The sequence below is a fragment of the Thermobia domestica genome, chromosome 12 (assembly GCF_964235325.1).
Source record: "Thermobia domestica chromosome 12, izTheDome1.hap1.1, whole genome shotgun sequence".
Lineage (NCBI taxonomy): Eukaryota > Metazoa > Arthropoda > Insecta > Zygentoma > Lepismatidae > Thermobia > Thermobia domestica.
In genome coordinates, this window is record NC_137465.1 from 105,298,678 (window position 1) to 105,361,904 (window position 63,227).

General features: G+C 35.0%; 1 protein-coding gene across 4 annotated transcripts; it reads left to right on the plus strand.

Annotated features, from left to right (window-relative positions):
• The first annotated feature begins 7,716 nt into the window (after positions 1–7,716).
• LOC145666572 (THUMP domain-containing protein 1 homolog) lies at positions 7,717–44,989 on the plus strand. Of its 4 annotated transcripts, none has more exons than XM_081733924.1 (6): positions 7,717–7,850; positions 17,691–17,903; positions 25,118–25,303; positions 37,188–37,298; positions 39,900–39,988; positions 43,501–44,989. In XM_081733924.1, the coding sequence occupies exons 2-6, from the start codon at positions 17,703–17,705 to the stop codon at positions 44,348–44,350; spliced, it is 1,437 nt and encodes a 478-aa protein (XP_081590050.1). In that variant the 5' UTR covers positions 7,717–7,850; positions 17,691–17,702; the 3' UTR covers positions 44,351–44,989. The 4 variants fall into 4 exon arrangements, with proteins under 4 accessions (XP_081590050.1, XP_081590052.1, XP_081590051.1 ...); XM_081733926.1 differs by having other exon boundaries at positions 7,765–7,785; XM_081733925.1 differs by lacking the exon at positions 7,717–7,850 and adding an exon at positions 7,857–8,134.
• The last annotated feature ends 18,238 nt before the right edge of the window (positions 44,990–63,227 follow it).

The following is a 63,227-nucleotide window of genomic DNA, read 5'->3' on the forward strand; positions in this document are numbered from 1 at the left end:
CATACTTTTCTCATCCTGAAAACTAGTCTGGTACATTGGATTATTCGGATTGAAAACGCAATAACACAAACAACCATGAAATAGAAGCGTATGTACGGTGTACATTGAAACTGATATTGATATTATAGCACAATGACTTATTCAAATTGAAAACAAGAAAAGCTAAGTTATAAATTGAGAAATTCATATGCAATTTATATGACTTCTTTTCAGTTGTTACTGAATGGTGGTTCATTCTAGACATATTTATTTTATTCTTTTTGGCAGATATGCACATTCTAATATTGTAGTTAACTACCTCTTGTTAATGAGCAAGAAGTGTTTCCCTCGGAGCAAACGTTGTTTTGAGAAAATCTTGAGGGAATTCATCCCTCAAAAACTCCACTATCTTTTGACAAGCCGTCAGGTGCCAATAGTTGACAATTGAGATGGTTAGCTTTAACCTTGAGAATTTTCCGGAAATACTAAAGCTCCCCACTGATGAGAGGAGCTGATATAGCTAATGGTTTTACCAAAACAGACAGGGTAAACAAATACGTACAACCATTTCCTGAATTCCTGTACGTGCTTTTTCTTATTCACATCTTCCTTCATCATCCTTTTATCAGGGTAGTCTTCTGGCCATGGACCTACAAGAGCAAATCGCGGGAACCTTTGCTTCTTTTCTCCAGTCACAAATACAGAACATATGGGAATTCGAAAGAATTAAGAAAACTCAGAAAACTGCATTTTGCGTGGCCAAGATACGCAGGTAAATTTATCATTATCATCATAGGATAAACATTGCTTCAGTGTGGCCAACTTCCAAGATAGACAGGTGGCAACTTATAGAGTAGTAAGTAACGAATGTCTCGTGAGGAAATGCAGGTTCAAAACGACCTAGACCAAGATAAGCAGGTGGTCAACTTACAGAGGTGGCCAAGTTGACAGGTCTCACTGTATTGGTTTGTTAGGACAATAAAATGAGGATATGTTGGTAAGTATTTTAATAGCAAACTATGAAGAAATCTCGAGTAATAAAAAAATAAGAAAAAAAAAGTATTGAAAAAGATTTTACAATATTTACGTTCCTTTCTTTGTTCATTCAAATATAACAATTTTCCTTTCATTAGGCCTATGATCTCAACTATTATGAAAAGTACATATTCACTATTATAAAACTTAATAATGCCTTGTAAAATATTTACAATATCTGCGTTCCTTTTCCTGTTGAATCAAATGCTAATATAACTCCTCTTCCATATAAATTTTTGTTTTTATTATTTCGTCAACTACTGTCGGTTCCAAATGACAGGTTAAAGGAGCAGTAGAAAATTGTTTTTGAAATAACATGTTTGATTCTGCAAGGATACGATGACGAAAAATTATGATAAAAAAATGTCCACGCTGTTACTCAACGGCACTATGCTTTCGGAAGCTTGAAATCTCCCTGACTAGTTGCAGAAATTTTAAGAATTCTGTAACTTTTATAGAAATTTCAAATTCCCTTACTCTTCCAGGATATCTCGCTCATGTCGCCACCATGTATTGCAAGTAATACAAATCTCCTCATAAGAAAGAGTAACCAAAAGCTTACTGTAATTCTTCTTTTTTTAATTTTTAACGCTGATCCTTCTTTTTATCATTTCATTTTGTTTCATCCTTCCTTAATTTTTTTCATTTCTGGTCTCGAAGGGAGGCGTCCGGACCCTCCGAACCCCCCTCCCTTGGCTATGTGCCTGATTCACTGTAATTTACTTAAATTATAGGGACACATGTTACAAATCTACCTTTGCGCACGGATCGTCAAGGGGAAGTTTTCTTTCCACACTCCTAGTTTGGTGAAAAAATAAGAAGCAATAGAAATTACCTCCATTATTGCCATCTGCGAAAACGAAGTTCTGCTAATCATAAATAAACAACTAAAAATGATATCAAGACACAGTATCGCAGAGGTGTCTTGATATCATTTTTACCATATCGAATATTACCATATTTCTCAGGACCTGTATAGCACCTAAGGCTGCTGATACATTAAAGACAAAAGCTGTTAACAAAGTTGATCAGTTACTAACTGGTAATGAAAAGAGACGGGAATATAAACGTAAAGCTTCTGCTCTTGTAAATTGCAGACCACGAACGAAACGTAAGCGTTTACAAAGCATAAAGACGTATTAAAACAAAAACAAAATGCAGCTCCTAATAACTCTACTTAATCCAAATAGTCAGGAATGTTGTATCAATGAATTTCATGTATTTTCGGTTCAAATAACACAAACTGCTATTAAAGGAACTGCATGTGCTCAATATTGTCCAATTGAAGACTTTGGGGCAAAAACCCGGTAAATCCAAAAAGTGGAAGTGTAAAGGAGATAGCTTCACAAGGGTTTCTCGCAGTCCGATTTTCTTCAAACTTGGCACATATATACTAGACCGAAAATAAATCAACACGTATTTTTTTCTTCCTTTCGGAAAATAGGTTAAAGGGGGTAAAGGGCCCCTTTTCAGAAAAGGGTTTCCTTGACTAAAAGGGCCACATTAAAGAAACGAAACTCTGCCAATGCAAAGATGACTTCAAAGTAGGAAATACGGGTTTTGTCGTTTTTGCAAGATAAGAGTTTCAGGGGCAATGGCTCCCTTCGAAATGACAAAGGATCCCGCATAATCCTTATTGAAACTAGATTTCGATGGAATTGCTTGAGATCGTGATATGTTGCAGATATTGTGTACATGAGAAATAGTTTCAATGGGCACAACCGAAAATCACTGCCCGTTTGGCCACTACAGGGCCACTTTTTGGAAAACAGCCGAAGATAACGATATTCTGGATTTCAGTAAAAATAACTTAAACCGTGATATGTTGTAGATATTTTGACCCTGAGAAAAAGTCTTAACGGACATAACAACCAATCATTTACCGTTTGGCCACTTCAGAGCCACTTTTCTGAAAGCAGCCTAAGATAGTGATATGCTAGATTTCGATGAAAATGACTGAAAGTATAATATGTTGTAGATATTGTGATCCTGAGAAAAAGTTTCAATAGGCACAGCCACCAATCACTGACTGTTTGGGAGCTACAGGGCCACATTTTTGAAAACAGCAGAAGGTAACGGTATTCTGAATTTTGGTCAAAATGAATGAAATGGTGATATGTTGCAGATATTGTAATCCTGAGAAAAAGTCTCAATTTGTACAACCATCCATCACTAACCGTTTGGCCATTCCAGTGTCACTTTTTAAAAAATAGCAGATGATAACGGTATTCTGAATTGCTTAAAACCGTGATATGTTGTAGATATTGTGATCCTGATTTAAAAAATCTCAATGGGCACAACGCACAACTACCAATCACTAACAATTTGGCCACTGCAGAGCCACTTTTTTAAATAGAGCAAAAGGTAACGATATATTAGATTTCGTTGGAATTGCTTGAAACCGTGATATGTTGTAGATATTTTCATCCTGAGAAAAAGTCTCAATTGTCACAACCACAAGTTACTAATCCTTTGGTCACCACAGGGTTACTTTCTTGAAAACTGCCTAGTATAACGATGTTCTGGACTTCTGTAAAAATGAGTAAATTTGTGACATGTTGTAGATCTTCACATCGTGAGAGAAAGTCTTAATAGACACAACCATCAATTGTTGACCGTATGGCCACTACAGGTCCATATTTTTGAAAACAGACGGGTATAACGATATTTTTGATTACGGTGTAGATGAATGGAACTGTGATACGTTGTAGATGTCATGATCCTGAGACAAATTGTCTAGGGCTTTCCAGGATTTTCCTTTGTCCCTCAAGATGAACATCGGAATGTTGTCTATGCTTAAATGATGTTAGCCGCTACTCTCCCCATCCCTTTCCCGGGTTGTGGGATGGGCCTTTTCAGGGTTTCATACAATTCCAGCAAAATTCCAGAATATTCTTACCTTCTGCTGTTTTAAGAAATGTGGTTTCGTAGTTGCCAAATGGTCAAGGATTTGTAGTTGTGTCCATTGAGACTTTTTCTCAGGATCACAATATCTACATAACAGTTTAAGTCATTTTCATCGAAATCCAGAATATCACTATCTTCAGCTGCTTTCAAAAAAGTGGCCCTGTAGTGGCCAAATGGTCAGTGATTGGTGGTTGAGTCCTTTAAGACTTTTTCTCAGGATCAAAATATCTACAAAATATCACGGTTTCAGCCATTTTTACTGAAATCCAGAATATCGTTATCTTCGGCTGTTTTCCAAAAAGTGGCCCTGTAGTGGCCGGGCAGTGATTTTTGGTTGTGCCCATTGACACTTTTTCTCATGTACACAATATCTATAAATATCACGATTTCAAGCAATTCCACCGAAATCTAATTTCAGTAAGGATTGTGCGGGATCCTTTGTCATTTCGAAGGGAGCCATTGCCCCCTGAATCTCTTTTCTCGCAAAAACGACAAAACCGGTATTTCCTACTTTGAAGTCATCTTTGCATTGGCAGAGTTTCGTTTCTTTAATGTGGTCCTTTTAGTCAAGGAGACTTTTTTTTTTTTTTGAAAAAAAGCCCTTTATCCCCTTTAACCTAGTGATGGGTAAATTCCCGGGAAGATATTTTTCGGGAATATTCGCTAGGAAGATTCCCAAAATGGGAATTTTCCGGGAATTTATGTACTTACAATCACAAAGAAAATTGCATTCTATTACTATATTATGATTTCGAAGTTAAATTCGTTTTTTTATCACAGTATATTATTACAATTGTCTCCAGAGGATTCTTTAAAATGTATATTCTGAACGATACTATGTTACTTTATTAATATTTTATTATATTTAGAAATGAAAATGAAATCTTTGAGTTTAACGTCCCACGGTTATGCTAAAGGAGACGGTGATGATGAGTAATGAATGAAATGGTGGAATGAATAAAGTGGGAGGAAACGGGAGAACCCCGAGGAAACCCGCGCAAACGGTGTTTTTCCACCACAAAGTTCACTTGGCGGGGGCTGGGATAGAACCCGAACCCCAAGCACCAGAGGTGAACACTCTACCACTGATTATTATATTTAGAAAGTACGCATAAATAGTGATGAGCAGTGGGAATATTCCCGGTTTTTTCCCTGGCATATAAATTCCCGGGAAGGTAGAGGAGGCTAAAGGAGACGGTGATGATGAGTAATGAATGAAATGGTGGAATGAAGAAAGTGGGAGGAAACGGGAGAACCCCGAGGAAACCCGCGCAAACGGTGTTTTTCCACCACAAAGTTCACTTGGCGGGGGCTGGGATAGAACCCGAACCCCAAGCACCAGAGGTGAACACTCTACCACTGATTATTATATTTAGAAAGTACGCATAAATAGTGATGAGCAGTGGGAATATTCCCGGTTTTTTCCCTGGCATATAAATTCCCGGGAAGGTATTTATTTCCATTTCTTTATTCTATCTTTCAAATTATAAGAACCGTGTGACCAATTACTTTATTTTTATTTATTATGATATACTTCTAGAGGTTTTAAATAATTTGGATGTTAAAAAATTAAAATTCGTTGACGGTACTTTATATAACTAATAATATAATATGATTTATTAGTTCCATTTCCATTTGCACTAAAAGGTAGGAAAGTACTAATTTACAAATGATGAAAAGGAACCAGTTTGTAATGTAGAAATTATGTAGAAATGGAGATGAAGTACAACTAATACACCCCGAACCATCGTCAACAACAAACGTCGGTCTGTCTCCTATCTCTGACTGGAATTTCTGAAGAGGCACTCGGGCTTTCCTTACATGTGAATTAACGCATGAAATTTCGGTAAATAAGTAGGAAGACAGGTCGTGTGTGGCAATGTTACGTGCTAAATTATAAAGATAAGTAAGTATCTTGCAAATTTTGTGAACATAAATATGTATGCGCAAATATTGATAAATCGGTGAGACATGTAGGCCTATCTTCTGGCAGTTACCCAATCTAATTTGTTTATAACATTTAAAAGTTTAATAGGTTTATAATAACAGTAGTAGAGTGAAATTTAGAAAATCCACGTATACTACTACTACTACTTATAAATTTCAATTGTTTAGGTGTGTAAAAATATGTGAACTTACTATACCATTTTTTCTACATATTTACTTTCATAGAACATATTGTAAGTAAATATACATTTATGCGTACTCTCTAAATATAATAATCAGTGGTAGAGTGTTCACCTCTGGTACTTGGGGTCCCGGGTTCGATCCCAGCCCCCGCCAAGTGAACTTTGTGATGGAAAAACACCCTTTGCGCGGGTTTCCTCGGGATTCTCCCGTTTCCTCCCACTTTCTTCATTCCACCATTTCATTCATTACTCATCATCACCGTCTCCTTTAGCATAACCGTGGGACGTTAAACTCAAAGATTTCATTTTCATTTCTAAATATAATAAAATATTAATAAAGTAACATAGTATCGTTCAGAATATACATTTTAAAGAATCCTCTGGAGACAATTGTAATAACATATTGTGATAAAAAAAAAAAAACGAATTTAACTTCGGAATCATAATATGGTAATAGAATGCAATTTTCTTTGTGATTGTACATAAATTCCAGGAAAAATTTCCATTTTGGGAATCTTTCCAGGGAATATTCACGAAAAATATCTTCCCGGAAATTTATCCATCACTACGCATAAATGTATATTTACTTACAATATGTTCTATGAAAGTAAATATGTAGAAAAAATGGTATAGTAAGTTCACATATTTTTACACAGCTAAACAATTGAAATTTATAAGTAGGTTCGTGGATTTTCTAAATTTTACTCTGCTACTGTTATTATAAACCTATTAAACTTTTAAATGTTATAAACAAATTAGATTGGGTAACTGCCAGAAGATAGGCCTACATGTCTCACCAATTTATCAATATTTGCGCATACATATTTATGTTCACAAAATTTGCAAGATACTTACTTATCTTTATAATTTAGCATGTAACATTGCCAAACACGACCTGTCTTCCTACCTATTTCTCGAAATTTCATGCGTTAATTCACATGTAAGGGAAGTCCGAGTACCTCTTCAAAAATTCGAGTCAGAGATAGGAGACAGACCGACGTCTGTTACTAACGATGGTTCGGGGTGTATTAATTGTACTTCATTTCTATATAATTTCTAACTGGTTCCTTTTCATCATTTGTAAATTAGTACTTTCCTACTTTTTAGTGCAAATAGAAATGGAACTAATAAATCATATTATATTATTAGTTATATAAAGTACCGTCAACGAATTTTAATTTTTTAACATCCAAATTATTTAAAACCTAGAAATATATCATAATAAATAAAAATAAAGTAATTGGTCACACGGTTCTTATAATTTGAAAGATAAAATAAAGAAATGGAAATAAATTCCTTCCCGGGAATTTATATGCCAGGGAAAAAACCCGGGAATATTCCCAATTTTTATTTTCCTTACCACCGGGAAAATTCCCACTGGCCATCACTAATGCCATACTGAAAAGTTCGACTACGATATGTTTCCTGCAGTAGTCAGGCTTTTAGTATGACGCTAAACATATGTCAAAACAACTCTGCATAAAGCGGTTGATTCTTATCTAAGGTCCGTTTTCTCCAAGGATGTTATAAATAGAGGATCTGCTCATATGTATCTTCATCCTATTAAATCGATGAAGCCAAAAAACAACTGATTGGCTACTCTCGTTTCTGCCATTGTCTGATTATATACCTTCGTTTCCGCCATGATTGTTGGCTCAAAACATTGCGTTCCCATTGGGCGAAGCGGGCAGAGTAGGGGTGGCAAAACTTTGACGTATGGCTTCAAGACTTCGTTGTAAGGGCAAATCCTCTATTTTATAAGATCCTTGGTTTTCTCGTTTAGTGAATTTGGCAACGGCGGTACGCATACAGTGCATCATTTGTTTGTTATTTCTTCCACACTGCATGTTGTTACGATTTGACATCTATTTTAAAATTAAATTGGAGGCTGATGGTTAATCTACTGTCTGAATATTAGTTTCTCGTGTTATGGTAGTGGGTTAATGGACAAGAGTGAAGCTTAAGTAAGATACTATAGTGTAGTAACTAATATCTTGAATTGTGATTTTCCATACAAATCGTGAAAGTTCCACATGCTTGAACTGTATTTGATTTGTTTTCTTCAAACTCAGGATTTTTTAATTGTAATATTTCTTTTACATATTAATTTAACATTTAAAGTCGATGTATAAAGTTATTCTCATATATCTTTGAATGGAATGTGCAAATCATGCTCGGAAACGTTCTAATAAATACACTGATATAAGTGTAATTTGCTATAGTTGCTTTGAAAATATACTTGTCATGTTCACACATACAGCTTCAAAAAGTATGAAGTAGCGGAAGGTTTTGAGTAAATCGGATGCTGTTTTACTATACGGATACATAGATTGTAAAATGTACAGGAAAATTTGTGCAAGTTTAATTTGTCCGTTTCATGTCGAGAACAAAACCCAACCAACCCCTGCGGGGCTTCTAACCCGTTCCTACTACTACTACTACGTATACTATGGAACCGTATAGTAAAACTGTACGATAAATCGGATGGTTGCATGTAAATAATCTGGGAGTAAGCAGAAAATAAGTACGGTACAAGTTTGTTTCTTTGCATAAATGATTTTGTACTGCTTAAAGATGTTTACTTCTAGTAGATTTCCCACACTTCCATTTTTACTTGTAAGAATGCATGGTCCATGTTCCGTTAAGGGGTCCAAAACTAATCTAACCAAGTATAATGTTATATTATGTAATCAAACTAAAATCAATGGAAAGAAGTGGAGAAATTGCAATTTTCGTGTGGAAGAAATTACTGGACCCCCTCAACGGAACATTGACTTTTATTTTGCTTTTTGAGGATGACTTTTATTTTGCTTTTCGAGGAAGAGTAAGTGAAAGGTGAGGGGGAATAGTTGAAGTTAAAAGAAAAATGGTTGTTTTTGATTATGTAAGCGATACTCAGTATGTGGAGGCGGAAGGGACTATCTGGCGGAGAGGTACACTTGTGGTTTATTCGTGGCAAGGGCAGTGTGGATATTGTGCTAAAATTACAAGATTGTGACATCATGTTTGAGATTTATTCAGTTATAAAAAAATAACTAGCGTCAGTTACTGAAATTGTGTGAAAGACGTAGTAGCCGAACAGTTTATCGTAAGTGTGGAAACTAAACTACAAAAAAGATTAGGAGCATCTAATCTAGGCAAATTTTTCTTTTAGGCAGTTCATTCATTTTCGATTGGTTCAATGATTCCGATTCCAAAAGAACAGATTACTCGGAACAATTCTTTTAATGTTCCGAAGATGGTTAGGGAAAATCCCGTTTTGAACAAGTAACGGAGCAATCCTACTTTCTTCTTTTCGTAACATTGGATTTAGGTTTTAAAATCGTTAACTATTCCAACGGGGAAATCACCATCTACATTTAAGACGAAAATTATTTTTTGTGCGTGTACGAAAATTCTTGTTTGTTTGCTCCCAGATAATAGGGTGTATTTAGAGCGGTCCTATTTTCTCTCCATTTTTTTTTTTTTTTATTATTATTTTTTGTTAATTTTATAACTTTAGGCGAAATTTATGTATTTCATACCGCAAGCTAGTTCTATGTTTTTAAAAATAAGCCCCTGCTAAATATCAGTAACTTTTGTGATAAAAAGTGTCATTTTGATAAACGTTGCTGTACTTTTTCTTTAATGCTCAACCTTTTAAATTATATCACCTATTTTTAGGCGGTAGGGTAGAATCTTCATTATTCGAATAAAAAAGTACCAATAAGGCTTTTTTACTTCGTTTTCTTCAAGACTGGAGGCATTTTAGAACACGTTACATACAGGTATGCTATCACGCCTTTCTGCGTTGAGCCATAGTGTGTGATGACGTCATAAATTTAAAGATATTTTTTGCTATGCATATTATTATTTTTTGGTGGGTTACATTTTGCATTCAGAAGACTGAAATTTTGCACACTAGTTCAGTGTAGCCCTTAATAATTTTCAGGTGTTTTCAGATCTCTGCGTGGAAACAGCGGGGTCCAGAGGGGCAAAAATGTTTTTAAAAAGGGATATTTTTAACAAAAAAAAAAAAAGCTTTTTTCGTGATTTTCCCGTCTCAGATGGAGGCATATGAGTGATACTGTTTGAACACTGTTCTATTCTGAAAAAAATGACGTACGTACTATGCTCCTAGGATAAGTAGGGATGTCTCAGGAAACTGTTACCTGAGATCCTGTTTTATTCGGGAATCTGGGGTATTTGGGGAATATTATTTTTACTTTTGTAACAAAAGTTCCTTTTTGCAGATTTCTTAAATCTACACTTTGAATTGCAGAAGTTCGATTTTGGGAGAAGCATGAAGTTAGTTCATGGTGACCCGTTACTGCCATAAAAACTTCGCCATTTTCCGAAAGCCAAAGATGACTTCGTTGAATACCAGTTACCTGCATACTTTCGTTTTTTTTTTTTTTTTTTCTTTCTTTCTTCCGGAAGTCGTCGAATTCAGTTCCAGGCAACAAAACGAGAGTAATACCCGGAATTTGTACTTGCACTATACTTACGATTTCTTCTGCGGTTTTAGAGTAAGGCCGCGCTAAGAATAGCTCTGACAACTATCACGTGCGATCAAGCGCGGTTGCCACCTTTATCTTCCGTAACAATGCAATATAACAAGGAGCACATTTGTGGGAAAAGAATCACCTATGTATTACAACAAAAATATTATTTAACATTATGCCTGGCGAAAGTATTAGTCAAAAGAAACAAACAAATTAGTTTGCGTTAAGACAGCCGTTACTTCTAAACACATAGGGCCTTATGCAGAATCGTTTTGACGTATGATTGGCGTCACACTAAATGCCTGACTACTGCATGGAAACATATGTTAGTCGAACTCTTTAGTATGGCAGCGAGCTTCTTCGTGGCTAAGCGGTTAGCGTACGCCTTTGACATGGGATACCCTGGTTCGATTCCCGACGGGAGTTTAAGTGATTCCACGTTAATCAGCAGATCCACGTCTCATACAGCCTCGGTGTTGTAAGAGACGTTAAATTCAAAATCAACTAAACTCTTTAGTATGACACTAAACACGCGTCAGAACGACTCTGCGTAAGACCCATTTATATATATATATTTTTTTTAATGAAAACTACTTACGTTAGAGAATGGCTTTCAATTGTAGACAATTTAATTTCGTTTACTGTAGAAATCCTACGCTTTTTTCCTAGGGTGGATAAAGTTTCCGTCGGTTCAGCGAGGTCTTTCGGGCACTTCTCTTTTGTGATTCTTTTCACAGTTGTAGTGCTAATGTATAAAGCTGGATCTACTCTTTCAATCACTTTATTCAATGGCAATAAAGGACTGTCGTTACGTACTTTTTGCAAATATTCCCTAAGATTAAACACAAATTCCCGTACCTGACTTGTCAAGGTAACCCCCTTTCCGCATTTCAGGCACTGTGTTCATAAACACAAACACACACACACATACACATACTAAATTTATATTTTAGTTCTATGTGAATGTTCCACTGATAAATGAAAATAACAACGATTACACCACAATATTCACACCAATGCACTGAGATGATAGCACAAAAAATCAAAACAACCTGACAACACAAAAACTTTCACAGTAATGAGTAGGTATAAATGCGACAACACTGTTTTGTTACCATGGAAACAACCTAGTGTTTCCAAATGTATTTCTGTGGGTCTAAACCTATCCTCCCCTTCACATATTGATGAAAAAAATGTCTTCTACGAAAAGACAAACATAGCTGGATCATGTTCGTTACTTTCCAACTACTCAGTTTCTAAATCAGTCCTTATGAAAAACTCATTATAACGGTCTCTGTAATATATAGACTGTGTACATTTTTTTCGATGTCAACAAATTTCCTACAAATTCCATTAGCAATTCTACTAATTTCAGCCTGACATTCCAAATCACGGTTCATTGCCCTTGAACTTTAGAAGAGCCGTACAGACTCGCTACCCTCTTCGCTTTCAATTCCACGAAAACCTACCCCCTTCGGCGACAGGGAGGTGAACCAGTTGTTGTTCCATGTAACCCCACTTCTATTTACCTTGCGAACTTGTCAAAAGGACAGAGTTATATCAATAAGTGGAAAAAGAAAAAAAAAATCATTATTGTGGCAATAACGTTAGGTCTAGTGGAACTAGGTTGTGCTGGAATGTTGAGGAGTAAAGTGAAGTACGATTATTTTTTAAATATCTAGTTTGTAAATATTTCAACTTATTATCTGATTCAATCAGCAATAAAGAAATTCGATTCCTTCATTGTTCTGTCAAGTGGTCGTTTTGATTCTTCTTGCTATGACAGTTCGCAACACTATCGTCAACATACACGATGTTAGATCTATTAGAGCTCAAGTTACGATGGCCTTAGAATAGTGGGGGCACGGTGGATCAGTGGTAGAGCGTTCACTTCCGGTGCTTAGGGTCCCTGGTTGGATTCCAGCTCGCGGCGTGTGGGCTTTGTGGTGGACAAACACCGTGATCGTGGGTTTTCTCGGGGTTATCCCTTTTCGTCCCACTTTCTGCATTCCACCACTTCATTCATTTCTCATAATCACCGTCTCCTTTAGCTTACCCGGCATAAGCGTGGGACGTAAAATTTAAAGATCTCATTTCATTTTTTTCTTCTGCGGTCTATGTATCTGTTTTTGCCTAATGTTATGCCACGTTGCCATATTCTGTACCCCCCCCCCCCCCCAATACCGTCGCAGAGACTCTTGCATGGCCAGTTTCACTGCAAACCAACTGCTTTATCGGACCTGTCTGCATCTCGAACATCTGAAAGCGATTTTTAAAGTGGGATGCAGCACCATCAGAAATCACTGACACGGTTTGGGAAATTGTAGACACTTATTTTCACGTATTCAAACCTTTTTCTATAAAATATATTTTCGCATTTCTTCGAGTATTTTTAGAATCTTGTCTATGGCTATGAGTACATGAGCCGAATCGTGTGTTTTATCGTCGTTTATTACAACAAAACTGTCAGTTGTTTCATATTCCGGTGATAACTCTGAATTTCACTTTGCAGAATAACAGTCCAGTTTTCAACGAAGTCCACATGAACTAAAATAGAAGTTGTATCTTGAAATTTTATACGATGCTTTTCGGTAGCAATTAATTCTCTTTGGATTTTCTTAATATAGTCATGAATTACAATTCTTACAGTTAAACCAGCAATGTATGATACGAAAACAGAAAGTGGCACAGTTTATTTTAACGAGACCATTGTTTTCCTATATGGCGTACGTAACACTTTCATTTTCAACAGGATCAATAATTAGACTCCACACTTATTCCTTCCACTCCAGGGCATTCAGCATATACTTGAAGAAGATACCTGTCATTTTCTACGGATCATACTACTAAAGGAAATAGGTCATTCATGACAGCTTCAATACAGGTTGCACCTTTGATTTGTTGCAACGCAGTAGCATCTAACTTAAAATTTGCACAATACACACTTCCTTCGCAGGTTGCGGACTGACCTACTTTAGTCGAATACTATAAAATTCCGAGTGACCCATTCTTATGCTGGAATTGTTCTGTTTAAAAAGTCCGTAAATTTCTTTGATGGAAAGCGTAAGAATTTTTTTTTTTTTTTTTTTTTTTTTTTTACTTTTTGTGGCCATTTTAAGTAAACTTGAAATTTGTGTGTTTCGTAATAGTAATTTCCACCTCAGATTACTTCGGTTTAAGTAAACGAAGGAGTAGGGAGTGGCTCATTTTACTATTTCAGAGAACCTTTTTGATCAAAATAATAAAAAACCAGTCAAGGAAATCTTTTATTCTTCATTTAATGAATGTGAACCACAAACATCATCAAATCATTGCACTTTCATTGTTCCCAGTGTTGCTAACTGTGACATCAAAGTTAACGAAACTTCGCTAACTTCAAAAAGCTGCAGTTAATTCATGAAGCATTGGTCGAGAATGGTATTTGGTGTATTTATTATTCATGTAAAGTTGAACCATCTGACAAAATTTCAGAATTTTAAAAGATGGTGTTTTCGAGAAAATGGCGATTTTTGAAAATTTTACAATTTCTCGATTTTTTTTTTTTTTTTTTTGACAAAACGGTTGCACACAGAAGTAATACAATTTTTTTTTTTCGGAAAGCGGGTAACTATGTCTTACCAACCGTGGAAACAGAATTTTAAAATTCGAACCCGAAGTGCTCGAAAAATATTCGCTAACTTCGACTTTTCAGATAAACTGACGTTCATTTGTTAATGTATGTACAAAAAGATACGCATACGCAAACCAAACTATAATAAAATATAGTTTATTTGTATCCCTATGTACATACCACAACAAGAATTATAACTCTACCTGTCTCCATACCCGAATGGTGAGGCTGCGAAGTTGACCATTTTCGATGTCTTCTACAATTCATATTGTACTCCTCGTCTTTGATGGCCCATTACTTGGCGGGAAATTTTTTTTCGACTCTTAAATCACGTCTAGTTGCTATAAAAAAAAAGTTTCAACAATATCTGAGATGGTGATGGTACAATTGTATATATATATATATATATATATTTGCCTGAGTTGAAATGGAAGGCACCTATATTACATCTGGGGCATTGTGGGGATGTTCTTAGCTCATTGTTAAATAGTTTCCTCACCCTTACTACTCAAGATAGAAGCTTGAAATTTAGTACACCCCTACTTGATTTTGAGATTTATGCTTTAACACAGGGGAATCAATTTTTTTTAATCCGATTACTCTTTAAAAAAATTATAATTTAAAAAAATCCGAATACTCTCAAAATTTTCCGCTTCAGGGACATGATAGGGAAATTGAATGTTACCGTTTCAAAAGCTGTTCTATTCTAAAGAGAGTGATGTATGTACCATGATCCTAGGATAAATAGGGATGATGCTGTAGCTGCTTGACTGAAAGTCTATAATTTACCTTTAAAAAGAGCCGTAATTTGAAAGGGTTAAGAAATATTGTTTGGGATTGATATAGGTTAAAGATTGGGGATAATTCAAAATTCAACCCCAATACTTTCACTTAAATGGCATAATTAGCATTTAATACTAATTCGTAATGCTTTTTCTTCTTTTCGCGACTTGTATTATACGAGGAGAAAGATTTGATTTAACTAAAAAAAATCGATTTAGATAAAAAAAAAATCAACACGGATGATTTTTTCCATTCTGATTATAACAAATATATAATACTTTCAGTTTTTCACCACGGTAAGTGGAAAATAACTTATACTCTTTCTCACAGGAAATACAAATCTTTCTTAATTTCGTTATTCTAACACCAAATCAAACTTTGAAAAATTTTCCTTTTTGTGTTGCAAATTTCACTTGACAATTTAAATAAATCTAATTAACAGAAATTCCTCAAAAATAAATCATCAAATAATGCCATTAAATATATTCATATCTGAGACACAGCATTCGACCGCGCCACATTTCACACACCGCCCGAGCAACGATTACCCCAAAGTACAAGCTGGAACTGATTCGTACAAAAAACCGGAAGAAATTCAATCAAATCACTGAACCGAGAGAATCAAAACAACCGAAATAATGAATGAATTGCCTAAAGGAAAAATTTGCCCTAATCTAACCTAATTTAGTACATATTCGTACTTTTTTGCATGGTATTTAGTATCTCCCCCAAAGCTGTGCAACACATAAGTCATGTATTTTATGTCATATAAAGTGTTGATCCATTCGTCGTTTATGCGTATACTCACCGCTCACCTCTTCGGCTCGGGCCACCTAGTACAAGTTGGTTCGTGTTTCATGTAGGCTTAACTTTACAATGCCCGCTCCAGTTGGTGTGCTAGAAATTACACTCTATTAGGCATTACTGCTGTATCGCCGAACCAGACGGAAATCGAAAAATAATATATTATTTAGTTTCTCACCCAAAATATTAGGTTGTGACCCTGGTACATTTAGTAGTGATTATTGTTCGAACTACAGTGTGGACGTATTGCATAAAAACTAGTGCATAGAACACGAACCAACTTGTGTTAGGTGGCCACTAAAAAGCATGAATGGTACCTAACCGAGTCAGGAAAGGAGTGTCAGCGACGGTGGATATACGCATAAACGAGAATACTGGTAAAACAAGTGCGTGGCTTATGTATTGCACAATTTTGGAATAGATACTAAATGCCATCCAAAAAAGTTCCAAAATATATTAGATTAGGTTTGGTTAGATATTCTTTTCTGTGGTTTCAATTCGTTTCTACACTACTACAAACTGTTCACCTGTTTAGTAGACTATGCTTTTCACACAATTTCAACATCTTCTACTCCTTATTTTTGTATAACTGATAAAACTCAAACACGATATGTAACAATTTTGTTATTTACGTACCATTTTCACACTGCCTTTCCGATTAATCATAACAAGTGTATATTTCCGCCCTTCCGCTTCTATATATAATGCCGCTTACAACGTCAAAAACAACTAACAACAAGAAGTATTTTTTTTTAACTTCAACTATTGCCCTCACCTGACTTTCACTCATTCTACCTCACAAACTAAAATAAATTCTCTAATTCATCTGGTAAATTCCGTAATAGACTCAAAAAAAAGTAGTGACAGAAAATACCTTAAAAGACAAATTCTGACCAAAGCATGTATTAACCAATAAATAATAGTGTTACAGTTTCGGCAAATTAACTTTGCCTTCATCAGACACATTATGAAATACAATTTCTAAGATTACAGCTTATATACTTCTTAAAATGAGAGGAGGTCATTCCATGAACCAATCATATTCGTCCTTCCCTTTAACAATTTTTAATTAATACATATGCAACTTTTAATGATCAACTTTAACTTAAGAGCTAAACTTTTAATTGGCACACCTGTGTTTTAATAACTTTCACTTTTGAAAAACATAAACTTTTAATTGTCTATCCGCTGTTCAGTACACCTGTTTTTACCTTTTCTTTCTTCTCTGTTTTATCCAATATCTTTCTCCATACATGACCTCTCATTTTAAGAGATATATAAGCTGTAATCTTAGAAATTGTATTTCATAATGTGTCTGATGAAGGCAAAGTTAATTTGCCGAAACTGTAACACTGTTATTTATTAGTTAATATATGCTTTGGTCAGAATTTGTCTTATAATTTATACAAGAAGTTCCAAAGCTAGAATGAGTGGTATTCAGATGAAAATACTTTAAACAGTTAAAGACGCATGGATATATTTTGTGGACACAAACAGAGCAGACATTGATATTCATGATAAGCATTAGACTGTGGGCATTGCAAAATGCAACGACACATTTCTTTTGGATTTTGAATTTCAAGATTCTAACAGCTGGATTTTAAACTTAAATGCGAAATCAGCATTATCAATTGCAAGATAACCGCATACATGACACAGTATAATTAGTTAATCATAAAGCAGTGTTTAAAACTGGCCTACATGACTGTATTCACAAAATATTATATCAGACTTTCAAATAGATTGTCTCGTTAACCTATAGGAAATAAGTTTACTGTTAGTTAGAGCATAAAGGGCTGTTTGGGAAACTTAGTGGCTTGGCCGTACCTTCTTTGAAACTTGTGAAGTAAGAACAGTATACTAAATTATTGCTTCTTATATTGCAATATTTCTGGAAATGTCCCAATACAAGTACCAATTTTATTTTCTTACGCATTTATTTGTCTTTTATTATTGTAGGAGTGATTCAATATGGATAAAAAGTGGAAGGATTCCAGGAAGAAATACAAAGGACAATATAAGCATGATACGAGAAAGAAACGTGAATTTGTTTTAGAAGCAGGACTAAGAGGTTTCATTTGCACATGCAATAACTTCAGAGAGAAGGAGTGTGTGCGTGAAGCGTATAATATTTTGAATGAGTATGCCGATGAGATGTTCGGGAAGGAGGGTGTAAGTATATAAATAATTGTCAGTTAAAATATTGAATAATATAAACTTATTCCTGACAGGACACTGTTACACATTTAAGTGACATTGTCATATAAAACTGATTTCTGTTTTATACCAACTTTCATTTGTTTTTCTTTCGTCGTAGGAGATACGAATAACATATCTGTACTGTTATATATACTAATATCAAAGTAACATTGTCTTATAATCATCAATACTCCTTGAATTAATTTTGTAACGACACTGTAACATTAAATATTGGAATGAAATAAGAGAGATGTAATTGGAAGTAAAAAAGATAAAAAAATAAAATAGCGAGAGAAGCACAGTGTATCTGCTTATCTGGAAAACTTAGACAAGTCAGAAAATTTTCCATACAAGATTACGTTGTAAAATGTTTAGAAGTGTTTTGTTCTTAACATATATAGTACGTTAAAAGAAGTACGGGACGTTTCACTAAATTTTCTTGCTCTTCCTTATTAGATTGAATCATATAATGCTTTAGTTACTACGGAACCATTTATTTACAAAATATGAACAAAATTGTAATAGATGTTTTCGGAATTTATCGAAGAAAACACATCAAAGAGTAAACTACCCTATGCGGGTTTTTTCATGAGAAATCATTCATCCCGTATTGTAGGGTTGTTACAGATATGTTTCTTCAAGACATATGAGCGGAATTGTCTACATGTAAATAGTTCGTGAGAAAATCGTCCGTAAAAAACGCTTCCAAGAGTAAACTAGGACTTGCGTACTTTTTAAATTGAGTATTCTTAGTGAAATATGAAACAAGATCAGATCAACTGAACAGTTTTTCAGCAAATTGTCCAAAATGGACACCCCACGAGTAAACTAACAGTTATGAATTTTTTAACGAAAAATTATTTATATTATAATGTAGGTGTATTAAAGAACATCTATTTAAGAAATATAAACAAAATGGCTTCAATCTGTTTGGAGAAACTCGTCCGCAAAAGACTCACTTCCCAGGGTATTTTCTTTGGATTTTCCCACAGAAAATATCGTGATATAGGTTGTTAGCGAAATATTGATTTATGTTAAATGAACAACATCGTTAGAACCGGTTTTAAAAGAGTTTTTTTCGCCCCTCAGTAAACTAAACTCTTATTTTTTGGGGTAGAAAAAAAAATAGAAAAACAAACCTGACCGTGAATCGTATAAAACCTTAAGCTCAAAATTTGGTCTTAATACATTGAATTTTGTGGCCTCTAGACAAGTGCATATCAGGAATAACGGATGGACAGATAGACAGCCAACGAAAGTTTTATATATATATATATATATATATATATATATATATATATATATATATATATATATATTGATGAGGAGTTAGGTTAAAATAAAATTATAATTCTAAAATTTATTAAAATCGATTAAAATAAAGACAAAAAGATATTACAGAATTAGACAAGAAATTACAAAATTAAAATTAGGTAAAAAAAAAAAGATATTAACAATTTATTTCAAGATTGTAATGAAATCGTAATGTTGTCCAAGTCATTGTTTTTGTTTTATGTAAGTTAGTAAACACAGACATGTGGATTTGTAATGTGATAACGAAGAACAACAAACAATCAAATTGCAGTGTAAGAGTTATTGTAAAATTTGTTTTAAAATTTGTTTGTTAACATCAACACAATTTTTGGAATATGACAAAACTGTCAAATTACGGAGATAAACGTCTGGAAATTTTGTCTATTTGATGATCATTGCAGAAATGTGAATTTCGGCAATAAAATAAGCAAACGCGTAGTGACGTGAATCAAGGTAGCAGTTTAAAAATCAACATTGTCCAAATAAATACTCTACCAAGGATGGAACTGGGATCAGTCAGAGAGGAGATCAGAGCAGCCAGAAAAGAAGCTAGACAGCAAGTAATTTACGAGTCATGTTAGACTATTATCAGTTATCAAGTTTTACAATTGTTTTAAAGTTCTAACTCCAAGTAGTTCCATCGATACAAGTCTTCGAAGTTTTACTAAGCTGCACCTTGTTTCAAGAAGACAACCAACGTCTGCAATTTACGAGGTATGTGTTTGCTGTCTGATCATCGTTATCAAATAGAGGAAATAATCAGGCGTTGTGAGTTGTGATCTGGTAATGTTTTGCCTATCCCGTACACATACAATTACACATCAATGACAATTACTTTAATAAAAATACAAATTTTAATAATGAAATTTGGCATTGCATTTGTTTTCCTTGAGACAAGTTTACTAAATATTTCCTGGACATTTTAAAGAATGTTCAGAGGACAATCTCCCTAATTTCAGAGCTACGCTATTGCTTTAAAGGCACAATAGGGGGGTTAACAATATATATAAATAGGGACTATGAAACATGTAAATCCGTTGAAATCTCGAATTCAATTGCTTTCAGGATTATACTTTCTTCTCTCTTTTCATTGCTCGAAAGGGAAAAAAGATGGATAGTTTTCCAAATTTGATATACATTTTGAACTGACCAAGCATTGACTCAACATTACAATCAACCATTTTTCTTTCTATAAAAGGCTTATTGTTCCCAAAAATGTAAAGGAGTTAAGTAGAGTATTGGCTGGAATGGATAAATCGTCTCACTTCATCACGCAGTGGGCATTCTCTTTGCACTTGTTAGTGTCGTCAGCTAGGCTAGAGATGTGTTGATTGTTCATAGTGAGTGACTCATAGCCATCTACAGACTATTGCTCATCCTGCACGCGTGTTAAGTTACTTTTTTATTTTCGTGAAAGTCTGATAATAGGTGACTATGCCTGTGAGAAAAGAATTTCACTGAAGATGCACGTAGTGAAGAAAGCTACAGCATTCACCAAATTGCGATTGACACCAAAAATAATTGCCAGATCAATAAACACCAGAAATTATGGATATAGTAACCTGAAAGGACGTTAAAAGTGCACAACCTAGTGTATGCATGACGCATAATTTTGGCAGCAAAGAAGCCACTTGAAAAACAGCCGAAGTAATACAACTGGTTCATTAAACGATGAAAACCTCCCTAGCCAAAGGATAATCTGCAGGAGGCTATTCTGTGCTAATTTAAAGCCCAAGAAGCCGAAATTGTCGATCAAGAACATTACTAACCGATTGGCATTCTGTAAAAATATCACGGATGGACTGCTAAAAAGTGTAAAAATGTTCTGTTTTCTGACGAGACCTAAGTATCGCAGTGTCATGCCTTTTGTAAACACACCTAAGCACCTTCCAGTACAAGGGACTCTCAGGTAGAGATGAAAAAAAAGAAGAAAAAAAAAGCAGGCTTTTTTGAAAATGAAAAACGTAATTTTAGCTTTTTTGACTTATGATTTTCGTAAATTCAAGTACCATCTTTGCTTTCTTGTAGTGTATTCTATAATTATAAAAGTGCCTTTTTTTACAATGAGTTCTATGCTAAGTCGGGGCTGGCTGTCTTTATTGGTTTTCGAACTGGCATTGCATTTGTATTCAGCAAGTTAAATTATGTAATTCAACATACTATAACGGTCATATTGGTTACCTAGCCACCTTACAAAGTGCCTGAAAGTTACACATTCTCATATGCGTTTTGCTTGTTGCCTAAACTTGTGGACAAAAAAATTATCATAAACCAAGAAACAGATCCAAGTCCATTTTTGTTTTGGTATTATAGAATTTGGCTTACGTCTCATTCTCCGTTCGGGAAACATTTTGTGAGGTTCAATATTATGTTAAAATCTAATGTAAGTTCAATTTAAAATATAAACTCATAACCGGCCACATAAGATATGTCAGTTTAACAGTAGTGAAATAGTGAAAGTACTATGTTCACGGAGTGTATTTTCTTTTTAGTATTATATCGTGTCAATACCTAGATAATATTTGAAATGGGAAACTGTTATAAACCGAAGTTTAAGCACAAATACCAAATTTATGCATAAATACTAAATGACAATTTTGTTCCACTAAGTCTAACTACTACATTGTCAGAATAGTTTTTGCTGACATTATTAAATTTTCAGTAAAATATTTTTTGTCGAAGAACATTACTCTGATAGCTCTACATACAATTTGTACGAACTAAAAACTCCATTTTCTTTCCCATCAAATGACTAACTATCAATGATTTTGTTTGTTTGTTTGTTCAGAATGCAATTTCAAGATATCCCAAATTTCCCAGACAAAATAGGATATGAAAAAAGAAAAACATTTATTTTTCTTTCTTCAAAAAAGTAGTTTTTTTCCCGAACTTTTAAATGTCTTCTCCCAATGCTCCATTATTCTCACCATGAAGAATGCTGTAAAAATCATGATCTGGGGAACCATTTCTTTTAAAGGTAGATATAGATTGTGGTTCATATATGAAAGGACATTAATTAATGGAAGTATCTATCTCGATGTACATAAAAGGAATTTACCAGTGCTAGTGGGGACCAACAAGTGCACCCACTTTCAACATGATGGAGTTCCTTGCTACCAGACAAAAGCTGTTAAGAAATGACTTGAAAACAATGGGTTTCAAGTTCTTGGACCTTGGCCCGGAAATTCGCCGGACCTTAATCCAATTGAGAACTATTGGGCCAAGCGGAAAGTGGCTGAGCGCAACTGCAGTTCACTTTCTCAATTAGGAGAAACTATGAAATGCGTTTGGATTACAGAAAAGACACCAAAACACTGCGAAAATTTTTCTCCATGGCTTCTCGTAGCCAAGGTACATTAGAAACCTAAGGTTTCGACATCAAATATGGGGTGGCATGGCAAAAGTTTTTAGTTCTGCCAACAAAATTTATCCATGCAAAATCAGACATTTATACTTTTTCAAAGGACTTTCTACAAACACGAATACACTTTTTTGTCGTTTGAAACCACTTAGAAAATTGTTCATTTCACTTATTTTTTCCCCAAGTTGTTCACGGACCCCAAAGAAGCAGCAATGGCATCATCACTAGATGAAAAGCGAAGTCCATGCGACTATTTTTTCACTTTGGGAAATATAAGGAAATTGCACAAGAGCAAGTGGGGCTAATACAGTAGATGCGGCAACATTCTCACTCCTTCGCGCCTCAAAGGTCTACAGTTCTAGTAGCAATGTAAGCACTCCAATTGTTATGATTCAACAGTAGATAACGAAGTTTTGATCTTCGGTGTTGGCCTTCCACTTTTGGAACACATCAAGGAGGCAAACTGTTGAGTACGATTCAGCATTCATGTACACCGATTGTCAAATGCAACTGATCCATTTATTAAAAATTTCTAATGAATATATACTCGCCTCGCCATTCAATGCAAATTCTTTGCACTTTACAAAATAGTAGCATAGTCTCCATGTGGATATTTTACTTAGGTTCTTTACTGATGCTTAATAAGAAATACGTAGTAAAATGTTTAACTCTGGAGAAGTCGCGCTGCCGAAGTAACGCGAGTAGTCGCACGTGGTCAAAAGGACCGCATGAACATAATGTGTTGCAAATATCGTTTTAAACTTCTTTTTTTTTTTTTTTTTTTTTTTTTCATTAGAAAGTTAATTTTGTATGTTTTTGGTTAGGAGGGAATAAAATATGTATTATTATAAAAAAAAACACGGTAATAACTATTAGAGAAACCTGCAATTAGACTCTACTGTTTTTATTCTTATTTGGAGAAAAAATGTGTTTTTCTTTGTTATATCTCTCTTTAGATAGATAACTACGCACTGGTTTTATTGAAACTTCGAATTCTGATTATGTTCTTTTGTTTTTGTAAGGAAATACAATATTTCTTTCTTTATAATAATACATTTCAAAGTCAACTCTTTGGTTAATCTAAAATTAGAAATACAATAGTAAATTAGTAAAGTAAATACTATATAAACAGAACAATAAAACAAATCTCCACAGCGTATTTTACATTCAATTAGAGTTCACTTATAGCTAAGAGGTTAGCATACGCGCCTTTGGCGTGGGACTTCCGGGTTCGATTCTCGGTGAGAGCTCATGTTGCTCGGATCCCACGTTAAGCAGTAGGTCTACGTCTCATTTAGCATCGATGCTGAAAGAGACGCTAAATTGAAATCAAATCAATTAAAATTTACATTAGATTATTTTACGGTCCTAATATGTTGAAACTTCACCTCCTGTACAGCACTACATTGATTTCTTTAGGTTATCTTCAATTCTACACTATTTTATACACTTCGTCATCGCTTATTTCGGCCTCTGCTGCTCTGACTTTCGGAGAATCGTTGGTCATTTCTGAGTTGAAGGTCTTCAAACTCATTTCCACTTTCGTGTTCACTCACTTCTACATTATCTTTTTTGCTATGATTTTCCCCAGACAGAGCTTCGACGAGATCATCTTGGCTGATTTATCTGAATAGTCCTTTCCTAACATTTCCCTTCGTTCTTTTAGGTTGTTCATTCTTAGTTTCTTATTTTTTCACACTTTGTATCAGTTTGTTAACTCTGTCTATTAAAAAATATTTGTTTATAAAGCTTAAAATATCTCCAAAGCAAAAGTTGTGTGTGAAGCGAAGCACAGGGAAAACAATACACGTTTAGTCGCGCGCGGTGGAAGGCATCGCAGAGTCACTAAACAATCAGTAGTAGTTAAATTAAACAACGGATAACGGAGTGATTGAGCAGGAATGTTCGGGAAAGTGTGGGGGATGATTAGCTGGACGGTGGAGTCGGTCTGACAAACAAGGTAGACACACGATAAAAAATAATTGCCCTGCGGTGCTTTTGACCGCGGCGCAACTACTCGAAGGTTAAAATTTCTGTTTTCTCTTTAACTGTGAAGATCATTGTAACCGCCCATTCTTATATGTTGGAGAATAATACTGTACACTACTGGGTGTCACGTATGAGAAACACAAAAAAAAAAAAAAAAAAAAAAAAAACCTAACATAAATAACAGGAAACACTTGATTTCGTTTTATTCATACATAACATAATAAATAAAATCTGAAAACCCGTAGTTCACCAGTTAAAAACAGGAATATCATATAAATTCGTCATAAAAATGGGTTTTAAAAAAATCAAGTACAAGTGACAAATAAAAAATATCAACAATTTTTTTTTCCTGGACACAAGATTGTTTTCAGGCATGGAGTCAACTTGAATTATTATTTTGGAACAAAATACGCTACTACTAACAATTTTCAGTAATTTATAGAAGTACAGTATAGAATTAGTGTTAGGAATAACCTATTCCATTAGAATTATTTTCTTGTTGTTTTAATGCTTTTTTTTGCAGGTCCCTATGAAGGAAGATGAGAAGAAACAGAGTACTAGTGACAGAGAGGATTCTGAAGAGGAAATAGAGACAAGTCTAGAGAAGGAAATTAGTGCCCTTCAAGCAGAAGGAAAAAAGAAACCACATTTGAGGCGATTTCAAGTCGTCGAATCTGGAGTTAATAATTGCTTATTTATACGAACGACGGTATGTTAAAGCTAAATGTTGAAAAGTATTAAGTTCATCCCTAAAGATCAATTGAATAGTTTATATTAAATAAGAGAGGTAATCGATTCAGCAAAACCGGGTTTGGTAGTTTTATTTGATTTTTTTTTTTTTTCCTTCTCTGTTCAAACTAAGTGAATTAATAGTTAGTGAAGCTTGTGAAGAATATTACAGAAGGTGACATGATAAAACTATATCATGATGTCTCTTACAATTCGCACCCCTAGGATAAGACTGTCGTGACTCGAAAATATCAAATTTAAAGGAAGCCAAAGAATCTTTACATTCTTTGGAAATTGTAACGTTATTATTTTGATTGTATTTTCTATTTTTGGGAATTGTAACGTTATTTTAATATGTATAGTATTAATTAGTACGGAAACAACCTTATAAGTACATACAAATTACAGTTATTACACATTAAAAACTGGTAGCGATTTAAAATCTATTTTGAGGTATACTCATTACATATTGCACGTATGCGTACTTGACGATTTTTCATATTTATTAGATTTTTCCTTCCGTCTTTGTTTAAATTGAGTGATTAGTAAGTGGAGATGATAGAAAACATCCCTTGTACGAAAACATTTCCAAAAAAAAAAATAAATAAATAAATAAATAAAATAATAATAATAATAATAATAATAATAAAATTCAAGCAAAACACAAAATTAAGCTCGATTAAGTCAATCGTGACAACCATTCTTTCGAGGAATTTTTGTAGTATTAAAGGGAAATTCAGAATTTCCATAAAATGAGTTGGATAAGGGTAGAAAGGGAGTGAAATGTTGAATCTATTTGTTTAAATTTAGATAGTCTGCTAAATATGCATTAAGCTTACGTAATCAAAATTTCGTGCACAAACATAGAAACTATTTTCTTGAGAATCGAAGCAATGCGCTACGGCTAGAAAAGCTCAGTGTATGGTATAAAGTAGAAAATTCTTTCGAAGTGAGTCCCGTGCATGAGTGAATAGAATAAACGGCTATAAACTAGCAAAGCATTTTGACACCAGATCAAATCCCATTCCTTTTTATTTATTTATTTATTTATTTATTTCAGAATAGTAGGATACTTGTAAGATTTTCATATTCATATTCAGAAGAATTGAAACAGCATAATAAGTAATTTGTTAAATTTTTCCTTTAATCTATGTATCTAATAAGAAGCATATAACCTATCGGTATAACTCTTGTATACGTGCTCCTTCTACTGTTTCCCCTTCGTTATACAGCAGACAGATCCACTTCAAGCTCAGGTAAACAGAGAAAGAGAGAAAGTTGGGCACGGACTTGTTTCAGTCTTACTACCATGAATGAAATAGAAAAGGTTGTCTCTTATCAAAACAACCAATGCCAAATTATAGTAGCTGAGCTTGTGAATTTTTCAGTATGTTGAAAAAGATATTCTTTGTGAACGCGTTCTAAGCAAGGAGCGCGATCGTATCCACGTGATGAAAGATAATTTTTTTTTAAATAAATAAATAAATTCTGCATGTTTAGGTACATGAAATACAAGTACTTCGAAAGATAAGTATACGTATGAACCAAAACCGTATCTTCTAAAACAGACAGGAGATTGAATGCTGATATTAAAAATAAAAAAATAAATAAATTAAAAAACTACGAGAAGACGTAAGGAAATCTTTCTTTTCGTGCGTGAGAACACGTTAACATCATTTCAATAATTTTTGGGGGGGTTACAGATTATCAACTTATGTGTCAGTGCGAATTCTTTCTTTAAACATGTTTTTTAAAGTTAACGCTTACTCACAATATTCCTAATCAAATCGAAACGAAATTTCATGTGGCCATTGGCCTCGGATTCGATTCGCGGTGGGAGCTAATGTAGTTTGATTCAGCGTTAAGGTTCAGATATCACCTCAACGCGAAAAAAAAAAAAAAAAGTGTTAAAGAAAGGAACCAAATCAAAGTAGTGAAATATAGAAAGCAGTGTTACGAAGATTTGGAGCAATCGAAAAGTTCCCGGGATTTTGCTATAGGTCTTTACTATAAGTACACATTTACTTAATCGCCTTCAAAGTAAGCACCTTTGGAACACACGTTTACTCGCTCCGCTGCTCCTACCATTGCTGGAAACACAAACGAAAATTGTCTTTTAGTATCTTCCGAAGTTCAGCCGTATCTTCCGAAGTTGGTTTTGATCTCATCTACGGTGGGCAAACGGGTACCGGGGCTTTCTCTTAAAGTAGTGTTACAGTAGATTATTTTCAAGGCTATCAAAATAGGTCTTTGAAGCAGATTTCCCCAGTTTGCACATAAACTTGATATTTGCGCATTACTCGAATTTGCTACATTGCTCCAATTGATCACATACCCCTCTGTTCAGTTATACTACTTGGACACTGCTTGTTATTACTTGTTCACGCATGTCAAATTCACAATTAGGCAACCTAAGAACTATAGTGTGCAAAATTTATTGTAATTGTATCACAAGTGCCAAAACTACAACAACATTTGGGGAGCTTTTTGGCTGCCCGTCGTTCATTGTGAAAATAGTGTTGGTGCTACTAAAATGTCCTCAGACATGTCACTTTCAGAAGTGAAAAAACTGAGAACTACAATACCATGTTAATCGATAGTCTCCAGCTAAAATTACACATTTTGGTGATGAATCAACCAACGATTAGATTCAATGACGAAAGAAGTCTGAAGCCTGCGATTCAAAGAAGTAGTGAATCGCACGTTGTTCGTCCAGTCATCGGGAAAGTTCTTCCCTAATCGGTGAAAGAGGTATCAGGAGAATACGGTGGGTGAAGAAGGTCTTATATTGAAGATCATGGACAATCTGTCCTGTCCTTTGATCGCGTGGATTGAAGTGCACAATGCAAGTATGCATTGAAATGAAACTTCGAACAGTATGTTTGTCGATCATCGTTGCTGGTTGCTTGCGGACAGGTGTTACAGTGCGTTTCACGGAATTCAACATTGTAACGATCTTCAGTGATCGTTTCACTTCGAATGAGAAAGACATAATGCTACTATAGATAACGATAGCAGCAGTAAAACCTTCTACTGATAAGGGGATGGTTGTGAAATGTATCACGACGTTGATCACGATCCAACAACTGTCTTAATTCTATTACGATTGTTGTAGCAGATCCATTTTCGTCAAAAGTGACAATGCAAATAGGAAACCTTTTACGTTATTCTATACACTTAGAGAATTTCACATCTTCAGACGGTGGCCCTTGTTAACTCATGCGACAACCCTATTTTTTCATCTTAACTGTTGCACAGATTCGTCAAACGACTATCATGGTGTACACTTATTTCGTTTTAAATAGCACGACATTTTTCGAAGGCCCATTTCCATTGTTCCTTAGGATCTCAGAAAGGAAGCAGGAGAGTATGCGAAGAGAGAAAGGCACGGATGCTTTGATTGTATCTCAGTCAGCGTTGGCAAGCCTTTGTGATTTGATTTGATTTTGAGTTTAGCCTCCCTTTCAGCAGCGAGACTATGTGAAACGTGGGGCTACAGCTTAACGTGGGATCGAGCTTCGGCGAGAATCGAACCTGGGTCTGGCACGCCAAAATCATGTACGCTAAGATGGAGGCCTTTGTCTAGCACGTGCTCAACAGACAGACTATCATGCAATTGGCCAGTGGCCGTGGATCTCAGTTTTGAATGTGTTGTCACCATCACGAAAGTTTACACATCAATGGTGTATGGTGCACCAAATCCACTCTCGAGATTTCTCGTGGCTAAATGAGCAGAATACCCCGTTTGAACTTATAAAGAAAAAATCACTCGCAATTGTGCGGTCTCCATTGTGTACTAATCCAGTTACCCGCAATCAGTGTGCCCCATCGAAGTGAAAGGTGTGACACGAACTTTTCTCTATTGTAAGAAATTAATTGTCGTGTTCTCATCGTAGTCAGCCTCGATCTGACTTTGACCTACCAGCAGACCTTACCTACACTCAGGGTTGGCAAAAACCATGGTTTTTATTAAAAAAACCAAATAAACCGGTTTTTTTGGTTTAAACCAGGTTTTTTTGGTTTAAACCAGGTTTTTATGGTTTAAATAATTTGCTCCATATATTCATATCATATATGGACAGAAATAAGTTTGTTTCGCCTTGATGTTATTATGCGACAATCGAGTTATGCTGGAAGTGGTCACATAAGCTTAAAGCGGAATAAAAACCGCTTCTCGAGTTACATCCGAGAGAAATTGTCCTCCATTTGAACTCGGAACCAGGACTAATTGGCCACAAATGCGATACGTCTGCCGACTCACTCACGAAGGAATCCTGATAAAAATCGTTGTACTGATCTTTACATGCTTCTTAATATAACTGTCAAGAGTCATTTCAGAAGGACAAAAAGATAAACAGTTGCACAAGTGAAACCATTACACAGAATTACATATGAACAATTTCAAAGTACTACGGAGTACAGAAGAACTAATTTAGTTCAAGTTAGTTAACAACGACTTTTGTTGGTCCAAATTAAAGAAATACACCGACTTAATCTGCATATCAATAAGAAAAGTGAATAAAGATACGAATTATTTGAGTCCACTTTGGCTCAGACTCATTTATACATAAATAGATACCAAAGATACTTATTTCACTAAAGGCCTCTCGTGAGGTCTGTATGACCCTTCTCCCCCCCCACACACACACACAAAAAAAGTACGGCATTTTCGATGTATTTTATCAATAGTAAACATTGAAACGAAACAATATTCAGAATTTTTCTTCGATTGCAATTACATAACAATAATAACTACAAAAAATCACAAAATAAACATTTATAAACTTATAAAAAAAAAGTTGCTTTTGTAGTATAATCTTTTTGAGTAATGAATGGAGAATTTAGGTCTGAATATAATACGAATAATATACGGGAGTGAAACGTGATAACCCACAAATGTGTGTTCATCAAGATTTTACAAACACTTACACTTTTACGAACATTTTTTGTTTTTTGGTTTAAACCAGTTGGTTTTTTTGAAAAACCCAGCTGGTTTAAACCTTGGTTTAAACCATGGTTTAAACCACCTTGGTTTAAACCAGCCAACCCTGCCTACACTGTTTGGAGATGACCACCAAACGACCTCTAAAGTTTTTATATTTCATCATCATCTTCATTTCCTACCTGTATAATGATTGTTCCAAGGTTATCGTAACTAATTTCTTGCTTCCTCCTATGTGTTTGTCCCTTGTTTCTTGTTACTCAACGCACTTTTCGTTTCCAGTTCAATTGATAATCCCAAAAATGTCTGATTTCTATCTTTCATACTAACTTGGGCGTAGCCGCAGCAAAAGAAGATTAATATCCCACTGTCACTAATTTTATCCTAGAGCTTTTATCACTTTATTTGAATGTTTTCTATGTTTCTTTTGTGGTGCACTAATTACTGAATTTTAGACATTGACGGGTTGCAGTATAATGAATGCACTCCAGTCTCTTATTCATACTCTTACAGAGAATACCGGAATGATTGGCGGAATACGTCATGCTTGACTGATCCATTGGTGGAGAAGAATGTTGTTTCGTCTGCTCGCAGTATTTCTCTTGCAGCACGTGCATATATTCCTGGCACTGCTACGTGAGTTACTTCACATAGGACAAAACCAATGCTACATAATCCCGCCTTCCTTTAAGAGTGACCGAACATTATTTTTTTTTTTCGCAAATTGTAATTACAAATAATACTATCATTGACAAATAAAATGATGTCGCTGATATGTAACATCAAGTATGTTGATTCATATGGGAAATTCTCTTATCCATGTATTACCTAAATCTTCAAATCCAGGAATACAGGTCAAAAATATTCAGTTTGCTCCTTAAGTTCCAATTCTCATTGTGCTTTCTCACATTGTATAGCGTGCGAACATACAAATACTAACTCATACAAAATAAGTAAATAAATAATGTATACATACTATTGTGTGGGAACATGGAAATTAGCTGCTTAAGGTTCTAATTTTCTTCAAGTGAATATACAGCATTTGTATCAGGCGATAGACTGTTTGCATTTGTCCTGCACTTACAGGTTTGATTTGTTTATATTTATTAGAATAATTGGGAGCAGTTGGAAACCTGCTTGCTTGTTGGGGCACACTTTAAAATAGTGATGTGCGTTCCACGTATTTTATCATTGTAACTTATTTTCTCTTAACTTTGTGGTGGACAAACACCATGTAAATGGGTTTTCTCGCGGTTCTCCTGTTTCCTCTCACTTTCTTCATTCCACCATTTCATTCATTTCTCATCATCACCGTCTCCTTTAGCCTAGCCGGCATAACCGTGGGACGTTAAAGATTTCATTTCATTTCTTTCTTTTTTAAAATGTATTTTCTATTAAAAATTTTTACTTTGGCCCAAGATTTCGAGATATGCTTTTAGTTGAATCAAAAATGTTGTTAGTATGTCTTAACAATATATTAAGTACCAGAATATATTGCATTCGTTGTGGACTCTTTTCTTATGGAAGAATGAACTTCCAATGACTTTTCACTTTTCCGTGAAGAATCGTTGTCTTTCAGTTGTCATTTTCAAAAATGGTTTAGTGCAGTATTTATTATATCACAGAAAAACGCAGTTTTACTCGTTCTTATTTAAGATGTTAAGTTCCTTGCAGTTAGGGTGACCATAAAATTTTTATCTGAAAACGGGACATGTTCTTTCTTCTTAAAAATCGTGAAAAATGAGAAACAGGTCAGTGCGTAAACCAGTTCCTGTTTACCTTAGCCATACCTGATACATTTATATTGCAGTATAACATAATATAAAATATAAACATTTTACTGACTTTTGCAGTATTGTCAACACCCAACAACACCTCCCACGCCCCACGTGACTAAGCTGTTAGCGTACGCGCCTTTGGCGTGGAAGACCCGGATTCGATTCCCAGCGGCAGCTCATGTGGTTCGGATTCCCGTTAATCAGTAGGTCCACGTCTCATATAGCCTTGCTGCTGAACGGGACGTTAAAATCAACTCAGTAACTCAACCTTCGTCCCCCCAGATGCCAAGCTGCCAGCATCTCTTGCCATACCTTAAGAAACTTCGCGTTTAAATTTCCCCTACCTTCATACAATTTGCTTATAATGACAATATTTTAGAGACGTAGAAATGAATATGGAAATTTACTACAAAATGGCTAGAAGTGAAAAGAATGTGGCTAGAATTGCTACTGGTGCTGAATTAGCTGCCTTGGACTTTTAGGCCTATCTTTGTTCTTATCAGCGTCCTGATATCAGCTGCTTCTCTTGCTCTCTCCTTGTTACAGGGCGGGGTCAAGTAATTCTATACTTATGAAAAAGGAAAGGCACGTTGAAGTTTCTTCAACAAACAAGCAATTGCTAAAAGTTATGCTGCCTTTCGAGCAGTACTGCGAACTATAGATCATGTTTAAGTTCAATTCTTCCCTCTTTGTTATTATTAATACCTTTACAAGGAGAAAAGATACTGTGTTTGTTATTTACTTCTTTCATGTGCATAAAACGGGACGTATGGTCGCCCTACGTATACTTCAGATCATTGTATGGCCTTTCATCAGAGATGTCAAAATAAAAGAGAAAAAAGGATAAAAAAAAAATGTTCACTGATTTATTACAAAGTAGTTAGTATATGATATTAATTCTTCATGTAATAATTTATTCCCTTTTAAAAATGTGATCAGATCAAATGGACATTTATGGAATGCGAAAATGGAATGTCTAATGTCCGGATTGTTAAAACGTCCGAAGGATCTTAAGAGATGTAAAAATTTTATAGTGTTGAATAGGAAGCTTCGTAGCTTTTGTGTCCTTTTTCGTCCAGCTATGACGAAATTAAAAGGAAGGCATTATACACATGTTACATTATGTGTTTCTTTATTCCTATGTAGAATCTAAACGGATTCCTAGAATTTGATGGATGAGCTGTCGATAACCTTCATAGTCTCCCGACTGAGAAGTCTACTTGGTATATGGCATCACATTTTCTGTTGGATATCAAACGAATGGATAAGCTGCGAGGATTCAAAGCATATTTTGTGATAAACTCATTTGTGCATTATTTTTGGTGTATTTAGTTAAGACAATTTAGTTCCTTTTTATTTTTAAAAGGACTGCTATATTTACACCAGTGCTATGCATTCTCGCACGGATAGCAACATTCTGCAGACGATGTGGCTATGGTCTTGGCAACCAACGGCAGCCAATCACAGCCCTACCTGCGGTTACGTCATCTGGTAGGCGTAGCTCGCGCAAACAGCGAGAACAAGGAGAAACCGGGGGAAGCAGCATTCATTAGAGCACGAAGAGATCAACTGATGAACACTGTATAAAACAACTCTGCTGAAATGGATTGATTTGAAAGTTAGAAAATTAGTATCTATCATCATCTCACATTTTAGATTAACAATACTTTTTTTTTGGGGGGGGGGAGGGGCATAAAAGACCTATTCATTGTAGAGGATATGTAAGTATTATAATTTTATAAAAGAAATACGCCTATATTCCTGTGTATCATTTGCTATAGTTGCATCTGTAAGATTATGCCTCATGTTCTTTGCCTTGTGTGCATGGTGCAATATATTGTTACAAGTGAATTTTTAAAGTGTTCAATTAATTTTCCTATTAAATGATGCTGATATTTTGTCTTATTTGTCAATTTTAAGTCATTACTCGAATTTTCTTTTATGTGTAGTTAGCGGTGAAAGAAAATACTATTTTGCGATAACTTGTTTCTTCGTTAACGCTCGGAAGAAAAATTCAATTAATGGCTATCTAATGTGATGTTTGCTCTACTTGGATTACCATCCTATGGAAATGAAATGAAATGAAATCTTTAAGTTTTACGTCCCACAGTTATGCCGGTTAGGCTAAAGGAGACGGTGATAATGAGAGATGAGTGAAATGGTGGAATGAAGAAAGTGGGAGGAAACGGGAGAACCCCGAGAAAACCCACGAGCACGGTGTTTGTCCACCACAAAGTTCACTTGGCGGAGGCTGGGATTGAACCCGGGACCCCAAGCACCAGAGGTGAACGCTCTACCACTGAGCCACCGCGCCCCCAACCATCCTATGGAGTAAACGCCACAATTTTATATATTACGTATAACAAAGGAAATAAACAAATAAGTCTTCTATTCAATAATAAATAGTGTAGTTTTTAAGTTCGTAAAGAAAATGTACTATTGCTTGTTCCAAACATTCTTTCGTCTCTAATGGAAAAGTAGGAGGAACTCCAATATTTTAAAAGCGAACGGTGAGTACAAGTGCATAAGTTTTTAGATCTGTTAGTAAGCTTCCTCGTGCCTATGTAGTTAGCGTACGCGTGTTTGACGCGGAAGACTGATTAGATTCCCGTTGGGAGTTATGTTAAGATCCTACGATAAGCTGTAGACCTACGTCTCATATAGCCTCGCTACTAAAAGAGATGTTAAATTAATCCATCCATCAACCAACCTTAGATCTATTAGTGGGATCACTAACCCACAGAGCATAGGTAAGGGTGGTTCTGATTCTAGTATTTTATGTTGGTTCGCAGGCTAGCAAGGTTGGTTGGCTAGCAGGAAGGTTAGGAGTAGGCATAATAAAGTTTAGCTGTGGCAAACTGTAGCCTTTGGACCATTAACGTGAACGCTGATATATAGAAGACGAAGGATTATGGCTAGTCGCGATTAGCTGTAATTTATAATGGCAGGAAAAAAATTAACGTATGGTTCTGCTCCTCCCACTGATGCGCATCTACGTTTATACACTAGTTCAAATATTCAGGGAGGAGAAAATGGCTTCTAGTCCTGTTATCATAAGCCCATGCTATTTTATTTTTAATCTCCTTGTTTCCCCTCCCTCTCTCCAGTTTTTCTTTATTTGTTAGCACATATTTTATATATGAACATTTTTTATTTAGTTAGTTGGCAACACTTTTACGCTGCAGACTGTATTATTTATAAAGACCGCAAAGCTTCGTGAAAACCACTTTACGTAGGTTATATTTAAAATTTAGTAGATCAATTCTGTTCTTTCGATTCATCCTTACATATCTTAATGCGTACAGTTTAATTCACAAATAACCGGTAAAGATTCCATAGAAATCACTTCCTGTCGTGCGATTGATAATTATCGACAACTACTAAAGGCGTGAGAACGTAAATATAGTGCAGCATGTGGTATTGTACAATAAAAAAGCAAATTTGGAGAATGAAAGACTGAAACGTAGTCACCACATTAACCTATTACTAACAGAGAAAAAAGAACGAATTAAAAGAATAGTACCGAAGATTTCAGAAATACGTTCAGTGCGGTTTACGATACTACTAAACATCAGAGGTGCATGACGTAATAAAATAATAATCAGGTATTTTTAAATGTCTTTGAGCTATATTTCTCAAGTATTAAAAGTAAGTCAATATTCCAAATAAACTGGGGTTAGGTTCATTAATTTTTCAGCTAACAGTGTATGTATGATATAAGAATAATGATAACTGAACTATATAGCACTTAATAGTACTGCAAGTTTAAACATAATAGAAGTAAGAATAGAATATCAGGTAATCTAAAACGAAATGAGCCTTTTGCGCATGAAATAGCGTTAGTGTCAAATTTCAGGAAATGAGTCGCAGCGGGTCGAGTCAACTTCATTCGAAAGCTGACAGTTGAAGCTAGTATTTGTGTAAAAAGAGTTGAAGTTCTTTTAATTAGACGTAAATTATTGCACCATGAAGATGAGTAAACTTCGCACAAAATTGTGCTACACTTTACAGTTTTATTTCGATGAACATGCAAAATGCTGTGAAGGCCCGTGAAGAAATTTATGAAGTTTATGGGCAAGATACCTTATCAGAAGCAACAGCCAAAAGATGGTTCAGTCGCTTTCGTTCAACAAATTTCGATATCCAAGATGCTTCTCGCAGTGGGTGACCAATCATAGCAAAAGTGGAAAATATTCTGGCAGAAGTCGAGCAAGACCGGCATGTAAACAACCAGACACCGCCAGAATCACCAAGCAGTGTTAAACAATTTGGAGAATGCTCGACGTTTGGGAGTAACATGATCTCTCAAAAACGTGTACTCGATCGAATTTCTATTTGTGAATTTTTGCTGAAATGTAATGAACGTGGACCACTTCTGAAGCAATTGATCACGAGTGATGAAAAGTAAATAACTTCAGGAAAAGCTCCATAGTCAATGACAAAGCTGATATTGACACTCAAGAAGGTTATGCTGTATGTTTTGTTAGATTGAAAGGGCATCATGCATCACGTGCTGCTGACATCGGCAGAATGATATTTCAACTTGTACTGTCGACAGAAAGGGTGCTGTATACTACGCTGACAACACCAGACCGCATATCTTTACTGACCTGTCAAAAAGAGAGAGAATTTGGCTTGGAGATTATAATGCATCCACTATTTAACCGAATGTAACACCGTCAGACTATCATTTGTTTCGGTTTTTGCAGAACTCCTTCAATAGTATTAAGTTTCAAATGAGTCCTGTGAAGACTACGTGTCACAATTTTTTGACCAGAAATCACGAAAGTTGTATAGCAACGAGATTATACATATGAGTGCAAAATGTGTTAAAAGAGGAAAAATTAACATTAACACTATAGTTCGATGGATTACATAGAAATTTATAGGTTTAACCTAAATATCCATGTTTAAGAATGATTTAGCTCTTGGGCTGCGAATCTTGTAAAGGAATTATGTAATCTTCAATTAGTGAGTCTGTCATGTTTTGAAATCGATTAGGCAACTTCTATTGAGTCCTAATTAGTTCCGTATCTATTTAATTCTTGAAATGTGAAGTAATTTATATGTAATATTAATTAAGCTTACATAATGTATGTATAATATTATTGTATATTGATCAAAATTACATATTGTATTTTCAGGTAGAAGAACCGGTCAAGCTCGTACATGAGATAGTGAAAAACATTTCGTCGTCCAAGAAGCAGAAGTCTCGTTTCCTCTTGCGACTAATTCCAGTTGAAATTACGTGTAAGGTGAGATATTACGATATTGATTTAATTGTGCCTACAAATATATAAAAATAAATAAAACTTAATAACTCTTGAACCACCCAACCGATCTCGATCAAATTTTCAACATAGATGACGTTCTGGCTTGGGATAATTTTTATAATTTAACTTTGACGGTGCAACGTAAGGGATGGGGAGGGGGAGACGGAGATATATGTAAAAAAAATAAAAATGAAAGTGATTATCTATATGACCACTCTTGAACCACCAGACCGATCTCGATCAAATTTTCAACCTAGATTAAGTTCGAGCATGAAATTATTTTTGTCATATCACTTTGACGATGTAACTTAAAGGAGGAGAAAGACATTTACAAATGATCGAAAATGACCGATATTAGTGTCGAATCTATAGTTTATGAGGTTGCTGAGATGAACAGTGACACTTCTGATGCCATTTAAATCGAAATTGAGCCCCGCAAAAATTGTGAGAGGGAGGGGGATATATGTCAGTGTCGAATTCATACTTTTCGGGGTCGCTGAGATGAACAATGACACTTCCGATGCCGTGGCCCGCAACATGGGGAGGAGAGGGGATATATAAAAATAATTGAAAACGACCAATATCAAGGAACGTTTTAGTAATAGTAAAAAGGACTGACTAACAAAACATATTACTATTTTTTCTTAATTTAACCCAGCGAAGCGGGGAATTGATGCTAGTATTACACATGGACAGAAATAAGTTTGTTTACCATAAGCTTAAAGCGGAATCCAAACCGCTCCTCGCTTACATCCATAAGAAATTTTCCTCTTTTGGGACTTGGAACAACAGAATGGAAGTTCCACCCACTTCACTCCAATAATATATTCGCTTATTCAGAAATGAGGACTGTCCCGGTGGTCCGATCAGTAAATTTCTTAAATCGGGAAACTCCCGTCTTAGCCACCGGGAAAATCCTGTTATTTAAATGCAAAGCAATAACGGGAAAATCCTGTTATTGGTTTGCATATAAAATTTTACGGTCAACGTATCACAATCAATACGCTAAAACTGAGGTATTAAGTTACATATTTAGTATGTACATACCTTTCAATAAAATTAAAACAAAGTCCAATCCAGATTAATGTTGGAAACTACTTAGGCAGTCAATAAATTTTGCCAATTTCTATCAATATATTTAAGCAACATTGACTTCTTTATAATACAACAGGCATTCAGGCAAGCAGAAATATACAATTTGGTTTCGTTTCGTATGTTTAGGCTTAACATCCTTTTGTAATACGGAGGTTATCAAGGAGAGATTTTCGCTTAAAGTGACATCCGAACCGCTACTTGATTTACACTTGAAAGAAGGGTTGTGGTTCGTCCGAGAATTGAACATGGTACGTCTTGATTAAAAGATGAAAAGGAGATAATACTAATGCAGATAGTTTGATATTTATTTTTTGTTTGGTTTAAACCAGTTGATTTATATATATATATATATATATATATATATATATATATATATATATATATATATATATGTATGTAAAGCTGGCTTAAACCAGGCAATCCTGCTGTTACTATCTAAAATACTCATTCTTTGCTCTGAGAGAAAAGATTTATAGGAAATATTTGAACCCTGTCACCCATTTAGGTGCGCATTTCAATGAAAGTGTGATGATAAAAATTCGTAAATGTCATCCCTTCCCACTCTTATGCTGAGGGGGCTGAACTCCCAATGGAATGGAATCGGCAGTGCTGCTGTCGATCTCAGAGACCCGAATACTATGGATTAATATTAGTCTTTTTTATTGTTATTTTATATGTCAGTTCCTCCCATCCAACACCTCACCATTTCTTCTCATGCTGATAATGTAATAAAAGTCTAAGTTAGGGCATGGTCCAATTATGTACCAAAATTAATCGAATTCAGTAAGTATTTTAATCTCCATCTTTCTTTGAGGAATCCCTTCAAGTATTTCAACTACTCTGATGTCATTAATCTTTCCTTTTCCAGTTGCTGTATGCTCTCTTTTGATTTCTGTATATAATGGTGTTATTCATGTTATCATTTTGTAATGAAATTAGGGACGTTGTTCTGTGTGCTTCCGTTAATCTTATCTGCTGGTATTATTCTTTGCACCCTGTTTATTTTATTTTTTATTTTTGCATTATTTTTAATTCTGTGTGTCCATATACTTGCGCCATATCCCATTATTAATGTTACAATTGCTTTATTATATAATGTTGTTCTCTTAATGGTATGTTATATTCTCTGTTTGCTATGGAAATCATCTTATTCGTAATTTTTGACTTTCGTACTGTCATTTTAATGTGATGATGAAAGCCCCATTTCTCGTCCAAATCTAGACCTAGATATTCATAGTTTTTAACTCTTTGTATGGATTTATTTTCAATGTTTAGTGTGGGGTTTCTTTCCGATTTATTACCGAATAGCATGTATTTTGTCTTAGTTGTTAAAAGGGTTAACTTGTTTCTTTTATATCATTTCTCCATAGCTTTATTCTCTTTCTCTTTTAGTTCTCTTCTCGAAATTCCACTAATTACAATAGCTACGTCATCTACATATCCTATTATCCTCATAGTCTGTAAAATTTACTCTTTTTCTTTTTGTAGGCATATCTTGAAGATATCAAGAAAGCTGCTGATAAGGTGTTTGATAAGTTTTTCACCAAAGATGGGAAAACTTTCTGTATTGTGTTTAAGTAAGTAGTTTATTTCCTTATCTAAAACTTGATATAAAGGTTCCAAGCACATCGTTGCATGATGTACAGATTGTAGGAATTTCTTAAAGTTCAGCAACACTTTTTGTGGATTTCAGTGAAAGTATTATTTTACGCTTCAGCATCTGAAGCTTTCCCGGCGGGAGCTCATGTGGTTCGAATCCCACGTTAAGCTGTAGGTCCACGTCACATATAGCCTAGCCGCTGAAGTGACACGAAACTAAACTAAAATCGAATCAAAGTAAATGCAGCAAACTAATCTGCATAACTATAGTATATGTGTAGTATTTAATCTATTTCATAATCTTAGTGCATTAAAAATAAATCTAGTCTCCCGATTGTCCTTAGACTTCAAGTGTTTTTTTTCCATTATCTCTCTTGTTCCTGTCGTACTTTATGGGTGATATACTGATCATTTCTTTTTCAGTGATCTCGTGTGTTGAACTAAACATGTACAGTTTTTATATACATATTTGGTACATTAGAGTTCATACTCATATCTGACCGAAATTAAATCTAGGCTTAAAATAATTTGAAAAATATTTTGATAATGTATATTTCGGTACCAGCGTAAGGTAAGGTAAAGATATGACTACGTAGTAGGAACATCACACAAAACTCTAATAATAGCTCTCTTCTTATTGTCTGCTGTGTTGTAGAGGTTGTTTGTCAAACAGAGGAGCCGAATTATTTCCAAAAAGAATTCTCAGAATTACGTATATGGTATTTACTGTAGGTTTAGGGATGGGTCAGAACCGGTTTTTATAAAAATGGAAACCGGTTTCGGTTTTTTTTTAAAGCTAAGCCGATTTGAAGATCTAAAATATTCTTTCCAATATTTCCATGGATTATTTTTAATTAAATTATATATAAACTTACAATATTTCACAACTTAATAGTGCAATACTGTGCCTGGCATTCACTGTTGATCAATGTTTCTTTAAGTTTAAAAGTTCATTTCTGATTGCTAATATTTTTCTTGTATTATTTTTAGTATTTTTATTATGTCACTACGTTTAAGCATTATTTACAATAAAAAAAGTACAATTATTTATTACTTTCTTTATAATTTTATTGCTGTTTATGATATTGTATTTAATTTATCAGGCAGTTAATTTTATTTTTCGAATAATTTCCACATAGTGGTATAACCTTGGGAATGCCAAAAAGCCGGCATCTTCAGTTCATACGAAAATCTATTAGTGGGGCATGTACTTCTTTAAATATTGCAAAGTTTTCAGTCATATATCGCCCTAAATTATATCCCTTTTCCAAGTGTAAGGCCTTCTAGTGTGCGAGGCTAGATATAATGCACATACATATCGCTCAGACACGTGTGATCTCTCTCCCCTTTTGCTATACATTAGATTTTGCGGGCAACCAACTTTAAGATTCTGACAAAAGTTTTCTGCTAAAACGAGGATGAGCATTTTTCGAAGCTTATTTTTCTACTCGTCTTTAATCCTTGCAGCCCACGCTTAATGCTGACATAATTTAGTATTATTAACTCTTCCCTCTTTAAATTTTGGTTTGTATACCGAACCTACAAGAGCAAGACAGAATGAAACAAACGTGGTTAGTTCAACATCTTTCTTAAGTACAGTCTGCACAATAATGACAATGTAAAACTAACCCGTTGTTATACTCTAATCGTCATTAAGGACGAAATATTTAACTCAATAGAACTCGAGGTGATATAATTTATCTACGACGTTTCTACTCCTGTTTTTATATATAAATTAAGTCTACAAGAACATGTTTCACATTTGATATTAATTCTTTATTGCAACTGAAAGTGGTGAATCAATTAACACTTGCAGTTTCAATAGTAATCTTTATAAAACAAAAATAGCAAGAGATAGCGAGTATTGCATTTTTGATGTGGATTCAGCGTCCGAGGAACAGGTTCTCTCTTTGATCTTACTGCTCTATTGCAAACATCAAGTTTAAGTGTTGAATTCGCATAGTTGGACTTGGAAGTCTATCGTAGTTTCACGCTGTAACAGGAAACTGTTGGGGAAGAATGTACTTGCCTAGTGCAGTTTTTAACCCCAACCAATAGGCCCAATTAAAAACCTTCAAAGCAAGCACACGTCATTTTCATGAAAAGCAGGTAATTTAAGGAAGGTTATTGTTAAACATACTTTGTTTAATTTATTTTTATCAAGGATAATTCACACCGTACCTGAAATTTCAACTCTAGGAATAGCAGTAATTTCTATGTTTCAAATTAATTGACATGCCTCGAAGTGTTACGTACCATATTGAACCAAAATCAAATAGTTCTTTTGTGGAAATTACATATATGTGAAAACTTATAAACGCTACACTGCATCAAAATCTATTTTTTTCCCCGAAAGTTATCGTGAAAAATTGCCCTATTATCACATTACATATACTGTATGTACAGACTTTCAACTTGAAGTCCACTTCATACTTTTACCCCTTCTTTGACGGTTTTCGTGATCCACTAATTTTTTTATATATATCTTTTACGATTAAAAAAATAAATTTTGAATTAAGACATCGCATTTGTTTCGCTACCTACAGTAGTATTTTGTCATCAAATGATTAGCTTGGCATCCTGAAATTTCACGTACGCTATTAATAATTACCACCTTCTTTTTATTTAATTTAGGGTGTTATTAATAGTAAAATTATTATTAATAATTTATTAACTAACGAATATTTTCACATACTTTCATATTTTGGAATCAATTCAAAAGAACAAATACAATACTATTTAGGAGCACTTCTTAATATTGTAGAAGCAATGGAAAATGCTGAAAATCGTAAGGATGAAGACTGCGCTGTCATGTCGAACAAAGCAGCTTCAATAAGATACCATACCATTCTCTGTGGTATACTCCGAAATCTACCGTGTTTACAGAACAGCGTCAATGTATGCTAATGGCCAAATTAAACATTTTGTATATACTAATGAAAGGAGGAAACAACCAATTTTTTTACACGCCAGATCTTCTATAACACATAAAAAGTGAAAAGGTGACCGACTGGAGCGGGACTCAATCCCGAGACCTTCCGTGTTCCGATGCGTTAACCACTATGCCACCCAGTTGGCTTCCCAGAACAGCCACCCACACTCTCATTCTCGAGGTCGATGCTCTCATCTCGGACCACGTGGGTTGTAGCACAGACCCTTGTGATTGGACAATCCTGTGTGCATATACCGAGCACCTTATGACTGTTGTGATTTCATATATACTAGTGAAAGAAGGAAACAATCGATTTTTTTTTTCACACTAGATCCTCTAGGTGCGACACAGTGAGTGACCAACTGAACTGGGACCTCGCCATACCGTGCCGATGCGTTAACCACTACGCCAGCTAGTCCGCTCCCCAGAATAGCCACCCACTCGCATTCTCTAGAGAGGTCACTTTTTGTGTGTTATAAACATTTTATGTAACATATTCATTTTAAAATTTAAATGCGTCCATAAATCAGTTAATAAATCTGTTGTTTGTATTTTTAGAGTAAGAAACAACAATCAAGTTAAGCGAGATGAGGTAGTACCGGAGCTCGCTCAGATGATAATGATGAAGCATCCATTGAACAAAGCGAACCTTGATCACGCTGAAATTACAGTATTAGTTGAAGTGTTGAAGACCATTTGCTGCATCGGAATAGCTATCGATTATTTTAGTTTTAGGAAGTATAATTTAATTGAAATGTGTAATCCAGAAGATAAGAAAAAGGACTCGAAAAGTGTGGCTGAAAATAAAGAACAACGAAATGACAAGGAGGTGCAGAAGTCTGCAATGATTGATACTATTGAAGAAAATAAGAAGAGTAATGATATTCAAAGTGAAAGTGTTGATCTGGAAAACAATAAAACTGATGTCAGTGAAGATAATAAAACAAACATAGATGAAAGTACCATTGTTGAAACTAACAAGGGAACTTCAACTATAAGTGAACAAATTAAGGAGGCAAGCGAAGGTGCAGAAGGTGGAATTATGTATGAAAATAAAAATGAAACTAACATTAGTGAGGCAACTAAAAATATTATTCAAGTTGAAATTAGTGTTTGTGAAGATGACAGTGGAACGAGTGAAGTGAAGAAGTCAGACTTTGCTTTTCAAAATGCAGTAATTATGAAAAATTCAGAAGGTAATGAAAAGAATACATTATCAAACCCAGTAAGCAGCAATGCAGGTACAATTGCAGGTGAAGCACTGGACAATTCAGAGAACAAAGCCGGAAAAGCTTTATCACCTAATGAGACTGCTAGTCAAAATTTATCTGCAACAGCAGATTATTCTAAAGAGAAAAGTGCTCACAATATTGATGGTAATACTGTAAGGCCAAATGATAAAGAGTGAATGTGTAAGAATATATACATGTCGTTAAAGATGAAAGAGAATTTAAGACAATTTCTCAGTTTTTCGTTTATGAAGTTTGCGTTTGTTTGTCAAGTTCTTTATACAGAACATTTTTGAGTTCCTTTAATACTAAAAGTTTGTTTATTTGATATCAGTGAGAGTAATTTTATTAAATTAACATTGTGTAATACACCTAGAAAACAAAAAACTATGAAATAGTGTATACATTGTGAGTGAGTTGACATGAAACATTGTCAAGTTTCTTTAGATATTTTAGGGAGTCTTTATAATTTTAAGTTTATTAAAAATTTGAAGAAAACAGTTTGGAAGTTAATATCTTGACTTATGGTTTTTGGATCACTGAGTGATGAATTTTGTTAATTTGGAATATTACTTTTTTTTTTCTTCCTTTTAATATGCTTTGTTTTTTCTAATGGCATAATAATATTGGAATACTAGTACAGTAAAACGAACGTTGAAATAAATTCAACTTTATTTTTATGTTTCGCTTGAAATTTCAAGAGTACTCAGTAGAAGCCAAATATATATATATATTGTTTTTGTTTGTTGTTGTGTTCGCATACTATGTATCAAAGACTGATTACAGAGACTTACAAATAAAATATTATTTTGTTGAAATTTTGTGTTAGTAAATATCACGGTATTTACCCCCCCCCCCCCCCCACACACACACACAAAAGAAAACCATCATGTGAGCTTGTAATGTTCAGCGTTTGGTTTTCTAAATAGGTCATCTTGTGCTGTGTAATCGCATTTAAAACATTACCGACAGCTCCTTTTAAAAAAGTGTTGTAAGAAAATACGAGGGTTGGAACTTAAATAGTGGCAACACTGCTGTGGAGACACTATGCAATGAAATGTACTAGTGGCGCTGATAGCGCACGTTGTTGACATGCCTACTTGACCTCCGAGAAAATAGACTCGCACGTCACCGGCAGGCGCACAAGCGAGGGAAGCACAGTCACTTGTGAGCGAGCGGTCTAACGTAAAGGAAACAATCGTGATGCAATTTTGCGCATGCACAGGCGTTCCTTCAGGATGCGAAGCACAGTCGTATGCGCTTATCCGGTCTCGTGGGCGAGCTCACAAATCGTCAGGCATCGATCACTGTCCACTAACGCGGCAACAGCTTGCACTTTTTCAGAGACGCTAGGACAACCTGCCCGATGCATGTCTGCCACAGTTTGCCGACCTTCGTTGAAGGCTTTTACCCACCGTGCCACTGTTCTGTACGGCAATGCCGATTCCCCACACGCCTCTTGAAGCCCTTGACACTGTCGTGCTGCACGACCTCTGACACATACAATCTTCATCCAACTCCGTTGTTCCTGTTTCGAAAACATAGTGACACCTTTACGTTAGACCGCTCGCTCACAAGTGACTGTGCTTCCCTCGCTTGTGCGCCTTCCGGTGACGTGCGATGGGCGAGTCTATTTGCTAACTAACTAACTCTATGGCCTATGGAACCCGGAGGTTCAGTGCCGCGTTCACAAAAGCTCTCCACTGACTTCTATCCTTAGCTAATTGCATCCAGTTTCTACTTTGTATTCCTATCTCTGCGAGATCCATCTTAATATTATCCTCCCATCTGCGCCTAGGTCTTCCTAATGGTCGTTTTCCTATGGGTCTACCAGTCAAGACTTTGAAAGCGTTTCTACTTTCTTCCATTCTAGCTACATGACCTGCCCATCTAAGCCTCCTAGACTTGACGACCCTAACAATGTTGGGTAAACCGTATAAACTATGTAGTTCCTCGTTATGAAGCTTCCGCCATTCCCCATTCTCGTTCCTCTTGGGTCCGAATATTCTTCTCAGGATCCTGTTCTCAAATACTTTCAGTCTATGTTCTTCCCTCATAGTAAGCGACCATGTTTCGCAACCATACAGAACAACTATGGAGACACGAGTCTATTTGCTCGGAGGTTAAATATGTATGCAACAACGTGCGCTATCAGTGCCACTATTACGTTTCATTGCATAGTGTCTCCACAGGAGTGTTGCCACTATTTAAGTTCCAACCCTCGTATGTATTTTTAAAAGCACATTGAATGTGTAATAGGCAGTGAAGAAATCTTTTTGAATTGTGGAAGTCACAATAAAGCGCTTCGCAAATGCTTCTGATAACTTGAATGAAAATTCCAGCTGTTTCAACTTGACTTTTTTTTTTTTTCATCAAAGAATGTGTGTAGCCAAGCAGATGGCTTTCACTTGGGAGCTCATGTGATTCGGATCGCACGTTAAGCTATAGGTCCACGTCTTATATAGCCTCGCTGCTGAAAGGGACGCTAAACTCAAATTCGAATTAATTTTTACTTGGGCGATGTGTGATTAGCACATTGACTCTTACTGCAGTTATTTTTCCCATTTTAGATCAGAGTTCACTACGTCTTGCTTTTAATATCTTCACAATTGCTTCACGCTGCTGAGTCAACTACGAAAATATCATGATTCTATAGCAATCGAATGCGAGACACCACACACTGTAATCCCAAGGATTTAAGGCCGTCAGAGAAATTGGCCCCTACCTACCTTTCGTGATATCTTGTTTATTTAGTAGATAGAACATAATAATGGTATTTAATTTATAAACGAAATATGTATTTGATATAGAACAAAATGTAAATAATACGAATTCTATAATCCAGGGAAATTTAACATGTAATAAAAGTGTGTATTCGTGGGTCCGTTTGTTTGTACAAACCTAATTTTAAAAAACAAAATGGCCTTCCCGAGTTAGTACAAAATTTAGCCTCGTCTTTCCCAAGTCAGTTCAGAGCTCAGGGTGTCTATCGGTCATAAAAGTCACGAAATTTAGCTTTTGGGTCACTTTTTTATCTATTCAAATATAAATACAGAGTGAAAAATTTTGTTCAATAACACGCCAAAATTCAGCACCAAAATTATCTGTGTTCACCTTTAGACGCTACCAAATCGCATCAATTCGTAACATTCTCAAGAGCGAATTAGGCCGAATTTTCATGCATGCGATAGAAGCGTGCTTACGCTTCTATCGCATGCATGAAGATTCGGCCTAATTCGCTCTTGAGAATGTTACGAAATTTTATGGTTTGGTTAAGAAAAGGTCACGAAATTTCATTTTGGAATTTTAGTAGAGACACTGGAGCAGCATGTCTGGTGTAAGTAATCAGTAACATATACGGTATACAAATTGGCATGTTGCGTGACACTACCCAAGTTTGTAGAAGGCCTACGGTCATTTAGATAGAGAAATAGGTGTTGTGTTTTAGTGATGTAGTAAGCGAAGTTTCGTGCGTAAACTTTTTTGTAATGGGCTCGAATTCTATGAAAAATCAGTGCATCTATAAATATAAGATTACAGTAAAATTCAGTCCGCCAATTTTTTTATTTTATTTATTTTTTTTTTAAAGCGTTGACTTAGCATTTGGATAGTCCTGGGATCGATCCCAGTGGCAAGCCATCCTGGAGGTGCTTTTAATGTTTTTCCTTAATTACACTCGGTGAATACCAGGATAATTCTTAAATATATAGGATATATTAATTACTTTTCCCTATCCCTAAAGGCCCATCTTTATTCAAGATATTTCAAACTGTAATAACAATAATAAAATAAGTATTCACTGCTGCCGAACATGTCATTTTTTAATAGGTTAACAACCTACATTCTACAATAATTGCAATGAGGAAAAGTAGCACACGTTGAAACACATTGTTAACATCTAAAAACCAAATAAAGAGAAATGTATACCAACTAAGCTCGCTCTACTCTGGAATGTTCGTCTCCACTTAATTGCTAATGACCATCATGCGACAACGTATCATTGTCCATTTTTGTGAGCGGTAGACACGAATCTGAAGGAGCATACGTGGTCGCCGGGTACAGTCCGCCGTGCATGAACACTAAATGGCTTGGTTCAACTAATCTGTGAACTAGTAGCAAATTGATGCCACGAGTATGGACAGTGTTGACAGTTCGGGAATAGCTGTTTACTGAGATGAGGAACCCGGGGAACAGGGAGACACAAGTACACCAGAAAACAGGGACAGGTTTCTCCTGTGTTTAATTTCTTAAATTAGGACAAGTACGCGCATTCTAAATTCGAATTTTCCATCCTTGGTCATCTTCCTTACAGATGGTGTTATAGAAATAAAAAAGGCCCCATCCTCATACGCAAGGCTTGAAGTATTTTCCTGTCAATATCACCTTGTCTCTTTCTTTCCCTCTTGCTGCTTTATCGGAGTTCCTCCCACTAGAATTTACACTAGCGCTGACACAAACACTAGCAGCATCTCCTGCACCATCATCTTCAACGTTATCACCATCATTAACATTCTGGACAGCGACGTTCAAACTTGAATCGGTGTCATCTTTTCGGGTAATCTTCATTAGGAACTGGAGATGATAATGGCAGATGTATTTTTTGGAAACAGCCTGGCCCGATATTTTCCTCAAGGATTTTACGAAATAATTGCGAATATTGTCCCATTCCATAGTGATCATTCATCAAAAAGAAAAGTTTGATATATAATAATGTATTTTCTCATTATTATTAATATTACAGTCATGTTGCAAGTGGAGAGAAACAGCTGAAGGATTCAAAAAAAAAAAAAAAATCGCAGTTCCCTAACTGTATCGGAGCTGTAGACGGAAATCATGTGCATGTGAACAAATTTTTTAAAAGTGGTTGTATGAACCTGTGTTACAAGGGATTTTTCTCCATTGTTTTAATGGCTATTGCAAATTTAGAATACAAATTCTTATATGTTGATGCCCACGGGAAAATTTGCGATTCGTCCATTTTTCAGCAAACTAAGTTTGTTAGAAATGGACAATATTCCGGAACCGTCCCCACTGCATCCAAACCACGCTGATCCTTTTCCATTTGTGCTGGTTGGAGATGAAGCTTTCTCATTGTCTGACTATCTAATGCGACCTTATTCATTGTGAAGAAATGAGTGTTTAATTACTGTCTACTTAGAGCACGAAGATTTGTTGAGTGTGCGTTTGGTATTACGTATAACAAAAGAGAATTTTGCACAGAGCTCTAAACGTGAGCAAGATGTTTGGTAAAGACATTGTTAAAGCATGCATGATTCAAAGTAACCAAAGCACCGGTTCCCCGTCCTACACGTCATGCAGTGGATTTAAGGGACAAACTCGACGCTTTTTTCTTACTCCTGAGGACCAACTGTCATGGCAAATGAACAAAATTTAAACATGCTGACAGCTTTTTACACACAAATTGAACAATAATTCAGGTGAAATATGACATTTCCAACAAAATTTATCCAGCCAAGTCGTTTTTAGCGTCGTATTAAGATTTGATTTTCAGTTTAGCGTCCCTTTCAGCAGCGAGGCTATATGAGACATGGACCTACAGCTTAACGTGGAATCCAAACCACATGAGCTCCCACCGGGAATCGAGCCTGGGTCTCCCACACCAAAGGCGCGTACGCTAACCGCATAGCCACGAAGGAACTCTGTCGTATTAAGAGTTTAACTAGCATTTGATGCTAACTTCCGCATTTTGAAACGTGTTAGTGAAGTTCACAATGATTTATATTGATTGCTGGCTTGTCCAATAGTGGTGATTAAATGTGAACACGAGGGGGAGGGATAGGAAATATTTGCCATAAGTAAGGGGCATGTGATTACGCAAAGGTGTGAAGGCAACCCCTAATATCTTTAGAATATAGGAAGAGACACCTATTCTCTCTTATCTTGATTTCTCCTAATGTGTTTGAACAATACTGCAGTCAATGTAATGGGTGCTTACTAACGTGTTTCAAAATACGGAAGTTAGCGTCACGCTTTAGTCAAACTTTTAATATGTCGATAAAATCAACTCGGAATAAAGCCTCATCATGTTACTTACAGTGCAGGGACAATTTTTTAAAAAACGCACCGTTGAATGTTTTGTGTTAGTTTTTTTTTTAAAAAAAAAAAAAAAATACGCGTATAAACATCAAGGATATGCCAGAAGCACAGAAATGAAACTCAAAAATAGTAAGGGAAGGGGGGAGATTGCGATCACCTATTTTTATAAAGTTTATAATATGAAGCACATGGGGTGATTGAGTACTATTGCTCGCAATCTTTACATTAAATTTGAATTCTCATTAGAAGTTTTGTACTTCTCAGTTGAAGCTTGTAACCCTTTTGCTTCACTATTTTAACGTTTGTCAACGTATAATGGTTTATCAATTATTACAACCAAAAGTCAACGTTTAATTAACGTAGGGTACCTGTGCCCTGAAGAATGACGACGGATCGTGTAGATTTTTAGTTCAGGCGTTCAGAATACAAGTGGCATTTTTCATAATAACTATTTTCGAGATATTTAGGCTTAAAGTAATTACAGATTAAGAAGTTGTCTTGCATAGTGTAGCCATTTAGCACCTTACAATTAAACTGTAGACTTACCTGACTATTATGTGTGTCATCTCAGAGGTCTTCATACTTGAGAACGTTCAGAAATTAAATTTACGATCTTTCTTATTTTGGTACTTGCATCACTTGTATTCTGGTGCCTCAGTTACTACTAGAGCTGTGAAATTTATTCGAGTAAAATTACTCAGATAATTTTCACCTATTTATTAGAATATTTGAATTACTATCTTACTAAAATTATTCGAATAATGTTAACTCTATTCGAACAACCACTTAAATGAAATATACTCCATCTAATTTTTGAACGGCATATTAAATTTTATTCGATACAGATATAAACTAGGAGCACAACTGGGGTATGTTATTATTATAATATATGGAAATTATTAATTTACTACTTAATCCACACACAATCCATTTCAGATCCCAAGCAAGTAGTATCTTACAGCTGTTTTGATGACTTCATCTGCGTTGAGTTTTTATAGTAAATAATGTATTATTTATGCAATCTTCCACCTCCCTCCTTTCTCTTACCTACCATTGCTTGTCGAGTGGGGACGGTCAAAGTAATTGACACACATAATATACATATTCTGCACTGTTTCTAAAATCCTCTCCATGTATCAAAACAAATAAAAGTAATGATAATCGGGAAAATTATTTTTTAAAACAGATCACAAAAACTGTTCTGAAGTGGTGCAAGACGGTATATTTTTTAACAAAAAAATGCCTAAACATGTTTAGATTTAACACTACCGTTTAAACATGTTTCTATACATACTGTATTGGTTTTGAAGAGTATTGATGCTGAAGTATATTGCAAACTATGTTAGGTTAATCTTCGTTCAAACACTGTTGCATATTCAATGTATGTGCATTTTCTTTTGTATGCAATCAACACTAATGCCATAATATTAAGCAGAAAGATTCGAAATAATCATTCTTGTTTTATATTACTCCATTCATACCTACTATTTTTCGTTTCTTTTTGTCCATGAACTTAAAATCCTCGACAAGGCTTTGATTTGATTTATTTGCGTTCATTTGACCATACAAAGTACACAAATTTGTACATATGGTATAGAACATGTCATTTCACAATAATACATTGGTTAAATACAGAGTTAATAAACACATACAAACAAACTATAAGCATACGAATATAAAAACTAAAAATTTTTTACAATAAAAGAAGGAAAAAATAAAGATTTATTATTTAATCTAATAATTAAAATATATCTATATACCAAGTTTTATTGCCTTCAGAAATAATAAAGGATTATTCACCTATATACTCATCTACAGAATAATAAGATTTACAAATTAGCATATTTTTAACCTCTCTCAAAAACTTTATATCATCTTTTATGTATTTCAATTCTCTTGGTAATTTATTATACGGCACCGCACCTCTATAAAACGTAGTTTTTTCAAACATACTTGTTCTGTGTGACGGTATTACAAATTTATCACAGTTTCTAGTTCTATATTCATGTACGTCGGCATGCGTTAAGTAGTAATCTATATTTTTTCTGACTAATTTTAATACCTCATATATATACAAACTCGGTATCGTAAGCAATCTGAGTTCACGAAATTTACTTCTACAACTACTACGAAAATGGGAATGTGTAATGATACGGATTATTTTCTTTTGTAATCTAAATATTGTAAACAAATCATTAGTGACACCCCAGAAGGCAATACCGTACTGTACTCGGGAATAAAATGACGCATATAATGAAATTAAAGTGTCTAGGTTAAGAACAAAGTAAAGTGTATAAGCCATATAAACAATAGAAGATAAATTTTGGCATAAATTGTTTATATTATGTTTCCATTTAAGTTTGTCGTCTAGGTTTAATCCTAAGAATTTCGTATTTGAAGCACATTCCACATTATTATTATTAATTGTAAACGAAGGTTTAATCGATGATGAATTAGTTGGGAAAAAGTATAAACATTTGGTTTTTTCGGTGTTAATAATTAAGTTATTGTGGTGTAACCAAGTTTCGAGCTCTCTTGCTGTTATATTTACATTATTTTGCAGCTCAGTTAAATTACTTCCTTTTACAAGTATATTTGTGTCATCTGCATACAAAAATAACTTACCATGAGTGATATAAAGTGGTAGATCATTAACATATAAAAGAAATAATATTGGTCCTAAGACTGATCCTTGAGGAACTCCTATGTTAACCATAGAAGGTGTTGATCTGTGAGTTTCGATATACAAGTTGTCTTCATTAATGAAATTTATCTCTACAAATTGTTGTCTATTTGTAAGGTAAGTTTGAAGCCATTGGTTAGCAACACCTCTTATTCCATATGCATTTAATTTACTTATGAGGCGTTTACACTTAGTCGATTTGCGTTCGATTCAATTGAATTGACGTCACTTTCAACTTAATCGACCGTGTAAACGGGACTTCAACTTAATCGCTTGTTGATCGAAGGCGAGGGCAACTGAATTAAAAGACGTTCTATTTTCTGTGGTTGAAATAATTGAACACATCCATCAATCTGATTCGGCCTAGTTGCTTCGATTTAGTGGCAAATGCAGCGAGTCGATTTAGTCGTGCGACTAAATCGACTAAGTGTAAACGCCCCATTAAGAGTAACGAATGGTTGACACAGTCGAAAGCTTTACTTAAGTCGCAAAATATAGATAGTGGGTATGATTTACTTTCTATTGAGTCTACTACTTCTTGCAAGAAATGAAGGACAGTTGTAGATGTGGATCTATTTTTAAGAAAACCATGTTGCGAGTCAGATAAAACATTGTTACGTCCCAAATGCGTAATTAATCTATTTTTCATTATGGATTCTATAATTTTCGAAAATTTAGAGAAGAGAGCTATTGGTCTGTAATTTTCGCATTTCTTTTTGTCACCCTTTTTGTGTAATAGTTTTATAAGGCCCATTTCAGGCTGTCTGGGAATATACCTTGTAAGAATGAGTCATTAATTATGTGAGACAGAGGCTGTGCAATTGCGTGGATACATCTTTTGATTATAAATTCCGGGATGTCATCTGGTCCCCTTGATGATCCGTATTTAAAAATCCTTACTACTGATATTATTTCAGAAGGATTTGTTGGAATTATAAATAAAAAACTACTTTTTTGATTAATTCGATTAGGGTTATTCTTAATAATATCATTCGATGGTGTTTGCGATTTAAGTAGGTTAGTAACTATATTGCTGAAGTAAGAGTTGAAAAGTTCAACAATAACATAAGGGTCTTTACAGTTTTTGCCGTTCGCGAGTTTTATTTCAGTATTTTGAACATGTGGTTTTTGATTTGTTTCTTCTTTAATTATTTTCCAGGCCATTTTGGTCTTGTTTTCTGCATTAGAAATTACATTATTATAATAGGACTTTTTGGCTTGTTTTATTACCGTTTTATATATGTTTTTATAATTTTTACAGTAAATCTTAACACTATTATCCTTAGTAGTTTTGCTAAGATGATTTAGTGACTTCATCTTTTTACTACTCACCATAATACCTTGCGTCACCCATTTCTTTTGTTTATTGTTCTTGATTGTAAACGTTGCGTATGGGAAACACTGATCAAATATCAGCTTAAATTTATTGAAAAATATACTAAACTTATCGTTCACCGAATAAGATGATTTTGACATTACACTTGACCAGTCCTCGGATTCAAGACACTTATTAAATTGTAAAATATTGTCTTCACTGAAATTTCTTTTTCTCATTTTTATTATTTTTGAACAGCCAGTTTTTTGTTTTGTGGATTAACTAACACATTTGCATTGTAAGTTCACATGGCTTGCATCACTTCTCGCCATGCTTTTTTTGTTTTTCAATTCTACCCTTGAAAGAATCTGTTGTCTCATCCCAGGTCTCTCTCTCTCTCTCTCTCTCTCTCTCTCTTATATATATATATAAATTCTTGCCATCTCTAAAATTTCAAACAAAAGTAGAAACGCGAGAATGTAACAATATACAACCTTTTCTCCCACTCACTGTACCTAAACTGCAGTACAACTACCTTTTCTCCCATTCGGGTGGTCGATCCCGTACAAAAGGGAGAGTGAAAACTTACATACATAGGTTTGGTCTTTTGTTTTTAACTGTCAAACTGTCATTCCACAAATTCTTAGGGGAAAAAAAAGTGATAGATTTGGAAGTGAAAGAAAAGATCGGCAAGTGAAACGTGGAGTCATATCCCTGCTGCTGACAGAGCCTAGATCACAATCAAGATAATGTCAAATGATTTACTTGACCTCGGGAACTTTCCAAAGAGCGTTTGGTTGTGTTGGTTTCGTTTCAAAATAATATTTTAACTTGACAACAAATATTCTATTCAATGGTGATGCGAGGTAAATTGATTTATAATTTTATTTTCTGGCTATGGAAATATCGAGACTGAAAAAAGTGTCAAATAATTTGTATTTATTTTTTCAAACAATCTCTCCAGTTTCTCTCTGTACTCTAATAAATTAAACTATAGTATATTGACTTTCAAATACAATATATTCATTGATATCCTTCATTTTAAAGACTAACAGTAAGACGGAATTTCTCTGCTCTTTAACTGCTGGCTAGCCATGTGGCAGGTGTCACTGAAGCTTGATTTACAGCACCTCCTCCCTCCAAATGATCAGAAGGGAACATTTCTTTGGATTTCTACACAAACATGGCATTCATCATATACCTGGCAACTCGGAAAAAAGTTTGCCTTTGGAGAATAATAAACTATGGTAGAAGTTTTCAGAGGGCAACAACTACACCCTCTGCTTCCCGCACTTGTATTCTTCTCTGAAGGGGACATTACATTATTTAACTTTAAATATAACTTCAAATGAAAGTTTTAAAATCAATCAATAACACTGAATAAATAAATACATAGAAATACTATAGAAATATTTAATATGTAATGCGTTTCGAACAGATGCAGAATAGCGACGCGTTACAAACGTTAATTTCGAAATTAGAACTTAAAATTCGGCAGAAAAAGATATTACCTCATGCTGTTTTAATTAAATTCTTTTATATGTGGATTTCTGTTTTTTTTTTTTTTTTTTTTCCTTACCTTCTTAGAACATATTAATTATTTAATTAAGAGGATACATAAAAGTGGATTCATTTCCATTTATCGATCCTGGAAGCAATATTTTATACAAAAAAGGTAGGTTGGGGGTTTTCACATGTTCCAAATATACTTTTAGTCGTTACTGGCTGAGAAGACACATTTTTAAATGTACTGGTACAGAATAGTAGTATGAAGGAAGTTGAAAACAAGATTGTTAATAAATTAGATATAGTAGAACCTGACTTTGTTGCTAATGGTACCAGTTTTAAGCCAGATTTAGTGATTGAAAAAGATTTTCAATTGATGTCATCTTAAATTTTGAGGAAAGTAATCACTGGAAGAAAGCACAAAGTAGAAAGTACACTTTAGTATCTATACGTTTTCCATGTTTAGGGATTCAGGGTCCGACGAAATTAGTGTGGCTATCCAATTAGTATTGATCCACTACATACGCTGATGTGCAACTTTATAAGCAATTTTTGTAAATTCATAAGCACTTCACAAATAAACCTCTACGAATTAAAATGCACTACAACGAAAACACGGAAATTCAAGCTCAAATACGAATAATAAGATTCTAAAATTACTTTATGTGTGATAAGCTACCTTCACTTAATGTAGGACAGGCAACTCCGATGAAATCGAAACTGGTGGAAACGAAAACGAAAAACAAAATCATACGTGTATCGAAAATGAATTGCACCGTTGGTCTAACCCTTTTTGTGGGTGATTCACCAGTATGATATTCCACTGCGCAAGCGAAACACAAAAGTTAATGCGCACAGCTGCAGAACATAAGTTTCTCATACATTGATTGTGGAAAATAGATACGTTTCTAAGTTTGAAGTTGCCAAATTAGAAACAAGCACTCAATCACATCTGAAACTATCTTCAAATTTTTATTTTTAAACTCTTTAAAATATCATTCTTAGCAAATCAAAATTCCCTGACATTCCCGGTTTTCACGTTTGTTGCCACCCTGCTGTCACATAGTTTTTCCAACAATTCGCACACCTGTTCTGCATTTGGACACCTGTTTATCTGTACTGTTATTTACTCTTTTACTTCTTTTATTTGTATTTTGTCCAACACTGTAAACCACAACTCATGAATCATAAACCCGCTCGCCCAATCTATCAATATATCCTCCTCATCTTTCTTAATCCACTGAGCTTCTTTCCAATCCGTATCACAATGGAAGTGATACGTCACTTCCTGGGTTAGTGAAATACACAGAGTGAATGACAACGGTGAGAATGGGGCTGTAAACAGATATTAAGAAACAATGAAGCATAAGGTGGACAATGCAACCATCATCTTCACAATAACACGAACCGAAGAGGCATTTTTGTTGACTATTGTTGCAGGGGTTTGAGCAATGTGGAAATAAAGTCGTGCGATCTCAGTGTATCCGTAAACAATAATGATCATAAATATTTCTGTCAATATTCTTTTGCCTCAGTAGAATATCCAATTTTATAACTTTTACGTAGAATCATCATATACTAAATAAATATTAACACAGTTACCCGTCCTGTAAAATTTAAAATTCTTCATTAATTTCAAGTATCTGTATAGGGGAACTCAATTAAGTTAAAAAGACATTGCAGTCGGCAAGAAGCTAATAGTCGTTTTACAATTAGGATATCCGTGTTAAAAGTCCTGCTTCCACATTACATTTTCTTTAATTTGTTGTTCCTTCAGGCACTTTTCGAATCACCAGCACACAACACACACTGGTAAGTCTAGAGTGTTTCCACTTCGACAGTTTCTAAGAATACAGGTTATTCCTGATTCTATCTTATTCTTTTGGAGTAAACTTTCGTTAAATTCCACCTTCCCCACATTCTAATGATTGAAGAGAATGTTTGTAAAAAAAAAAAAAAAAAAAAAAAAAAAATGCATAGACTCAACAGCTTCGGAGATCTAGTGAAGGGCGAATAAACATTTAATCTCATTTTTTCTCCTTATAGATGAATTTTGTCTTCGCCTACGGTTCACGAAAACTAGTAGTACATAATTTCCACTTCTTATGCTCACCACGAAAAAAAGAGTTCTCATTGTCTCCGTTAGGTTGCATTTCGTAAAACACTGTCGCATCCTCAGTCTAAGGTTCAAGAAGAAAATTTGGAAAAATATTCGAGTTGTTACGTTAAAATTTTAAAAATTAATGAACAGCCAGAATGGGGTTGTATTGCCTCCTCCTCAGGAGTCGAATAGGATTTAATTCGTAACGAATTTCACAAAATCCGGTTTAATTCACAGCTTAGACTTTAAGAATAACATTTGTACAAAATTTCAGTTCCAATGTCCAAACGTTTTGGAGATTTAATGAACGACGAGAAAAGGTTCAAGCTTTCCCTACCCCCTCCCCTCCTACATTACACACACATTAGGATTGAACTTCGCAAACTCACTCTATTTTATCCTCAACCTAAAGTTCAAGAACATTTGTGCAAAATTTACAGTTTTCATCGAAGCAAAAGAACGAAGAATGAAATTGTCATTTTTCTACCTACTATTCAAGATACATTTTGCTTCATCATTAATACAGTCTGCCGATTGAACTTTTGTGAATAATACTTTATTTTTAGAAGTATTGTAAGTTATATTTCGAAATTAATAGTTTTATAGCTAGGTATATCTGAAATACTAGATATAAAAAGTAAGTAGTCTATCTAAGTCTACTTATATCCAGTGGCGAAGAGTCATAAGAGGCCCGGCTTATCCATTTACTTTCAGAAATTATAATTTATAATTAATTCATTTTCCTTGCACAGAATGTATTATAATTTTCGAAGTTGAAAGAAATATTATATTGTTCGATAAAGAAATCGTGGTTAGCACCGCTGCTGGGAGGCTCACCGAGCAGTGTCTCAGGCGGCAGTAGAACTACCGCCAAGCTACTCACAAAATCCCGCGAGAGAACGTGTTGGTAATAACCTGCAAAAGCGACCGGCCTCAGCGCTTATCGACTTTCGTTTCCACATAAAGCGTTTCTCTCGAGACCTTTGATTTTGATTCGATATGTCTAACAAATAAAGAGCAAGAGAACGTAGGGCCCCATGCCGTACCAACTTTGGTTAATTTTGTAGACTAACGCGACGCAAAAGCTGGATCAAGCAATTCTAAAGGGACTACGACTATTATCGCAAACTAATTCCCCTTTATTTCGTTACGTTGGCGCAAACCCGTACGAACTCAGACTCGTTGAGTTCATTATACTGCTTGTAGACGATCCAAGAAAGCTTGAACAGACCATTCAACATTATTTGATGAAAAAGACGTCAGCACTGACGTCATTTTTGTCTCGAATTCAATACTTTCATTCAAGAAATTTCGTTTCGGTCCTGTTCTAAACAATCCAATTCAAGAGTATTCAATAGCCAATCAGCGCTCGAGTTGAGTGCAGGAAAATACAAAACAAGTGCGATGGCGTCGTGAGACAGAGCGGCAGTTGTTGAATAAATATCTTTTCATTACTCTTTTTCATAATTATCTGATATTCCAAATGTGCATTATAATAAACAAAAGCTAATATCTGCGCCGGAAGATATGTTAGTATTTTCTTGTTGATAATATACACGATTTATATAGTTATAGTGCTTGCATCCCCATTACTATTGTTAAATTTTGAGGCAATGAGAAGTATTAATTTTAGAATTTAATATACAAGAATACAGGGTGTAGAGAGGGAAAGAAGAGTCCATAAATAATATATATATATATATATATATATATATAACTGACTTTTCTTGATTTAATAAGACGTTTTGTACTATTATTAATTTCTGATAAAAAATACTTGCGCACAGATTATGTTCGCAAACTATAGTACTCTGGAAATTATTACATGTTATCCTATTGTAACCTAATTATTTTATCACGAAATCCACACGTAGTATTTCAGAAGTTATTTCTTAAGGTAGAGGTTGGTTCCATGCGTGCAGATTAATTTTAGGAGTGCTTTCCCGTAAGGTATAAATGTACATCCTGACATATGCCACATATAAAAAAGTGAAAAGAATACCCTACAATCGAGAATGCTATTTAACAGTGTCAAGGCAGGAGCATAGAAGAGGTCCACACGAGAGTATGTCCGTAGGGAGCAGGCGCGTCATCGACGGAGGTTATAGTGCAATAAACTTAAGAATAAGAATCATGCATAAATAAGAATATTGCAACAAGCCCTTGACATCGCATCCACTCATTTGAACTCAACTATAGCCCTTGTAATGATTTGATACTTGTAACATTAAACATAAAATACTGGTTTCCTACATTATACAGGCATGTTCGGACAGTGGAAACTATTACGGTATCTCAAACAATCCTCTTTCATACGCACACATTTTAACAGTGAAATAACTATTCGTTTGACGGGTTATTCTTAACCAGTACCAAATATGAAATAGGTTTGTGAAGAAAGTCTGATGCAAATATGGGCGGCAAGTCCAGTACCTGAAAAAATAATATCAATTCTTCATTTTGGTTTTCTGTTTTTTCAGCCTTTTCTATAAACAGTATTCGATGCCATAGCATAAATTACATCAAAATGCAGTCAGTGCCTCGTGATACACACAATTTTCGGAAACAGTTCGATTTGTTCTTGTTGAGTGTGATTCTGTCATCAGCATGCCATTCGAAGAATCAGATTTTTAAAAAAGCTTAGGGTAGGGAAAGATTTTATACGTAAGCAGCTCTTTTAACATCAGCTAACTTAACCCGCATTTAATGTAAAAGGGACAAAATAGTTAGTAAAAATTCAATGCGCTTGCTGCAAACTCAATTGACCTGTTTTCTAAACTATTTAATATAATCTATCAAATTAATAATGCCTGCAGAATTTATGAAAGATATGCTAATATTATAGCTATTCATGCGCAGGTCTTAACTGAATCAGTACGCAGTATCTCTTTCATTTGTTTTCATAGTTACAGTCACTTCTTTTGGACTGCCATCTTTCAACAAGTTTGTAAAACATGATTCAATACCTCTATGATCATATAAAAGTTATTTCAAGTCCATTCGAGACACTTGTTCAAGTGTCTTGAACAATACTCCTTTGAACGTGTAAATTTGAGGTATTGGATGGTCATGTTCAAGCTTTCTTGGATCGTCTACAAGAAGCATTATAATTGCTTAGAGTGTGACCGCCTTATGGATAGTCGTTTTGACGTATGATTAGCGTCATACTAAAGAACTGACTACTGCAAGGAACATATGATAGTCAAACTCTTTAGTATAGCACTAATCACGCGTCAGAACGACTCTGCATAAGGCCCTGTGTGTTTTTGAGATACTGTGAGTGACATGTTCTTCTTATGTGTGCAAAAGTGAATGGAAGAAAATATCAGTAAGTGGGAAAATGAACATAATATAATTCCTATTAAAGAATCTTCTAGGTCAGTGATCTTTTGAAAATTAATGTGTTATTAAGGAACTAAGACCAACGCCTGTGTTGAAAATAGAACAAACAGAGGGCAAGAAAGTTCTGCATGCATTGGAACAAAAAAATTTTTGGGTTTGTTGACATATAAAGAGCAGCGTATGAAAAAAATAAAAAAAAAAAGATTTAAGTATGATTCTGCTTTTAAAGGGGAATTAAGTGAAACGAAAAATGACTTGATAGAATACTTGTCATATGTTTCGAACAATATAATTAAAGACGAAATGTTACAAGCAGAGTTTGTTTCAATACAAGTAGACTAAACAACATGGGCCTTATGCAGAGTCGTTCTGATGCGTGATTAGTGCCATACTAAAGAGTTCGAATAACCTATGTTTCCTGCTGTAGTCAGGCTTTTAGTATGACGCTAACCATGCGTCAAAACGACTCTGCATAAGACAGCATATGTTTTTTGTAAAGCGCAGATAATGTGATAATCCATCTTCCCACCCGATCACGCCCAATTAAAACAATTAAATTGCAATACGGCGAATTAAGATCAGATATGAGTCACATATGTGAATACCATTATGAAAGTTGAGATCCGGATGGAATAAAAAGCTGTCGATGGACTACAATTACGTTAAATTTATGTGAATTTGTCTTCTTGTGTTTCTGTAGTAAAATATTTATGTCTAATCTGCTTCATTTTATTATTATTATTATTAGTGGTAGTAGTAGTAGAACGTTGGGCCTGCCCTCTTGAAACTATCATCCTTCACCACTGCTTTTATCGAGCTAGTCTAAAAGGTTTGAGAGGTTTGCGCATGAGATGGCGTTAGTGTCCCAAATCCCAGCGGGTCACGTCTAATAACATTTGATACCCGACAGTTGAAACCAGTAGATGTGCAAAAAGTATTGGAACTCTTATAATCAGAGTAAAGTATTGCGCCGTGAAGAGGAGTGAATTTTCCGCAGAACTGCGCAACATCTTACAATTTTATTTCGGTGAACGCGCAAATGCTGCGCAGACCTGTGAAGAAATTTCTGCTGTTTATAAGCAAGATACGTTATCAACAGCAACAGCCAAAACATGGTTTAGTCGCTTTCCTTCTGGGAATTTTGATATCGAAGATGTTTCTCGTAATCGGCGATCAATTACAACGAAGTGGATGAAATTATGGCAAAAGTTTAGCAAAAGAGGCATGTAAGCAGCCATGACATCGCCAAGAACCTGAATATCCATTACCATACAGTTTTAAAGCATTTGAATAAAGCTGGCTTCAAGAAACATTTACTCGATCGAATTTCTATCTACGAATCTTTATTGAAACGTAACGAACTCGAACCATTTCTGAAGGAATGGATCACGAGTGATGAAAAGTGGATGACTACAATGATATACGAAAACCTTGTGGTCGATGTAAGAAGCAATTCCACAGTCTATGGCAAAGCCCTGCTGAAGCCAAAGAAGGTTATGTTGTGTGTTTGGTGAGATCAGAACTCAAACGTGTATCATGAGCTGCTACCGCCGGATAGGACGTTAGACCCGGACCTGTACTGTCGACAATTAGCGCAAGTACAGCTAAAAATTCGAAAGAAAATACTGGAACTGGTCAACAGAAAGGGTGTCGGATACCATGCTACCAACGCCAGACCCCATACATATTCATACCCGTCAAAAAATGTAAGAACTTGGCTGGGAGGTTTTAACGGATCCACCGTATAGCACGGACCTGGCACCGTCAAATTACCATTTGTTTCAGTCCCTGTATAACACTCTGAATGGTGTTAAGTTTATTTCAAAAGAAGCATGTGAAAAACACGTGTCGCGTACGATTTTTGACCAGAAATCACAGTTTTATAGTGACGGGCTTACGGGTTGTGTGAGAAATGGCAGAAGGTCAACGAGCAACATGGTGCATATGTGGTTTCATAATGTTATTTTCAAATCACAATAGATGTATTCTCAATTTTGACCTCCGAAAGCTCTAATATGGTACTTTTTTTTAGAAATCTGATATTAGAACGTC

What these genes read in the sequence shown, in the direction of transcription:
- LOC145666572 (XM_081733924.1), top strand. Translation starts at nt 17,703, where the DNA reads ATGGATAAAAAGTGGAAGGATTCCAGGAAGAAATACAAAGGACAATAT. An exon ending in CAGTTGAAATTACGTGTAAG is followed by an intron (nt 37,299 to 39,899) that starts GTGAGATATTAC and finishes TTCTTTTTGTAG; the next exon opens with GCATATCTTGAAGATATCAA. An exon ending in ACTTTCTGTATTGTGTTTAA is followed by an intron (nt 39,989 to 43,500) that starts GTAAGTAGTTTA and finishes TTGTATTTTTAG; the next exon opens with AGTAAGAAACAACAATCAAG.